Source organism: Nomascus leucogenys, chromosome 9 (assembly GCF_006542625.1).
Source record: "Nomascus leucogenys isolate Asia chromosome 9, Asia_NLE_v1, whole genome shotgun sequence".
Taxonomy (NCBI): domain Eukaryota; kingdom Metazoa; phylum Chordata; class Mammalia; order Primates; family Hylobatidae; genus Nomascus; species Nomascus leucogenys.
In genome coordinates this window covers 101,257,095-101,322,982 of record NC_044389.1, presented here as the reverse complement: position 1 = coordinate 101,322,982, position 65,888 = coordinate 101,257,095, and the positions used below count along the sequence as shown (strand labels likewise).

Below are 65,888 nucleotides of genomic sequence, written 5' to 3'. Positions count from 1 at the left end.
TCTGAACATAGGTCTGATAGTTCTTGTCCTTGCTCCTCTCTACAGGTAAGGTTTTTTCCCTCTCTGGCTTCTTTCAAGGTTTTCTGTCTTTGCTTTTCTATGGTTTGAATATGATATGCCTAGGTATAGATTTTGTTTTGTATTTATCATGCTTGGTATTCTCTGAGCTTCCTGGATCTGTGGATTGGTGTCTGTCATTAATTTTCGAAAATTCTCAGCCATTATTACTTCAGATACTTCCTTTGTTTTCTTCTCCTTCTGATATTTCCATTACATGCATAACTTTTATAATTAACCCACGGTTCCTGAATATTCTGCTCTTTTCATTCATTCTTCTCTGTGAATTTCAGTTTTAGAAGTTTCTATTGATATTTCTTCAAGCTCACCGATTCTTTCCTTGGCCGTGTCCAGTCTATTGATGGGCGCATCAGAACCACTCTTCATTCCCATCAATGTTTTGATTTCTAGTACTCCTTTTTGATTCTTTCTTAAAATTTCCATCTCTGGTTATGTTACCCATCTTTCCTTGCATTTTAAACACTTTTCCCGTTAGAACGCTTAAGAGTATACATCATAGTTATTTTAAATACCCAATCTCATAGCTGTCATAACTGAGTCTGGTTCTGATGCTTGGTCTATCTTTTCAAATGGTGTGGGGTGTTTTTGTCTTTATGATGCCTTACAATATTTGTTGAAAGCCTGGCAAGATACACTGGTTAAAAGGAATGTAAGTAAATAGGCCTTCAGTGTGAGGTTTTACATTTATTTGGCCAGGAGTTAGGATGTGTTTACTATTTGCTTTTTCCACAAGTATCAGAGGCTAGAATTTCCTCTGAAGTTATTGTTTTTGTTTCCCTTGTTGATTTGGGTTTCCATACAGGTATCTTCTTAAATAAGATCTGAGACACACAGTTTTTTCATTTGTAACCCTGTTATTATACAGGAGCCCTACTGATGTGGTGATAAGGTGTAGAGGGGAGGAGAAACATTCTACAATCCTATGATAAGTAAGGTCTCAGTCTTTTAGTGAGCCTGTGCCTCCAGGCTGTGACCTTCAACAGTACGTCTTAGGTTTCTCCCCACTCCCTCTTAGGTGACAGGAGGAAGCCTATGCAGGGCTGGGTTGGATATTTCCCTTCCTCCAGGTCAATAGGGTTTGATAAAACAATTTCTCACAACAGTAGGCCTTTTTAAGAGGAACAGAATGCTCTGGCATATTTCCAAATGGCTACTCCCACCCAGATGCATGAGGGGATTTTTCTCCAGTCTTCACTTAAGAATCTGGCAGGACTCCTGGAGGTAAAAATCACAAAAGTGTAAGAGTTCTTCTAAGACTTGGCCCTCCAGGAGTTTCTAACTCTCGAGCTTGTCCACACAGAACTTCCAGCCATTTACCAATTAAGCTAGCTTAAGTTTTTCTACCATGGCACTGGCTCCAGTGGTGGTTTCTGCTTCTGAGCTTCGGATCTGGTATCCTGCAACTCTCTGTATTATCCTGTCTTTCCAATTTTGGGGATAGTGGTTTGCCCTGCAAGCTCAATTCACTGACAGACTTAAAAATGAGTTGTTGATACGCAATTTGTTCAGCCTTTTTCTTGCTATGAGAACAGGAATGATGACTTCTCAGCTCCTCACTTAGACTGAGTCAAAGTTATTTTCAAATATAAAAGTTTAAGATAATATTTTAAAATAATTGTGTTAAATTTTTTTCTTTTTTTTTTTTTTTTTTTTTTGAGACAGAGTCTCACTCTGTCACCCAGGCTGGAATGCAGTGATGCAATCTTGGCTCTCAGCTCACTGAAACCTCCACCTGCTGGGTTCAAGTGATCCTCCCACCTCAGCCTCCCAAGTAGCTGGGATTACAAGTGTGCACCACCATACCTGGCTAATTTTTGTATTTTTAGTAGAGACAGGGTTTCACCATGTTGGCCAGGCTCGACTCAAACACCTGACTTCAAGTGATCCGCCTGCCTCCACCTCCCAAAGTGCTGGGGTTACAGGCATAGCCACTGTGCCTGGCTGTAACTCAGTTAAATATTCACTGGCTCATTCATATTTCCCAGTTCCCAATCTTTGTATTGCTCCCATTTAACAAGACTTCAAGAATATGCACAGCATGGATCGGGGTAGGGAAGGAAGATGGTGGCACCCAACAGCCAGTGAGGAGAGAGGGACGTGGGGATCTGAGGAGTGGCCAGTCTCTTGTGTTATGGCCATAGCCCTTCATATGCTCTCCTCATACCTCCTGACAGGTTGGGTAGGAGGATGTGTCTGGTATCTCAGAAGAAGAGCCATGCAGGAATCCCCTCACAAGTTCATGCATCTTTTTAGGAATGCCAGTAAGAAGTGGATTACATTTCAGCACTTTAGCTTCCTCAAATGCAGATATGTCACACAGCTGAACAGAAGCCTCAACCAGCAAGTAGAACCAGGCCAGAACCAGTAGCATCTCCTTGCCTTGCAAAAAACATCTTCGGGTCAAGCAAAACCAGAAATACATTAGATAAGACTTCTTCCAGCTCCTAGCCTATCTTCCTCCAGAAAGCCCAATGAAAAGGAATTGACAGAAATAGAGTGTGCCTCAGTAATTACAGTTTCTTTTTCTTTTTTTGAGACAGAGTTTTGTTCTGTCACCTAGGCTGAAGTGCAGTGGTACAATCTCAGTTCACTGCAACCTCCGTCTCCTGAGTTCAAGCGATTCACCTGCCTCAGCCTCCCGAATAGCTGGGATTACAGGTGCATACCACCACGCTCAGCTAATTTTTGTATTTTTAGTAGAGACAGGGATTTCACCATGTTGGCTGGGCTGGTCTTGAACCCCTGACCTCAGGTGATCCACCCACCTCGGCCTCCCAAAGTGCTGAGATTACAGGCGTAAGCCACTGCACCTGGCCTAGTTTCAATAGATGTAGGAAAAGAGACAAAAAAGAAAAGCAATGGAAAGAGATGAAGGTGCATGTGGATGATTTGCAAGGAATTGTGGCTTGACTACCCAAAATCACAAACAGGTACTTTGTTTTTCTGATATAGTTAGAGAGTTGAAATCTTACTTTTAGTTAAACAAAAAGCTAATTTTATTGACTGCCCTGAAAGGAAAAATTTGGAACTGCAGTTCCTCTCAGTAATTTTCCTCTCTTTAATTGGGATTTGAAATCGAAGTTTCTGAAATCTATTTATACAGAATTGCAAATAATATTGCGTTACAAGTATCAGACTAAAAATCATCTCCTTTTCATTTCCAGTTAAAGTTGAATGTTAATCCTGCTTTAAAAAAAAAAAAAAAAAAAAAAGAATACAGCATGGCAGCATTTACAAAAGGGAGATGGCAAAACAGGAAGCCCCAGGCCCTCCTTCCCTGCCGGGAAGACACTGGTTCAACAATATATGGATGAATTCCCTTTGTAAGAAATCAAGAAAATAGTTAACAGGCTCCTCCACTCCAGATGAGCATGAAACCAGCCATGGAGGAGAACCCGTGGCACTCCCTTGCCGTAGTACCTCCTGTGGCTCAGTGTGGCACAATCAGGAGAAAGCTCCCAGCTCCCGAGCTCTCCCTGGGGAGGCAAAGAGAAGCCTAATACCTATGCCCAATGTGCAGACTTTTCAGGGGGCTGCCTGAGGGATTAGTTTCTATCTTGCCTGAATTTAGGAACTGACTGAAAAGGGTATCAGTCTAGGGACCACTCAGAACAAAAGAGGAGACTGGGATTGGCATGTACTCTGTCACCATACCCATTGCCCCAGCTCGGTGTGAAACAAGTGGGAGAAAACACCTGGCTTTTGGCTTTCCCTGGGGAGGGAGAGAGTTGGAGCCTGAATCCAATTTCCAGTTTTTCAGGGGGGTTCTCAAGGGACTGTTTCTCTTGTCTTGAGCACTGAAAGGCTTGATATACCATAGATGCCTGGGGACTACTGAGAACAAAAGCATGGCAGCTTGCTGCTGCTGTAGAGGATCTGCAGTCCAGCAGAGGCCAGTAAATCTTGGCAGCCTCTCCTATACAGGGGAAAAGAGAAGAGCAAAGTGTGTCCAACACTCTGCCCTTTTGGGAGGCTGTCTGAGGGACTCGTTTCTGTTTTGTCTTGGAGTGCTGATGGAACACAGCATACTCTAGATGCCTGGAGGACACTGGGAAAGAGAGAGAGCTGGGTGACCTGACCTGCTACTGCTTCAGGACTCATGGTGCAGCATACAGAGGTTGATACAGCTCAGCCAGCCTCTCCCTTGTGGAGGGAAAGAGACTAGTGGAGTGTGTTTCAAATGTTCTGGCTTTTAAGAGTTTTGACAGAACCCAGAATGCTCTAGAGAGAGACCTGGAGGCTGCTGAGAATAAGATAAGGAGTGCGGGATGGCTTGTGGCAGCTCCAGGGAATATGCAGGGCTGCAGGCAGACACCAGAAGGAACAAGAGGGTGCAGATTCTGAAAAACGAGACTAGCAAATCTAATTGAACATTTGCATGCACAGGTCTAGGGGGATGTATCTATGGAAGAGGTCTGGGAGATCTCGGAATCTGTAGCCAAGATAATTGGTAAAGATCTTTCCCTGTATGAAGCCAGTCCCTAAAGACTGGAAGACAGAGTTGTTTTTCAAATACATGGATCCCGACACAAAATCACAAGACACATGAAGAAACATATGAAAATACGGCCCAAAGAGGCAAATGAAATCTCTAGAGACTGACCCCAAGAACTAGAGGTATATGAATTACCTGAAAAAAAATTCAAAAGATGTTCAGTGAGCTCAGGAAAATGATGTATGAACAAAATGAGAATATCAACAAAGAGAGAGTATAAAAAAGAACCAAACAGAAATGTTGGCAGTGAAGAATAAAATAAATTGAAAAATTTATTAGAGGGGTTCAACAGCAGATTTGATAAAGCAGAAGAAAGAATGAACTCAGAGACAGGTTATTTGAAATTATCCAGTCAGTGGATCAAAAAGGGAAAATAATTTTAAAACGATGAAAGTCTAAGGAACTTCTGGGACACCATTAAGTGGACCAATATAAACACAATGGGAATTTAAGAAGAAATAGAAAAAGGGACAGAAAATTTCTTTAAAAAAATAATGGCTCAAAATTTCCCAAATCTGGGGAAGAAAATAGACATCCTGATTTGAGAATTCCAAAGGACTCCAACTAGAATGAACCCAAAGACATCCACATTGAGTCATTTTAAAATCAAAAAGCAACTTGTCACGAACAAGGGATCCTTCATGAAACACTGGATTTCATAGCAGAAACCTTGCCAGATGGCCAGAAGGGACTGAGACAATATATTCACAGTGCAGAAGGAGACAAACTGCCAAATAAGACATACTATGTCCAGCCAAACTGTCCTTCAAAAATGAAAGAAAAATAAAGACTTTCCTAGGCAAATATAAGCTCAGGGAGTTCATCACCACTTGATTTATCTTCAAGGGTTGAAAGGGATTCCTCTCACACCAATAATCCTAGCACTTTGGGAGGCTGAGGCCAGAGGACTGCTTGAGCCTAGAAATTTGAGACCAGCCTGAGAAACACAGTGACAATCCACTTCTACATAATTTTTTTTTAAAATAGCCTGTGGTGTCCCCGTGGTGCCAGCTACTCCGGAGGCTGACGGTTTATAAGAAACCTATTATTACAGCAGCAAATAGCCCGGCCATTGGGCTAGGGGCACCCATGTTGCCTCTCTGTGATATGGATTGGGTTAATGAAGAGGCTTAGTTTCAAATACTTTATACCACCTTCGAGCAGTGTCCCCATGGCTCTTCTACCTTGTTTCTCAGGATAACATGAGAGTGTCAGCAAATGGAACGGTGCTCAGCAGGTGGAGGCATGGGACCGGGGCAGGGGGTAAACGAGTGGCAAAGGCGTGGTTTCCCAGGTGCTTTTGCCTGAAACCTTCATCCAGGAAGTTATGGTTTGAATGAGGGAGCTATGTTAAATGAAATAAGCCAGTTACAGAAGGAAAAATACTATGTAATCCCACTTATAGGAGGTATGTAAAGTAGTGAAACTCAGAAGCAGAAAGGAGAGTGGTGGTTGCCAGGGATTGGGGAGGGGAGAATGGGGGCTGCAGTTGAATGGGTATAGAGTTTCATTCACGCAGGATGAAAAAGTTCTAGAGATCTGCTGTGCAACAATGTGCACACGGTTAACGATACTATCCAGGATAGTTATAAACCTGTTAAGAGTGTAATCTTCAACCATGTATTTTTTTTTTTTTTTTTGAGACAGAGTCTCGCTCTGTCACCCAGGATGGAGTGCAGTGGCGCGATCTCGGCTCACTGCAAGCTCTGCCTCCCGGGTTCACGCCATTCTCCCGCCTCAGCCTCCCGAGTAACTGGGACTACAGGCACCTGCCACCACACCCGGCTAATTTTTGTTGTTGTTGTTGTATTTTTAGTAGAGATGGGGTTTCACCGTGTTAGCCAGGATGGTCTTGATCTCCTGACCTCATGATCCGCCTGTCTCGGCCTCCCAAAATGCTAGGATTACAGGCGTGAGCCACCACGCCCGGCCTCAACCATGTATTTTTACCACACATAGACACAAAATTCCTAGGAGGTATAGTTAACTGGTCACATGGAACAGAGCCTTTGAAGGGATATCAGACTAAATAAATGAGGTAAGATGTGCACAGTTTATAAGCTATTTACCAAGCTGGAAACAACAGCCTTGATTTAAACTGACTACATGAAATTGCCTTCATTTGTAATTCTTCCAACTATTAAACAAACGATTTGGTCACAAGCTTAATAAGCCCATTCATGTTATTATTTCAGTCTGGCTTTGCTGAATATTTTGACTTGAACAAAGTAAAAGGATTATGTCCAATAACTTTAAATGTGAAACCAACTGGTTTCCTTTTCTATTTAGGAGACTATAGAAATATATCTCCTCCAGTATAAGATGATAAGGGAAAAAATGTACATTAGAAACCATAACGAAGAAAAGTAAAAATGTCAGAGTTACTTTAGAAATGTCTTTAACAAATATTCTCCCTGAGGTGTGGTAGGGGACTCGTTTAATTGAAATTACTGTTGAATTTGTGTCATGTGTCCTCTTGGCATGAAGATATAATGAACTATTTTGATTCTTATTGAAGTGTGTGTGTGTGTGTATAGTCAAGTTTGTCTAGGAGAGATTCTTAAGACAAATTTAAACCAAAGAGATCTTTTAATTTTTTCTTATATGCTTTAGTATCTCAATGCATAAACACACTGTTTACTTTTACAGCTGGTCCAGTGTTATTTACTCTTGGCAAATTGTAGACTTACAAAACAAGGCAAATCCCTACCTATTCACCTTCTCAGCAAGAATGACTTCTAATTCAAACAGCACATACTGGGCTCTAGTAAAGGGATCTGCTCATATTCATAGAACTAATGAAAGATATATGACTAAGTATTCAGCTTAAATGAAGCCAAATGAGCTTAATACAGAAAATATATATGATGATATTAATCATATATAAAAAATGTAGGCCGGGCGCAGTGGCTCACGCTTGTAATCCCAGCACTTTGGGAGGCTGAGGCGGGCGGATCACGAGGTCAGGAGATCGAGACCACAGTGAAACCCCGTCTCTACTAAAAATACAAAAAAATTAGCCGGGCGTGGTGGCGGGCGCCTGTAGTCCCAGTGACTCGGAGAGGCTGAGGCAGGAGAATGGCGTGAACCTGGGAGGCGGAGCTTGCAGTGAGCCGAGATTGCGCCACTGCACTCCAGCCTGGGCGACAGAGCGAGACTCTGTCTCAAAAAAAAAAAAAAAAGTAAAAGATTCACAAGCAAAATTTTATTTTGCAATCACTAATTCTTGTGATTATGAAGATATAACCTAACCTAGGAAGAAATAGGCAGCTGTTCTTTTTAGAAATTAATTATCTACTGTACAAGCCCATAGGCCTGCAGGTACAATGAAAGAAGGAAGGTAACTTCTTTACACTGTGAATGGGTAAAGAAATCCAGTGAGGCCAATGTTATCTGTTTCATCGATGCCAATATTTTTTCACTTGTCTTGATATTAAGTGAAGGCTCACAGTGCCTATGTGAAAACTTTGGTACAATTATTGTGGCTGTAATAAAACTACAACATACATAACCTCCAATAGATCCATTTTAAATGAAGAAAAATAACTACAGTTCATTTTAAAAAATGCTTCACAAACATTTTTCTTGATTAAATCTGTGGCTACTTCATTGTTCCTGCATCCCTAAAAGGTTCTTAAAATTAATCAGTGAGGTTTCTTCCATCTAATTACATGAACTTTGTCGCATGATGTCACATGCTAGCTAACTGCATGAGCAATGCAGCTGCTCGCATCAACCAAACATAAAAAATACTAAAGTTATTATCAGAAGAGTAGTAGGTAAGGATTCTACTTTGCGAGTTGATAGAACTCCACCAAAGGTGTTCTAAGTAGAACAGGTACCTTTTCTTCTCCTTCCTTCTCCTTCTCCTTCCTTCCTTCCTTCCTTTTCTTTTTCTTTTCTTTTCTCTCTCTCTCTCTCTCTCACTCTCTCTCTCTCTTTCTTTCTTTCTTTCAAGACAGAGTCTTGCTCTGTCACCCAGGCTGGAGTGCTGTGGTGTCGTTTCGGCTCACTGCAACCGCCACTTCCTGGGTTCAAGCAATTCTCCTGCCTCAACCTCCTGAGTAGCAGGGACTACAGGCACGCACCACCATGCTCGGCTAATTTTTGTAATTTTGGTAGAGACACGGTTCTGCTATGTTGGCCAGGGTGGTCTCAAACTCCTGACCCCAAGCGATCCACCCACCTCGACCTCCCAAAGTGCTGGGATTACAGGCATGAGCCACCGCGCCTGGCCTGTTTTCTTTCTTTTAAAACAAGAATAATGAGGCAAAATATTTGAGTGAAAACAAATAACACAAAAAGACAACTCTTGGAGGAAAAAATCTGACATTTACCAACAGTTTTGGGGAGGTGACACATCAACACTTAAATGATGCAATCCATCACGTGAATCTGTAACGTGTCTATGTCAGGCAGAACCTCTCCACACTTGGGGCAAGAATGAATCGGAATATTCAGCTGTGGCCGCCGGTCCCAGTCCTCAGCTCCTGGTAATAAGTATGAAATGAAATATTCCATTAGTTCCATTTTGCAGGCAGTTTTGTTTGTTTCACTTGAAGAACAGATGGTGAGTTTTAACATCAGTTCAACTTTGTATTCAACACGTAGTGGGACATGAACAGAGGTGTTTGGTCTTTAACTGAAGTCATCACGATGCACATAGAGAAAAATCTCTCCAAGTGATACCTGCTTCCCTATTATTTTAGTTTTTTTTTTTTTTTTTTTGAGATGGAGTCTCGCTGTCATCCAGGCTGGAGGGCAGTGGCACAATCTTGGCTCACTGCAACCTCTGCCTCCCAGGTTCAAGTGATCCTCCTGCTTTGGCCTCCTGAGTAGCTGGGATTACAGGTGTGTGCCACTACACCCAGCTAATTTTTGTATTTTTAGTAGAGATGGGGTTTTGCACTGTTGGCCAGACTGGTCTCGAACTCCTGACCTCATGATCTGCCCGCCTCAGCCTCCCAAAGTGCTAGGCTTACTGGTGTAAGCCACCATGCCTGGCCTGTTTTAGGATTTTTTTTCTTTTCTTTTCTTTTTTTTTTTCTTGACAGATGGAGTCTCGCTCTGTCTCCCAGGATAGAGTGCAGTGGCACAATCATAGCTCACTGCAGCCTCTAACTCCTGGGATCCAGTGACCCTCCTGCCTCAGCCTCCTGAATAGCTGGGACTATAGGCACATGTCACCACACCTGGCTAGTTTTTACAATTTTTGTAGTGATGGGATCTCACTATGTTGCCCAGGCTGGTTCTGAACTCCTGGCCTCAACTGATCCTCCCATCTCGGCCTCCCATGTACTGGGATTACAGGTGCATTGGTGCATTCTTTTAGGATTTAAACTGTATCCCAGTTTCAAGGTATGTGAAAATACATGGTTTCAGTTCTAGGTACAGGACAACGCATGTTCTAGTAAATACTAGGATATCTGGGAGAAGAAAAGGGATGAATGAGGATATAGCAAAAGAGGGAGGGAATGTGGAGAAAGAAATCCACCAGAGCCCAGGACAGGTCTCCTAGAACAGAGTGTACCTTCCCAGAAGCAGAGGCAATCATCCCATTTGTTCAGCAGACAATTTTGAGTCCTCCGGGATGTATAGAGACACTGCTGTGTGCCAGGAGACAGACATGGTGGAGAAGCCAGGTGAGAGATGTGGCAGCAGTGTCATGGCAAGGTGTTAGGCATGAGTGTTAGGCCAGGTGAGTGTTAGCTGCAAGGGCATCCAGGGGAGAAAGGGAAGGGCCCCTAGTTTAGATCTGGGTGCAGAAAGGCCTCCTAGATGAAACCAATTAACTTGAGAGGGGCCTTGAGAATGAACAGGAAGTTAACAAGGAGGAATGATGGAAGAATGCACCCTATCATTTCCCCCAGTTTTGGAGTAGTACTGAGGTTCAAGCCTCAATCACAGCATGTTCAAAATAAACCCTGACCCTAGCTAGGTCCTGGATCCATACAAACTGTGATTGATGCAGGAAATTATTTCTGGCTCCCAGGCATCTCTCTGTTCGGACCTTTCTGGACCAATGCAAACCATCTTGGTTTTTTGATCTCAGCCTAGACTTTGGTTAGGCTCTCAAAATGTTTGTTTCTGGAGGCAACCTTTATTTGCTTCTAAGTACATTACTTGGATGTAGTAACATGTATGAATATTTGAGATTGTGTTCAGCAGCCTTAAGAAGCATTTCTGAAGAGATATGTATTGATCATAGAGGATGATTTCCAAAGCAAGGAGCTTTCTAATCACCCCACTGCCAGAGAAGAGGGGTCAGGATGCGGGGCTGCCTCTGCTCTCTGACTGCTAGCATAAGCAGTACGTCTTGCACATCCTGGAGGACTCAAAAGTATCTGCTGAATAAATGAGACCATTGCCTCTGCTTCTGAGAAGGTACATTCTGTTCTAGGAGACCTCTCCTGGGTGGGTGGATCACCTGAGGTCAGGAGTTTGAGACCAGCCTGGCCAACATGGAGAAACTCTGTCTCTACTGAAAATACAAAATTAGCCGGGTGTGGTGGCTCATGCCTATAATCCCAGCACTTTGGGAGGCCGACGTGGGCAGATCACCTGGGGTCAGGAATTTGAGACCAGCCTGGCCAACATGGCAAAACGCTGCCTCTACTAAAAATACGAAAATTAGCCAGGCGTGGTGGCGTGCACCTGTAGTCCCAGCTACTTGGGAGGCTGAGCCAGGAGAATCGCTTGAACCCGGGAGGTGGAGGTTGCAGTGATCCACGATCATGCCGCTGCAGTCCAGCCTGGGCAAGAGAGTGGGACCCTGTCTCAAAATAAAAATAGAAATAAAAATAAAGTACTTAAATATCTACCTAGAACACACAAACACCTATAAAATAGCAGACAGGTATCAACATAGAGGAATAAAGTACTTTGGAAGTTCAAAATGGAAACAGTTCATGGAGATGGAGTTTGAAATAGATTTTAAAGATGGGGTAAGAGGTCACTGGAAAGAGACTGGAGGAAAACAGGAATATGCATAAGAAAAGGGCACCTATGTGAAGGGCACTAATACAAGCAAATACAAGCTTAGGACAAGTTCAAGGGGATGATTCAGTCTGGCTAATATCTGTAAGAGAACAGAGGGAGACACGGTTTAAAAGTGTGGCTGTAGGCCGGGCACAGTGGCTTGCGCCTGTAATCCCGGTACTTTGGGAGACTGAGACAGGCAGAGCAGTTGAGGTCAGGCGTTCGAGACCAGCCTGGCCAACACGGTGAAACCCCATCTCTATTAAAAATACAAAAATTAGCTGGGTGTGGCAGCGCACGCCTGTAATTCCAGCCACTTGGGAGGCTGTGGAAGGATAACTGTTTGAACACGGGAAGCGGAGGGTGCAGTGAGCCGAGATCTCGCCACTGCACTCCAGCCTGGATGACAGAGCGAGATTCTGTCTCAAAAAAAAAGAAAAGAAAAAGTGTAGCCGTGCCAGGCACCTTCTGGCAGGTTGAAGGGTCTGGTCTGGATTCGGTGGGTAATGGATGGAGATGGGAGTGCTGTGGAAATGAGACAGACGGGTGCTATATTTTTGGTGCCTTGATTTGGAATCCATTGCAGAGAATGAAGTGGAATTTTCCTTCAGGCATCTTTTTCATAGGATAGCTGTTTCTTGAAAATCCAGGATCACACGGGACTCACCTCTTTGAACAAGGTAAGCCTGCTGGTCAGGGTCACCTGTTCTCGCCCCGTGACGACTCTGCATCTCCATCAAGGACTGCCTGCTGGGACGAAAAGCAACATGCCGTGTGATGTTCTACAACCCCGAAACATGACAACGCTGAGCAGACAGTCAACAGAAGTAGGGAAAAAAGACTCAAACTACGCTGCCAAGGTTCATAAAAACCAGACTAATTTTAGTTTTAAATACTATTGGCACTAGGAGACTACGTTGTGAAAGTAAATAATTACGGTTAAAAAAATCAGGAAATAATCAAACTGTCATCAATAGGAAACAGATTAGAAAGAAGTGGCATATTTATAAATCAAAATACAGCAATGAAGTATAATAAATTACATCCGCACATATCAACAGAGCTCAAAATCACAATATAATGTAAAGTAAGTTGCAGAACAATACCTATAGTGATCATTTTGTAACTTAAACACAGAAAAATCAATATTATCTGGTTTTGAGACATGATATAGGGGTGTGTGTGTGTGTGATATGTAAAAGTATAAAATAGATGGGGAAGCTACCCACCAAATTCCTAACAGCACAAGGTAAAGGAAGAAAGGAATGTAATGATGGATGGGGAACAAAGGAGACTTCAACTCTAACTACAACTCCCTTTTTCCTTTAATAAAAAAAAATACTTGAAGGAAATAAAAGCAGCTGTCAGTGCAGGAAGGAGTACCTAGTAGAGTCTGTTATTTTATTCTCTGAATTTTGCTGTGTTTTAAAACTTTCTCAAAATAAATTTCTAAAAGTCAGAAGTAATTTTTGGCAGTATTTTTTAAAGAATATTCAGGAATTTAAAGTGCTATGAATATTTCATCCATGACAATAGCAAGATAGGTCATTGGGACACGTAACATTATTGTTAGAAGTGCATGGTGGCATGCACTTGTAGTTCCAGCTACTCGGGAGGCTGAGGCATGAGGATCACCTGAGCCCAGGAAGTTGAGGCTGCAATGAACCATGATCATGCCATTGCACTCCAGCCTGGGTGACAAGAGTGAGACCCTGCCTCAAAAAAACAAAACGAAACAACACAACATTTTAAAAATCAAAATCCTTGCTTATCTGTAAGCAAGGAGCTTGATCAAGCTCCCACAAGTCTCTGTCAAGCTTTCCTGTAAGACAAAGTAAGTGTTGGGAACTTGATCCCATGAAGTGTAAGTGAAGCAATTATTATTATTATTATTTATTTTTCAGACAGGGGACTCGCTCTGTCACCTAGGCGGGAGTGCAGTGGCGTGAACACAGCTATTCTTATCGTTCATATCAGGAATATCTGGACAGGCACCTCTTCTACAGCCATGCCGATGTGAGCTCTGGGTCCTCCTCTCTCTTTTCCTTACCTGCCTCCGTCTTCGAAAGCATCATTCTCTTTCAGCAGAACTGCCAGCTGCAATGCCAGTTGCTCCTTTTGCTCATGAATTTTTTCTCTCGCTGCTCTTTCAGCATGAAAATCAGAACAGTAGACTTCCATCTGTTAGAGGAAAAATAGATACAGAAGTTAGTACCTAGATGAATGCAGATTCTCTACAGTGTTTACATGATGAGGAGGTAGTGCTGTATCCTTCAATAGCCCTTGTGAATCACAGATGCATAATCCTGCTAGAAAACAGTATAATGACCATGACTTTCCAGTTACATTCCAATAGCAGATACAAGCTGTGTTTGTGTGTGCTTTAAACAACACAAATCCTGCAACTGCACTGATACAGGTAGTTTAAACACTGTAGGTACCATTAATTCAGCAAAATTATCTGGACTTTTAGATAATAAACAATTCAGGATCAACTTAATATAGTAAATGGCTTATTCATTCTGCCAGGTGTATTTATGAAGGCTGGTCTTAAGCTAAATTTAAAAGAATAATCATCACAAATAGATGCTATTTGTTAAATTCCAAACATGTGTGAGGTCCTACGTTGGGTGCTTTACATTTACTATCTTATTTTACCTTATGAAAAATCCTGAGAATATAGAATTGCTATCCTCATTTTACAAACTTAATGGCTCTTAATCTTGAGAAAATTTGTTAAGTGGCCAAATCAGCACTTGAACCAGACAGAAGACCATTTCCCATGGACTTTTCCATATTCAATCCACGTCCCATGTGTGGTCACCAGCCTCCTAAGATGGTTCCAGTGATCCTTGCCTCTTGGTATTCATCACCTTGTATGTTTCCCTCCCACAATGAATAAGGCCAACCTGTGTAACCTCTAGGATACTGCAGAAGTGATGGTGTATGGCTTCTGAGACTAGGTCACAAAAGACACTGTCACTCCTTGCTCTGTTGGATCACTTGCTTTGGGGGAAGCCAGCTGCCATGACATGAGGGCACCCAAGCATCCCTCTGGAGGGGACCACATGGTGAGGAACTAAGGCCTCCTGCTGACAGCCTGGGCAACATGGCAAAACCTCATCTCTACTAAAAATACAAAAAATTAGCTGGGCATGATGGCATGCACTTGTAGTTCTAGCTACTTGGGAGGCTGACGCACGAGGATCACCTGAGCCCAGGAAGTTGAGGCTGCAGTGAACCACGATCATGTGACTGCACTCTAGCCTGGGTGACAGGAGTGCGACCCTGCCTCAAAAAACAAAACAAAACAACACAACATTTTAAAAATCAAATACTTTTTTAAAATTATAAATAACAAAACACTTAATAGTGTTTTAATATTTAATGATGTCAGCTAATTGAGTGAACTGTTCCATTGGTATTGGAATTTAATACTAATTTTTAACTTTCTATGTTTAAAATTAATTTTTTCTTTTCAAATTTGCTGGTTCTGAGATATAAATTATTATCCATTATTTTAAAAGTAAAATTAAAAATCTAAATCTTCTATCAAAACTATGGTTACTTAAAAGTATGTAATAAAGAGATCAATTTAAGGGATTTCCTATCAATTGTGAGTGGTCCAGCATCTCACAGTGTTGGCGGTGGATCATGGGTGTTTTGGAGTATGACTTAAATTCAATTTAGTCTCACTTCTGTCACTTACTAGCTCTGAGCCAGTAAGGATAGAGTCTTTGTTTTGTCCATTCCTATATCCCAGGCAGTAAGAACAGTGTCTGACATATATATATATATATATTTTTTTTTTTTTTTTTTTTTTTTTGAGATAGGGTCTTGCTCTGTTACCTAGGCTGGAATGCAATGGCATGATCTTGGCTCACTGAAACCTCTGCCTCCCAGGTTCAAGCAATTCTCCTGCCTCAGCCTCCCAAGTAGCTGGGACTACAGGTGCCCCCCAACACGCTCGGCTAATTTTTGTATTTTTAGTAGAGACGGGGTTTCACCATATTGGCCAGGTTGGTCTCGAACTCCTGACCTTGTGATCCGCCTGCCTTGGCCTCCCAAAGTGCTGGGATTACAGCACCACGCCTGGCCGTGTCTGACATATTATAAGTGCTCAAAAAAGAAGTTATTGAATGAACGAGCAAGAGTATCCATCAAGAGAAAACAAATGTCTATGTCTAGAATGAGCGAAAATACACGACTGCAGCAGAGTGGAAGAACCCAATAACATGAGTTACCCAAGCAAGGAAATGCTCTGAAGAGCAGAGAATGCAGGTTGAGGCTCTATTCCTGGAGAAATAAAACTGAAGCTATAAGTACCAGTCAACTGGCTGCATTTCACAGGGGTCAGCCACTCTGGGCAGCTGGTGATAATGAATCTGTATGTAGGGGATAACAAACTGCTGACATTATTGTATTAAAAATAATATGTTCATCAGATTGGCCAAGGTTTTTAAAATAATGCAAGAATGCGAGGACATAGGAGTGCTTATCTTTTGGTGAGAGTATAATTTTGGTTAGGCATTTTTAGAAGACAGCTTGGTAATATTTATTTAACTGAGAAATGGACACAACTTATGATCCAACCATTCAATTGGATGCTGGCCGGGCGCGGTGGCTCACGCCTGTAACCCCAGCCGGGCAGATCATGAGGTCAAGTGTTCGAGACCATCATGGCTAACATGGTGAAACCCCATCTCTACTAAAAATACAAAAATTAGCTGGGCATGGTGGTGCGTGCCGGTAGTCCCAGCTACTCGGAAGGCTGAGGCAGGAGAATGGCTTGAGCCCAGGAGGTGGAGGTTGCAGTTGAGTCGAGATCATGCCACTGCACTCCAGCCTGGTGACGGAGCTAGACTCTGTCTCAAAAAAATAAAAAAAAATTTCATGCTTTATAATAAGACAGCATGGTACCAGAGCAAAGATACACGAGTAGACCAATAAAATAGAACAAAATCCAGAAACAGACCCATGCGTACATGGACACAAGTTATGATGAAGAGGGCAGCAGAGCACTTAAGAAAAGATGATTTAAATGGTACCAAGTTAACTGGATATTGATATAGGAAAAAAATAAATATTTGCCCTTACCTCACTTTCTATACACAAGAGCCATTTTCAAATGGTTTGTACATCTTAATGTAAAAGGTAAAACAACAAAATTTTTAGAAGACAACACAGGGAATATCTTCCTGGCCTTGGGGTAGTAAACGTTTCTTAAACAGGACACAAAAAGTACTAATCATAAATAAGAAGGCTGATATACTGGACTACCTTAAAACTAAGAACTTTTATTCCTCAAATGATACCTTCATGAGAGTGAAAAGGCAAAAATAACTGACAAGGGCTTATATGTGCAGTATATACAGAAGTCATTACATTTTTTAAAAAACCCAGGCCAGGCGCGGTGGCTCATGCCTGTAATCCCAGCACTCTGGGAGATGGAAGTGGGTGGATCACCTGAGGTCAGGAGTTTGAGACCAGCCTGGCCAACATGGTGAAACCCCCTCTCTATTAAGAACACAAAAATTAGCAGGGCATGTTGGCACGTGCCTGTAGTGCTAGCTACATGGGAGGCTGAGGCAGGAGAATCGCCTGAACCCAGGAGGCAGAGGTTGCAATGAGCCGAGATCACACCACTGCACTCCAGTCTGGGCGATAGAGCAAGACTCTGTCTCAAAAAAAAAAAAAAAAAAAAAAATCCAGGCAAACTAAACCAAAAAAAAAAAAAAAAAAAATAGGCAGGGTTGATCAGGCACTTCAAACAAAAGAGGATACCTCAAAGGCCAAAAACACTTGAAAAAGTACTCTTTCCCATTAGTCATCAGGGAAATGCAAATTAAATGAGATACCACTATATACCCTCCAGAGTGGTTAAAGGAAAATGACTGATAATAGAAGTGTTGGTAAGATGTAGAGCCATGGAAACTCTCTGTTGATGGGAGTGGAAACTGGTCCAACCACTTTGGAAAACTGTTTGGCATTACCTGTTAAAAGTGAATAACATGCAGAGCCTATGATCCAGCGACTCTACTCCTAGGTGTGTACCCAATAGAAATATAAAATACCCACATGTGAACACAGCAACATGCACACGAATGTCTTAGCAACATTAATCATAATGCCACAAACTGGAAAGAATCCAATTACCTATTAAGTGTAGAACAGATAAGATCCACTGAACACTTTCCAAATGCTTCAGTTTTAAAGTTTTAATACATTCACGGGTGAAAAAAATATAAAATGGAAAATTATAAACATTCTAAACACCATCACTTTCCAATGCGAGAATACAGTCAGGGATGGCCTCGCTCAGCTGGGGTTTCAGAAGGTGCCTCACCTGAGCCCTGAGGACGGTCATGGTTTCCAGGTCCTCCTCCTGCTTGGCAATGGTTTGCTTCATTTCATCCATTTGCAGCTGTTTGGAAGCCAGAGCCTTCTCTGCCAGTTCCAGTTTTTCACTCAGTTCCTTCAGCACTGCCCTGTCCACTTTTTCTGACTGAAAAAGAAACATTTATTCTAAAAATGGTTTTGAAATAATTCTGCCTATTTTAGTAAAATATTAGGAAAAGGTTTATTTTTTGAATTATCAGCTCTGGCCGGGTGTGGTGGCTCATGCCGGAATTGAGAGGCTGAGGTGGGAAGATCGTTTGAGCCCAGGAGCGGGAGACAAGCCTGCGCAACACCGTGAGATCTAAAAAATGTATCAGCTCTAACCAGTCTGTTCATCAGCAATGCTAACTTATTCAGAAAGTTGTATTTAAGTTGTGGCTTGCAAATAATGAATTCCTAAAAAAAAGAAGATAACGCCAAAATCAGGGATACAATAACAAACTCCAATTTTGATAAGGCTGTGACTCATTGATACTGTTATTTTTCCACTTGTTACTCTTACTTCCTGAAGTCAGTGGAAAAGAAAAAACATGTTTTAAATTTAAAATTATTAGGTCCAAGAGAGGAACACTACTGCTGGGCATGATAGCTCACACCTGTAATCCCAGCACTTTGGGAGGCTGAGGCATGTGGATTGCCTAAGCTCAGGAGTTCAAAACCATTCTGGGCAACATGGCAAAACCTCCTCTTTAAAAGAAAATAAATGAAAAACAAAGAGTATATTTACAGGGCTAAAAATTCAAAGATCCCTTCTAATTCACAAGCTTCTGTGGTCTCTAAACTATCACACCATGCTAGCATTATTACTAATTTATTTATTTATTTATTTTTTCAGAGATAGGTTCTCACTGTCACAGGCTGGAGTGCACTGGTGTGATCACAGCTCACTGCAGCCTTGACCTCCTAGGCTCAAGTGATCCTCCTGCCTCAGCCTCCCAAGGAGCTGGGACCACAAGCACGAACATCACACTTGGTTAACTCTTTATTTTTTACAGAGATAGGGCCTCCCCGTTGCCCAGGCTGGTCTCAGACTCCTGGGTTCAAATGATCCTCCAGCCTTGGCCTCCCAAAGTGCTGGGATTACAGGCATGAGCTACCACACCTGGCCCATTATTATGAATTTAAACTGCAGGCTGATGATTCCAGTGTCCTAAATTCACTGACAGCAGGCACGCTGGTCTTGCACAATTCCCCAAAGCAGATGGCCCTTCCTACCGATAGAAGCCCATGCTCTTAGCTCTCCTACAAACCTACCCTTAGAAACACGAAGTGCTTGGCCAGGCGTGGTGGCTCATGCTTGTAATCCCAGCACTTTGGGAGGCCGAGGCGGGTGGATCACGAGGTCAGGAGATCGAGACCACGGTGAAACCCCGTCTCTACTAAAAATACAAAAAATTAGCCGGGTGTGGTGGCGGGCGCCTGTAGTCCCAGCTACTCGGAGAGGCTGAGGCAGGAGAATGGCGTGAACCCGGGAGGCGGAGCTTGCAGTGAGCCGAGATCGTGCCACTGCACTCCAGCCTGGGCGACAGAGCAAGACTCCGTCTCAAAAAAAAAAAAGAAATACAAAGTGCTTAATCCCTGACCATAGGACATTAACATCATCTTTGTACGCAATAAAGCACATTACACATATGTGGAACATCAGAAGTTATAAACCCTAGATGCAAGAAATAATGATACACTGGAAAACCACCTCTGAAACCAGATTTAGTGAAGGATTCATGCAACTATTTTATATACAAAAGGTTCAACAGTTTCTGTTCATTACTATGCTATGGAAGTAATTTTTTTCAGTGAATACCTCTTTTCTTGTTAGTTCCTCAATTGCTTTCAATGCATTATTATGTTCTTGAAGAAGCTTGTTGTGTGTCATCTGTAGCACAGCTAATTTGGACCTATTAAAAAAGATATTAAAAAATGGAATCCTGGGGAAAATATCATAGAAACTTATAGTCTTGCCTCCCAACCTTCTGAACACTCAAGTAGAAAAATCTTCTCGCCTACCTTTATCATCCCACCACCTACTAGCATTTCTTACTCTCAAAAAAAATCTTTTCTGAAAAATCAAGACAGAGTGCAAACAATCAGCATAATTTTATTATGACAAAACTTTTAAACTTTATCCCCTCTGAAGAAGTCTCCTAGGACTCCTTCAGATAAGTGAAAAAGAAATTTTTTAAAATTTATTCTCAAATGCGAATTCCAATCCGTATAAAAAGGCGATTCTCCCTCCTCTGCCCCATCGCTGCCCTTCTGACTCAGCATACTCACTTTTCATCCTCTGTTTTAGCCTGTTCCATTTTGATTTCTGATAGCATGCTTTCCACTTGTAGCTCTAACTTTTTGTTAGTATAAACAAGCTCTTGCTTTTCATTCAACTCTGATGGAGTTGCAGAATTTTTCCTTTCAAGGGCCTGACACCTAAGAAAGGTCAAGGTTTCATGAGGATAAACAATGCTCCTTTACGCTCAGTGGTTTTTAAACAAACCCCAAGGTTATGTACAATACAAGAATTTTAGGGCTATAGGGTTTATGAATGCAAAATGAAATACATACTCCTCCTTGCTTCTTCACTAGACCTGGCCGTATTTTTGAACCCTTACGCCTAAACATAAAAAAGTACAGATCTAAGCTCACATGCAGTACTGTCCTCTTTGAATAACTGTTTTAACTAGTCATACAGATACATTTTTAGTATTTAAACACAGACCACAGTAGTAATTAGCTAAAGGTGCTTCTCATGTAGTGATGCATGGATATCTTTTATATTAAAAAAAAGTTATAGGTTCTGTCAATTGCAAAGACTTTAGTTTCCGACAAAGATTCAATAAGGGAAAAAGGAAGTTCCCCTAACTCTTCTTAAAGAGCAGAAAGAGAATTTCAATATAATACAAATAAATGACAGCTATGCACAAAGCATTAATGCCCAGCACATTGGACATATCATTTAACACAATGTATGTAGAAGAAATTATAACACACAGTTTACAAATGACAAGACAGGCTCAGAGAAGTGAAATAAATACCTTGCCCAACACAAATAAGCTGCAGACTCATATGTCAAATCTAGGTCTGTTTGTCCAAAGTCCTTAGTTGTAGCTGCCATGTTGTATCATGTTACCATAATACTACAGAGTGTTGGGAATTATAACCTCAAGAAAACACACACACCTCCGTATTGTGCTAGAAACATGTTTGCCAATGAATCCAATAGAACAACATCAGCTTAGGTTTGCTAAGTTTTGGGTAACTTCTTACATCAAGAGAAACAAACAAATGCCAAACTCTCAATCTACATGTTAGCCTGAAATAATTAACTGATTGAAATAACAAATTGAAATTGACCTTTTTCCAAATAAATGTCACTCAAGATCTTTATGCTCTTTTCATCTTTCTTTATGCTTACTCACATCAATGTCATCAGCTTAAGTCAGTAACAGGAAAACTAGCTCACAGCTTTGTAGAGATCTCACACAGGCTCGTACATTTACCAAATGCCCCTAAATGGCAGAATTAAAGTTCTCCAGTCCCCAACCCCCCATCTTACAAGTATTTCATGCTCACACATTAACCGGAACATTAGTATTTTCTGAATTCATATTTTAATTAAGTGTCTATTTTTCTTTTAGGCATAACATAGTTAAAAAAACTATGTTTTTATATGGTAGTATAATTTGTAAAAATGTGTATTTCAAAGGAGGATAAAATTGCTCTCGCGTTCTTACTTTTCTTGAAGTCTCTTCTTCATTAGCTCAGCTTCGCTGAGTTTTGTATGAGCCTCTTGAAGCTCCTTAAACAGAGATGTCACCTGAAGGTTCAGTGCTTCCACTTCACTTCCAACCTATCATATGGGAAATCCCAAACATATGTGTACAATTATTATCAGAGATTAAACAAACCTCTTTGGGAGAAAACAGGCTGAACCGTTAGTAGCCAATTAAGACTGGCTGGTGAATTGATCCAACTTTGACAATACCCCAAAGATAGTGTAGGAAAAGAATGTTGTGGATACTTGGTACTTAGGTTTGCTAAGTTTTGGGTAACTTCTGTTTCCTAATAAAGCATGAACTAATCAATTTGGATGCACTGTGATAATGACTTTATCGCTGTTAAAACGAACCCTATTCCAGGTTCAGAGATCATAGACCACAGAGGTGTCAAAGCACAGTCCTATCTATCCAGCTAACAACTTGCCCCCATACTCCCTTCCCAGTGTATGTTTCTAGTTTACTCAAGTATTTTTGTTGTGCAGCCTTTTTCCTGGCAGCTCTATAATTTTTGTAAATGAGTTTCTGATGCCTTGAAAGGCCATACTTCCCTGCTATTGGCTGTAGAATTCGTTTTAGTCAACAGGGAACTATTATTCACTGGTGGTCTCTTCATCTGTTTTCTAAATGTTCTCTCTTCTTTCAACAGTAAGGTCTCAGTCTCCTGGCATATGGTAGGCAATGTACATATTTGTTGAATAAATTAATTACCTAAAGTGAGTATTTTATGTAAATGCCTTTCACGTGGGCCACTATGGCTATCAACCTTCACGGCTTCATTAACTTCTCAAAGCTGAAGACTCTCTGCAGACTCAAAGGCACCTCTCTCAATTACCAGACAACACTGAACAAGACAACACTGAACCTTTTTCTTTCAAACTACTTTATTCAAACCAGTAATGGGATAGAACCCAAATCTTTCAATTCTCCCTCAAGTTTCTGAGTCATATCCTCAAATGATCTCATTATAAAGTGGACAACATTCCTTTTCCTACAGTAGGCTTGTTCATTGAAGGACTGAGGAGAAGAAATCAGTCAAGAAGAGACATAGGAAATGGTTTTGTAGAATACTGATAGAAATACATCTCGCAGCTGGGTGCAGTGGCTCACGTCTGTAATCCCAGCACTCTGGGAGGCTGAGGTGGGAGGATCATGAGGTCAAGAGATCGAGACCATCCAGGCCAACATGGTGAAACTCTGTCTCTATTTTTTTTTTTTAGACGGAGTCCTGCTCTGTTGCCCAGGCTGGAGTGCAGTGGCGCAATCTCGGCTCACTGCAAGCTCCGCCTCCTGGGTTCACGCCATTCTCCTGCCTCAGCCTCTCCGAGTAGCTGGGACTACAGGCGCCCGCCACCACGCCTGGCTAATTTTTTTTTGTATTTTTAGTAGAGATGGGGTTTCACCATGGTCTCAATCTCCTGACCTTGTGATCCGCCCACCTCAGCCTCCCAAAGTGCTGGGATTACAAGCGTGAGCCACCGCGCCCAGCCTCTGTCTCTATTAAAAATACAAAAATTAGCTGGGCGTGGTGGTGGGCACCTGTAATCCCAGCTACTTGGGAGGCTGAGGCAGGAGAACTGCTTGAACCTGGGAGGCGGAGGTTGCAGTGAGCTGAGATCGCCACTGCACTCCAGCCTGGGAGGCAGAGTCAGACTCCATCTCCAAAAAAAAAAAAAAAGAAATACATCTTGCTACAATTGACACAGACCAGGACAAGGAAATACAAAAGGAACAGATATATAATATTCAACATCAACATGATTTTTATATTTCTAAAGCAAATAACACATCACGAGATTCAAATTCAGTGGCTGGACTACTGTCGTGTGTATGGGTGTGACAGTGGCCATGGAATCTTAGGACTCACAGTCTCCGGGCCTTTCTCTTCATCATTCTCTTTCTCTGTGCTCCCCTCTGTCTGGGTTTCAATCTCAGAACGATTACTTGCTTTCTTTTCAAAATCTAAAACTCTGGAAAATCACAGAAGGTAGAAAAGTTACTTTCTCTTTGGCTTTAAGAGAAATAGCAATTACAGAAGCACTAAAAAGAAGATTGCTTACAATTGGGATAAAGGATCAGGGTTTTCAAAATCTCTACACATTCACTATATTAGCATTAGTTTTATTTTTCATCCTAAAATTGGCTAGAATTGATTCACAGATGAATACACACAGAGGTAAAAGGCAAGTGAAACTCATCTTGAACACCATCTGTTTTCATGTAACTGTACTATGCAGCAATGTTTTTGAAATTGTGTGTTTATACATGTGGATGCATGTGTGTTCCATGAACATGGTATCTCATTTATAAGAATTCAGTGGAGAAGGAAAGACTTTTCCTTTTAGGACACAGGTAAGTTTAAAAGTCACTGAATAAACAACAAAAAAAGTAACACCATTCTTAACACCAAATCATAACCACAGGAAAGCCATCCCAATCCAAGTGAAACAATAGAGACTGTGGTTAAAGATAATGGGTTGAATAGATGCATACAATTTTTTTCCAGCCCAAACTCTACTAATAGGACCTTCAAAAAGCCATGTGCCTACAGGAACAAAGAAAAAGGGAGAGGAAATAAGAGTAGGAAAATATAGAAGTACAGGTCTGAGTGGGGCCTTACCAGCCCAAGAAGGCCGACCTTTGAGCCAACAGTAGGGACAGCCAAGAAGCAACCAGATTCACACTGTGGGAACTCCAGGACACTCAAGCATGAGTGATACCAGGAACCTCTGAAAGTGACGACAAAGGTGGGGCCTTAGCTTTCCCCCTAAGATTAGGAAAAAGACAAGGATGCCTGCTCTCTCCATTTCTACGTAACACCTTTTTTTTTTTTTTTTTTTTTACAAGATAATCAGGCAAGAAAAAGAAATAAAAGGCATTCAGACTGGAAAGGAAGCAGCAAGACTATCTCTGCGATGGCACAATCCTGAAGATGGCAATTCTCCCCAAATGATTTGGGGATACAATGCAATCCCTAGTAAGATCCCAGCTGGCCTTTTTCACAAATTAACAAGCTGATCCTAAAATTCTTATCGAACAGCAAAGAACCCAGAAGAGCCAACAGTCTTTAAAAAGAAGAACAAAGTTGGAAGGCACTATCTCTTGAGTGCAATTTCAAGTCTCTCCACCTTCTGATTCCCTTCCCTTAGGCACAGCGGGAGCTGGCTCACAGTTAACTCCTTCCTCATACAGTTAGGCTTTGTGTCCCCACCCAGATCTCATCTTGAATTGTAATCCCCATAATCCCCATGTGTCAAGGGAGAGACCAGGTGGAGGTAACTGAATCACGGGGGCAGTTTTCCCCATGCTGTTCTGGTGATGGTGAGCGAGTTCTCACTAGATCTGATGGTTTTCTAAGTGTGTGGTAGTGCCTCCTGCGTTCCTTCTCCTTCCTGCCGCCTTGTGAAGAAGGTGCCTTGCTTCCCCTTCGCCTTCTGCCAGGATTGTTAAGTTTCCCGAGGCCTCCCCAGCAATGCTGAACTGTGAGTCAGTCAAACCTCTTTCTTTTATAAATTACCCAGTCTCAGGCGGTTCTCCATAGAAGTATGAAAACGGGCTAATATACTTCCTGATTTCAAAACTTACTACAAAGCTATAGTACTCAAGACATCGTGGTACTGGCATAAGGACAAACATAGATCAATGAAACAGAACTGAGAGTCTAATGAAGTTGGACTCCTATATCACAACATACATGGAAACAAACTCAAAATGGACCACAGGCTTAAATGTCAGAGATGAAATTACAAAATTTTTTTTTTTTTTTTTGAGACAGAGTCTTGCTCTGTTGCCCAGGCTGGAGTGCAGTGGCCAACCGTAGTTTTGGCCACTGCACCAGGCCAAAACTACAAAATTCTTAAGAGAAAAACATAGGAGTAAATCTTTGTGACCTTGGGTTAGGCAACGGTTTCTCAGATGGGACATCAAAAGCACAGGTGACAAAAGAAAAAGGAGATAAACTGTATTACATCAAAATAAAAACAAGTGTGCTGCAAATGATACCATCAAGTGAAAAGCCGATCCACAGAACGGGAGAAAATAGTTGTGGATCTGCTGGGCGCGGTGGCTTACGCCTGTAATCCCAGCACTTTGGGAAGCTGAGGCGGGCAGATCACGAGGTCAGGAGATCGAGACCATCCTGGCTAACATGGTGAAACTCTGTCTCTACTAAAAATACAAAAAAAAAATTAGCCGTGCGTGGTGGTGGGCGCCTGTAGTCCCGGCTACTCGGGAGGCTAAGGCAGGAGAATGGCGTGAACCCGGGAGGCGGAGCTTGCAGTGAGCCGAGATTGTGCCACTGCACTCCAGCCTGGGTGACAGAATGGGACTCCATCTCAAAAAAAAAAAAAAAAAAAAAAAAAGAAAATAGTTGCAGGTCATACATTTAATAAGGGACTTGTATCCAGAATGTAAAATGAACTCTTATAATTCAACATAAAAAGACAACCCAATTTTTAAAAATGGGCAAAGGCTCTGAATAGACTTTTCTCCAAAGCAAACAATGGTCAACATGAAAAGATGCTCAACATCGCTGTCACTAGGGAAATACAAATCAGAACTATGAGATACCAATTCACATCCACTAGGATGGCTGAAGTCAAAGTGAAAGACAATAAGAAACAAGCGTTGGTATGGACGTGGAGAAAGTGGAATGCTCATGCACTGCTGGTGGGAATGCAAAATGGCACAGCTGCTTTGGAAAATGATCTGCTGGTTCCTTAGAATATGAAATAGAGGTACCATATGACCCAGCAATTCCACCCATAACGATATACCCCAGAGAATTAAAAACACATATCCAAGCAAAAACTTGTACACAATGTTCATAGCAGCATTATTCCTAATAGGTAAAAAGTGGCAACAACTCTAATGTTTATCAGCTGATGAATGAGTAAACAAAATGTTTTATATATAGATAATGGAAGATTATTCAGCAAGGAAAAGGAAGTACTGATACATGCTACATTGTAGAAGAACCTCAAAAACATTATGCTACGTGAAAGAAGCCAGTCACAACAGACCACAGACTGTATAATTCCATTTATATGAAATGTCCAGAATGGCCAAGTCTATAGAGACAGAAAGCACATTGCTTGGAGGAGCAGACAGTGAGTGCTGTTTGGGGAAAAAAATGTTCTAAAATTACATTGTAGTAACAGTGGTTGCACAATCCTGGGAATATTCTAAAAAACACTGAAATGTATATTTTAAATGGGTAAACTGTATGGTATCTTAATTATATCTCAGGAAAGCTGTTTTAAAAAAACACATATTTCAAGTTAACCTATTTCATACCTTTCTTTGGCCTCCTTGAGTGCAATTTCAAGTCTCTCCACCTTCTGATTCCCTTCCCTTAGGCACAGCAGGAGCTGGCTCACAGTTAACTCCTCATGTTCCAAGTAATTCTTGGCCCCCTCTGCAGATCTGCTCCTATATTTAGACAATGCCCTGTTCAGTATAAAGGTTAAAAGATTTTCATCAGAAAAATACCAAAGCCTAAGAAGAGAGTAACCCAATATAACTGGGACCAGCTTAAAGGAACTGCTTTCCAGAACATTCTCCAACTAATTCTCAACTAGTGAACAGGCAAAGCTGTCCTGGACCCCCAGTGCCAAGCTCCTCCATGCTTCCTAGGGAAGGTGTGGAGACTCAGTGAGGCTCCGGAGAGGCCAGCCTTACACTGCACACACCCACTTCCTCCAAACAGTCACTGTGTACCTGACACCAGACCACAAAACCCACGGAACAGTTCAGCAGAGGCAGCTGTGGCTGAAGGTGCCAAGCTTTCCAGAGATCTAGTCTCAAAGGGGACTGCAGTCAGACAAAAGATAAGGACACATTGTACAGACCACTAGCCTTTCTCCAAGTTAACAGAGACCATCACAGCTTAAGTCAAGGGGAGAAAACCTTTTTCACTTGTGGTTTCAAATAATGAGAGCAGAGAAATGGAAGCGCTGTTGATATGTCAAGTATTTTTCTCGATTTCAAAATCTGACTAAATCAAGAGACATATCAGTGACAAACAGAATCATGATCACTGTTACAAAACATGAGGGACAACTATGATGATGCTAATGGCAGCTACTCTTTCAGTCACCGACTCGGGTTCACATAGCTAATAAACAGCCAGGATTAAATCCCAGTTTCCAGGACTCTGAAGCTCCAACTCCAAACCTGGAAATCAATCTCAGACTAATTACGATACTCACAAATGGTACAGAGCTGTTATTTTAAAAATAGCCATGTGGCTTAAAAGAGGAAGCGGTCTTTGCATCTGGATATGAACGATGAGGAAGTGGCTTTGATCTTTCAACCAGGGCTTTTTTATTTCCCACTACTTCCAGGAACGTCTTTAAATATTAAAAAGCAATTTGGGGGAAACGTGAAGAATTTTTAACCAAAAACGGGAATTACTTTCGTTTATGCCAATTACCCTGTTTGACGAAAGAATATTATCTAATACTTACTTTCTTCCTTATACAAGGGCTTAGAAACATAATGGAAGACAATTTTTTTCCCGTTTTGTAAGTCAATCTATATGCACATTCGTCAAGTTATACAAAGAAGGTTTTAAAAATCTATGAGATGGCTGGGCACAGTGGCTCACGCCTGTAATCCCAGCACTTTGGGAGGCTGAGACGGGCGGATCACCAGAGGTCAGGAGTTCGAGATCAGCCTGGTCAACATAGTGAAACCCTGTCTCTATTAAAAACACAAAAAGTTGGCCAGGTGCAGTGGCTCACGCCTGTAATCCCAGCACTTTGGGAGGCCGAGGCAGGCGGATCATGAGGTCAGGAGATCGAGACCATCCTGGCTAACACGGTGAAACCCCGTCTCTACTAAAAATCCAAAAAATTAGCCGGGCGTGGTGGCGGGCGACTATAGTCCCAGCTACGCGGGAGGCTGAGGCAGGAGAATGGCGTGAACCCTGGGGGGCGGAGCCTGCAGTGAGCCGGCCGAGATCGCGCCACTGCACTTCAGCCTGGGTGAAAGAGCGAGACTCCTTCTCAAAAAAAAAAAAAAAAAAAAAAAGACCAAAAAGTTAGCGGGCGTGGTGGCGGCCACCTGTAATCCCAGCTACTCAGAAGGCTGAGGCAGGAGAATTGCTTGTACCCGGGAGGCGGACGTTGCAGTGAGGTGAGATTGCGCCACTGCACTCCAGCCTTGGTGGCAGAGTGAAACTCCATCTCAAAAAAAAAAAAAAAAAAAAAAATCTATGAGATAAGAGATCCCGTGGCTCACGCCTGTAATCCCAGCACTTTGGGAGTCCGAGGCAGGTGGATCACGAGGTCAGGAGATCGAGACCATCCTAGCTAACACGGCGAAACCCTATCTCTACTAAAAATACAAAGTTAGCTGGGCGTGGTGGCAGACGCCTGTAGTTCCAGCTACTCGGGAGGCTGAGGCAGGAGAATGGCGTGAACCCAGGAGGCGGAGCTTGCAGTGAGCCAAGATCACACCACTGCACTCCAGCCTGGGCAACAGAGCAAGACTCCGTCTCAAAAAAAAAAAAAAAAAAAGAGAGAGATCCTTAGAGTTCTTTTCAGACAATCATCTCTTGAATAGATGATTACAGGAGTAAGCAGCTTGCAGAAGGCGAGCTAGCAGTCTCCTCGGTGAGCACTGCTTGTGAGAGTCACGAGGTTCAGGCGCTCAGTTCTAGGTCTGCCTCCCTCCCCAAGGCCACGCCACTATTTAAGATGTCTGTTTCCTCACATCTACATAGGACAGGTACACTTGAGACTCCACAGGTAAGAAATCTGGGCACTTTCAGGCAACACCCACAATGACTGAGAGTGCTATCGGTCATTGTTACAAAAGATGTTCCAGTATTGGTCATGCTAGCTTATAACCGGGAAGTTGGAGGGAAAAGAAAATGAAAATATTTCACTTATGGAAGCTGGGCAGGCTGGTCTGGGTCAAATGGCACTGGGGAACCAATGAGTAAACATGTCTTTGATTAGGAACAAATCATTGACTTGATTGAGAACCAGTTTGCTTTCACTCTTCATCTGCTGGAGGTGAGACACCACCAGAACAGAGCAGTCAGTGTGAGCCAAACAGGAACCAGACAGTTTTTAATCTTTGCCAGTTTGAGCTGCAACATTAAATAGCATTCAAATCAAATATTCTTGAAAGATCCTGGTATAAATCATAAAGAAGTTACTTCCTCAGGTCACTACATTTGACCTCCAGTGACAAGCACCCAGTGACAAGCCTGCCCAGCCTGTCTGCCTGACAGCCCAAGTCTTCCTTCACATACGTGCCACTGGAGACTGTTCTCGTGGGCCCAGGACTATGCTTGATTTCTTTTACTGACCCTTCTGCTTCTCCTTCCTGTAAAAACAGAAATGCAAGGGATTTAACACAATATGTCTGCAAGACAAATTCTTTGTCAAAAGAAAAAAAAGACAAAAGATGAATTTTTGTGACATGCAACCCAAAGAACCTTCCAAACATTCAGATGTGCACTGTTTAAACTGGGTGGCTCAAATGCAATGGAAACGTACCCTCCCCTCACCTGGCACACCCTGTCGGGATTATAAATACCCCAGCTAAGGCGTGAAGGTCAGTTTCCTCTGGCCATACACATTCTACCTGACTCTGTAAACATGAAAGCTTATCTGCTCCTCTCTTTCCTTGGCAGTTCCCTCTTTCTCAAGGTTAAGGTCATACAGAGCTGGTGACAACTCCACATATCCTTCCTTTAAAATGCAAAATGCTATAACTCACCGAGGCAAAGTTAAAAAAGAGGCAGTTTCTGTGAATGAGATTCACAAAGCGCCATCTTGGCCAAGTTGGTTCCCATTAGAAATGTGTATGCACCGCAGGTCAGTTAGGGAACAAGATAGTCTAAGACCCACAGGATTTGAAAGACATTTATATTCCAGTAAGCTCCCAGGGAAAATCTTCAAAAATGCACAAAGATGGTTCTAGATATATATGTATAAATATATATATTTATATATAGAAATATAGGTATATATTATAATATATAAATATATAATGTTATGTTATATATACATTATATATAAATATATATAATATAGATATATATTATATAAATATATGTTATGTTATAAATACAACATTATATATAAATACATATATAATATATATAAATATATATAAATATAATGTTGTATATATAACATTATATATAAATATATATAATGTTATATATGTAATTATATATTAATTGTATAATATATTATACAATTATATAATTGTATAATATATAATTGTATTATACAATTATATAATTGTATAATATACATAATAATATATAATTGTATTATACAATTATATAATTGTATAATATATTATACAATTATATAATTGTATACGTTCTGTATTATTAGAGAATATATTACATATATTCATTATATAATATATAGATATATCTATTATAAAAAATATAGATACATATATGTGTATATATTATACAATTATATAATTGTATAATATATTCTATATTATATATTATAGAATATATTATATATATTCATTATATAATATAAATATAGATATATCTATTATAAAAAACATAGATACATATATTTTTTCTCTGCTTGGGGCCATGGGGGTTCTAGATATTTTTGATATTTCTTCCTAAATCTTGGGCAGTGCTTTCCAGTTCACAGAAGAAATGCATGCAAAACATGTTTACACTAAAAATAACTGTCACTCATCTGACAGGGGAATGAGATGCTAACCATGCACCCTGAAGGAAGAAGCTTCATTTGGAAACTTCTCATATGCTGTTGGGTTTCCTGCAGCTTATCGGTTATTGACAGAAGGGTAAGGTTCTTTGGTTAAACTTCTGTCTCAGTCATCTTCGATCACTTGCAGAAAGGGTACTCTGGCAAAATACGCTTTTCGATTGACATTTTAATTGTCTTGATTTTGGCCACTAAAATGTATGAGGGGGCATGGATGGCAGGGTTATTCAGAGCTGTTTCCTAACTCTACTGCAGCAAATAAATCAGAAAGCAAAGACAGTTAGACATTCATATTTCAGATATAACCAGTAGGTGAGCTTTTTTGCAAGTTGCTACCCACTCCTCCTGACTTATCTACAATGTACATTTTTCTCTTCCAGGGACACAATATTTTTCTTTTCTTTTTTTTTAAATTTAAAGACAGAGTTTTGCTCTGTCACCCAGGCTGGAGTGTAGTGGCACAATCATGGCACAATGCAGCCTCTCAAACTCCCGGGTTCAAGTGATCCTCCTGCCTCAGCCTCCTGTGTAGCTGGGAGTACAGGCGTGTGCCAACATGCCTAGCTAACTTTTCGTCCTTTTTTTTTTATTATACTTTAAGTTTTTTAAGTTTTAGGGTACATGTGCAATCATTAAAAAGTCAGGAAACAACAGGTGCTGGAGAGGATGTGGAGAAATAGGAACACTTTTACACTGTTGGTGGAACTGTAAACTAGTTCAACCATTGTGGAAGTCAGTGTGGCGATTCCTCAGGGATCTAGAACTAGAATTACCATTTGACCCAGCCATCCCATTACTGGGTATATACCCAAAGGATTATAAATCATGCTGCTATAAAGACACGTGCACATGTATGTTTACTGTGGCACTATTCACAATAGCAAAGACTTGGAACCAACCTAAATGTCCAACAACGATAGACTGGATTAAGAAAATGTGGCACATATACACCATGGAATACTATGCAGCCATAAAAAATGATGAGCTCATGTCCTTTGTAGGGACATGGATGAAACTGGAAACCATCATTCTCAGCAAACTATCGCGAGGACAAAAAATCAAACACCGCATGTTCTCACTCATAGGTGGGAATTGAACAGTGAGAACACATGGACACAGGAAGGGGAACATCACACACTGGGGACTGTACTTTTTTTTTATGTACACACAGGGTTTCGCCAGGTTGCCCAGGTTGGTCTTGAACTCCTGGGCTCCAGTGATCCTGTCTCCTCAGCCTCCCAAAGTGCTGGGATTATAGGCGTGAGCCACCACACCTGGCCAGTCCCTTTTCTTGTATCAGATATGTACTCTGACTCATGGAAAGTGACCATCTGTACTACAAAGGATTTTATCCTTGTCTATCTTTCTCCCTATCTAATCTTTATTAGTGGCAATGAAGGAGAGGCCCCCACCTGGTACATGGACCTGCTCTGCTCTTTAATAGGGCTGCCCCTATGCCCAGGCACAGTTGTAACAGATGCTTCTCAAGAGCTTAGGGCCCCCTCGCTTAGCGCACTTCATTTGGGGTTGCAGAGAAATTTGATTTTCATAGCAATGGCTTCAAACTCAGTTCTCAGAGGCTCCTGAGTAGCTGCTTTTGAAAGGGAAGGAAAAGCCAGGACACTCCCTTAACCTACAACCAGAGCAGTTCTGCTCTTTCTTTTCTCCTCTTCTTCTTTTTAATATATCAGGGTTCCTCATACCACTGTGTTTGAAAAGAGGGTTCTGTTGGCCAGGCGGGGTGGCTCATGCCTGTCATCCCAGCACTTTGGGAGGCCGAGGCGGGTGGATCACTTGAGGCCAGGAGTTTGAGACCAGCCTGGCCAACATGGCAAAAACCTGTCTTTTTTATTAAAAATACAAAAAATTAGCTGGGTGTGATGGCATGCGCTTGTAGTCCCAGCTACTTGGGAGGTTGAGGCACGAGAATCTCTTGAACCCCGGAGGCAGAGGGTGCAGTGAGCCGAGATCGCATCACTGCACTCCAGCCTGGAGGCAGAGTGAGACTGTCTCAAAACAAAAAAGAGGGTTCTGTTGTTAAAATATGTTTGCGGCTCCCTTAAGTGAACTGCGGAATACAGCTTTGAGACGTAGTTTGAAAAATGACAGAAAGTTCATGCTCATGTGGGTTTTTTCCTTTTCTGGTCACAAAAATGTTCAGTTTGCCAGGACATGATGGAAAAAAAAAGACTACAGCTTTCATCATAAAAGGTAATTAATATTTTTCCATTTTAGCTATGATAACCCTTACATGCATTATGCTATACTTAGAAAATGAGAGCCAATTTATCTTTGCTACACTGGAATTTCCTCAATCCTTGGCTTGTGTTGACAAGAAAAAGTGGTATTTGTTTCATGTTTCCAGGTGAGGCTTTATAGTTTGCTCATAACAAAAATAAAACCCAAAACTCACAGCCATCCTAATTTCAACAAAGGAATCTTCTGAGGAGCCGCTGGAGTTCAGCTTGAGCTGCAGTTCAGACACGATGCCCAACAGGTCTGCCTTCTCTGCTTGTAGCCTCACCACCTGGGTCCTGAGCTGGTCCTTTTCCTGCTCCGCTTCTGCCCTGGGAAGCCTGGAGTCATCAGTGGGGTCCTGGAGATGACAACGAGTAAAGTGAATGAACAGATCAAACTAAGGCCAGGCACCATGGGCTCATGCCTGTAATTGAAGAGCTTTGGGAGGCTGAAGCGGGAGGATCCCTTGAGGCCAGGATTTCGAGACCAGCCTGGGCAACATAGCAAGACCCCCATCTTTACAAAAAATTTAATAATTAGCCAGGTGTAGTGGCACACACCTGTAGTCCCCATTACTTGGGAGGCTGATGCAGGAAGATTGCCTGAGCCCAGGAGATCAAGACTGCCAAGGCCCTGTCTCCAAAAAAAAAAAAAAAAAAAAAAAAGCCAAGCCAGGCGCGGTGGCTCACGCCTGTAATCCCAGCACTTTGGGAGGCCGAGGTGGGCGGATCATGAAGGTCAGGAGATGGAGACCATCCTGGCTAACACAGTGAAACCCCGTCTCTACTAAAAATACAAAAAGATTAGCTGAGCGTGGCAGTGGGTGCCTGTAGTCCCAGCTACTCGGGAGGCTGAGGCAGGAGAATGGCGTGAACCCGGGAGGCAGGGCTTGCAGTGAGCTGAGATTATGCCACTGTACTCCAGCCTGGGCAACAGAGCGAGACTCTAGCTCAAAAAAAAAAAAAAAAAAAAGTCAAAATAACAAATACAAATCAAACTAAGGACCTGGCCATGAGACTCAATTACCCCCACACCTACTGACAAGGAAGTTTCTCAACACCTTTATGCCCTGTGCTTTAATGTAGAAAATTCCAGCTTTTACCTGACAATTTTTTTTTCCAGACAGAGTCTCACTCTGTCGCCCATTGGAGTGCAATGGCTCAATCTCAGCTCACTGCATCCTCTGCCTCTCCGGTTCAAGCAATTCTCCTGCCTCAGCCTCCCAAGTAGCTGGGACTATAGGCGCCCACTACCATGCCCGGCTAATTTTTGTATTTTTAGTAGAGATGGGGTTTTGCCATGTTGGCCAGGCTGGTCTCAAACTCCTGACCTCAGGTGATCTGCCCACCCTAGCCTCCCAAAGTGCTGGGATTATAGGCGTGAGCCACCATGCCTAGCCCATGATTTATTTTGACATAACATTTAAAATGGAAATTTTTACATTATTTTATTGTATCCAAATAATCAAAATTTAAAGTAACTTCATGACAAGAAAGAAAGCCTTCCTTGCCATGCTGGAATAATCTGATATTATAGAAATAATCAACCATACTTTGGCAACAGTGGACTTATAAGCTGTTGTCTAAAATTCCAGAAAGGAAGGGAGAAAAGTTCCCACCACCCAACCTCCTGCCCTTTTCCTCCCATCAATGCCCACCCACACCCCTTCTCCCCACACTTGGCATGGACAGCAGAGGCCTCCGTAACAAAGCACGCCCAGTGGGGATTTCAAACGTGTTCTGGGTTGTGTCATTACTAACGTCTTTGACATCCACTCCCAGGTATGAGCACATTTTTCCAGGTTCTTTGGGTCAAGAAAAATGTGTCTCTTTCTCTTTTCATCTGTGGCGATGCGATAGCCTCCTACCACATGACATCTTCCAAAACATTTTTAAAAAGGAAAATGTAAAGTGAATAATCTCCATTTTAGACTGAGAGAACAGACAAGGTCAACAAGTAAAAATTCTGAGTAATGGGTTTTTCAAACATATTTTTTATATCAAAGACAGAAACTAAAAACAATTGTTGGTTCTAGGCAGAGGCCCATCTGCACCATCTATAATGAATACAATACAATGATTTATAACCTTACTGTTCTTTTGCCTACAATCAATATGGTCAAAGCTTTACAAATTTCTTTCCTCTAAAAGAGATTATCCATGACCCTTAATAGGGCAACCAATCTTTTCAGCAAAAGCACTTCTTCCAAGACCAGGCAAAACACCAATCCAGACTGAACCATGAAAGGTTTTGATCTAGGAGTCTAGACACGTAAGATTCTACTGCAAATGTCAAGGGGAAAAAAAAAAACACATCACGGTGGATCAGTCTGCTCACCTCAGATGACCTTTCTGATTTCCCTTTTAGTTTTCCAAGCTCTTCCTTCAATTTCTCATTCTCATGACTCAAGGCCATTAGACGCTCTTTGGCTTCTTTGCTCTGTATCTCAAAAAACTGGCGTTCTTCCTTCTGTTTCTCTGTCCAGGCCGAAAGCTCCTCAAATCTCCCTTTCATGGCTTGATTATTTAGCTTCATGGCTTCTGCAGGAGGTTCAGAGTGATGGAGTCACACACCAGGAAAGTGGACTTGATTTGATGAACCAAATCTCCCTCTAGTCCACTTGACCACATGGCTCTGAATCGAAAGATGCCATGCTTAGCCTCGGCCCAAGGGTCAGCAGCAAAAAGATGAAGTGGTTTTTGCTTACAGAAAAGACTAGTGGGATGAACATCATTTCTAGTCCTTAAAAGTCCCAAGAAAATAAAGTTGATTTGGGTACTGCCACTACAGCACAAATATCTAAATATCTATCGTTACTAGGAACTAAGGAAGTTCTTACTACTCCTAGATTCAAACACTGGTCCTGCCCAAAGCCACGGCTTGAGATACCAGGATGCTTCCTCTTAATAAGGTAATATTTAGGACTAACTCTGGAACCATAGCAGCCTTTCTTCCTTTTTCCTTTTTTTTTTGAGTCAGGGTCTCTCTCTGTCATCCAGGCTGAAGTGCAGTGGCACGATCACGGCTCACTGCAGCTCCAACTTCCCGGGCTCAAGCAATCCTCCAACCTCAGCCTCCCCAGTAGCTAGGACCAGAGGCATGCACCATCACGCCCAGCTTTTTTTTTTTTTTTTTTAATTTTTTTGTAGAGATCAGGTCTTGCCATCTTGCCCAGGCTGGTCTTGAACTCCTATACTCAAGCAATCCTTCTGCCTCAGCCTCCCAAAGTGCCGGAATTACAGGCATGAGCCACCACGCCCAGTCTCTTTTTCCTTTTGAATGGGCTAAATATCATTATGCTACTTCCATGAGATACACAAACAGTTTTTATTTTTACCTGTTTCCAAAAGTAAAAATCAGAACAGATTTAGCCTTGCCACAAGCTAAATCCTGTGCTTCCCCACCCACTACCACCTATGGAAACGGGGAGAAGAAGGGAGGTCACCACCAAGCCTTAGTGCAAAGGGATGGCATTTGTTGAAGGCCCGGGATGAATGGGGCATGCAGGGGCCGGCTCTGCTCACCTTTCAGCTGGTGGTTCTCGGTCAGGAGCTCTTTCATCTGCTGCAGCAGCTCCTCCGGGGTGAACGTGTCCAGGTTTGGGTGGGCCAGATGTGGGGGTCCATTTCCTGTGCTTTCACTGGGGCTGTCCCCCTTTTCAGTGAGGCAGCTGAGAGGTTGATGGGACATTGCAGAAGTTCCTGTGGAAAAGTCACCTGTTGAAAATAGAGCTGTCCCCCGCCCCACAAGGGGTCCCCGGGAGTCCCACAAACCCATTGGCGATTTTTAATATTTACTCCAAAAGTTGCCCACTTTCTCTCCAGTTACATTTTGAACATTTTTGATTCTTCCTTTTAAACAAAAAAGGTATATGTAGCTTCAGAAAAGTGTGTGTGTGTGTGTGTGCATGTGTGCATGTGTGTGTGTATGGGTGTATAAAAGGGTACAAAAAAATGAGGATTTGGGAAATGGTGGAGGGAGATGAGGGTATGACATCATGATGATCAAGATATATGTAGACATGGGCAAAGTATCATGAAAAATATTTCCCATGCAAATCTTCAAATTCAAATCTCCTTATTTCAAGTGAATTGCATGGTAAGTGAATTATATCTCAAAAAAGCTGTTTTAAAAACTATATTTTGTTTACTGTATTTTTGGTTAAGAAGAAAGGGAGAATTAACATTCTTTGAATGCTTACTATGTGCAGACTCAGCACACCAGGCCTGTCACTGACTAATCTTCATTAACGCTGAACCAGGCAGCTGTTTTATAGGTGAGGAAGTTGGGTTTACAGAGGCGTACAGCTCATCCAAGGCCAGGAAGTGGCACCACCAGGTATCAAAGCCACACCTTGTAAAACAACAAAGTTATACTACTGAGTACTTAGGCTTTAATATTCTATTTTTCGATGCATGCTGAAAAGACTAAGATATCTTTAGGTATTGCATGGTCTGAAAGTTCTTTACACGTATCACTTTGTTTTGTAGAGGCATCCATGTGGACATAGAAATGCAGGACAAATGAGTAAATCCCCACTCTGCTTCTGTGTTACCAACCACCCAGGCAAACATGTTCAGCACAAATTTCCACCTTCACACTTGGTGAAAATGATGTATTTTCTTCAAGAGCTGATGGGGATAGATTATAAAGCAATACATAGCAAAGGCAACTCCTCCCCGCTGATGCTGTATACACATGGCCCACACACCCATTCCACAAAGGTCAACAGTGGCCAAAGTCCAGAGAGATGCCTGAAAAAGCATATTATTACTTCCAGGATGTTTACTGTTAGAAGATTGTTTTTGAGCCGGGCGCGGGGGCTCACGCCTGTAATCCCAGCACTTTGGGAGGCTGAGGCGGGCGGATCACGAGGTCAGGAGATGGAGACCATCCTGGCTAACACGGTGAAACTCCGTCTCTACTAAAAAAATACAAAAAATTAGCCGAGCATGTTGGCAGGCGCCTGTAGTCCCAGCTACTCCGGAGGCTGAGGCAGGAGAATGGTGTGAACCCGGGAGGCGGAGCTTGCAGTGAGCCGAGATCGTGCCACTGCACTCCAGCATGGGCGACAGAGCGAGACTCTGTCTCAAAAAAAAAAAAAAAAAAAAAAAGATTGTTTTTGTTTTTTGAGAGTCTCTCTCTGTTGCCCAGGCTGGAGTGCAGTGGAGCGATCTCGGCTCACTGCAACCTCCACCTCCTGGGTTCAAGTGATTCTCCTGCCTCAGCCTCCCAAGTAGCTGGGACTATAGGCGTGAGCCACCATGCCTGGCCAATTTCTGTATTTTTAGTAGAGACGGGGTTTCACCATGTTAGCCAGGCCGGTCTCGAACTCCTGACTTTAGGTGATCTGCTGGCCTCGGCCTCCAAAAGTGCTGGGATTACAGGCATAAGCCACTGCTCCTGGACCTTAGAAAATAATTTTAAATCCATCTATCCAACAAATAGGTATTAAGCACCAATGTACACTATACAACTGTGATCAGGCAGAAAGCCACGGATGCACAAAAGGGGTGAAGAGAGAACTTGGAGGCGAGCATCCCATTTCTGATGGGGGAAAGGCACTGGTCTCAATGAGATCCATCAGCCACTCATGACTATGGAGCCTGTGTGACCCCTGAGTTGTGGAGAATCCATTACACATGATATCAGTCCCTGAAAGATAGAGATAAGAGCACCGCCTGTTTCTGACATGTAACTGTGTCATAGTATCTATGTGTGTATTTAATAGCCATCAATTAAAATAAAATGCACCAATGTGGTGTTGCGTCCTTGGCCACAGGAGGCAATACCTTGGGCTTTCTGTAGATCTTCTGGAAGCAATACCTGGTAACCTCCTGTTGGTGCGAGGAACTTGTAGGTAATCAGAGACAGAGCTACCTACCACACTCTGTGACAGGACAGCCTGTGCCACTTCTTCCTACAAGAGCTAGCACCAAGAGGGGCATTCTCATATAGTCATGTAATGAGGGTGATGGCAATATTATGAAGCGGAAAACACTGATAAACCATAGGATTCATTTTTGAACCTTTTGTATCTATGTGTCACACACCCAAATTCACTTAGAAAACAGGTATAATGCAGAAATGTTCCATAGCTTAGCATTAGGTGACTAGAACAGACTGCTCTTCTTCTCACAAAAATAATCTGAATAGACCATCAGTTTCTAATTTTCCGTGAAATTCATTTTTTTGTACCCAGAATCATCTCATTAAAATAGGGTTTTACTGAGTAACAGTGTTCCTACCAATTTGCAGAGGAATACTAAAATTCTAGGTAATAGACCTAAAAGAGAAAATCCTTGTGATATGTATCATTTACTTGCCAACATTTAATTTTTCTTAGGTATTCAGTGATTATACTATATTTTGCAAAGGCCATGAAAATATTCAACAGATTTTTTTAAAGAAAGGACCTAAGCAGATTTTTAGAAATGTGTTTGGTTTCGGCCGGGCGCGGTGGCTCACGCCTGTAATCCCAGCACTTTGGGAGGCCGAGGCGGGTGGATCACAAGGTCAGGAGATCAAGACCATCTTGGCTAACACGGTGAAACCCCGTCTCTACTAAAAAAATACAAAAAATTAGCCGGGCGCGGTGGCAGGCGCCTGTTGTCCTAGCTACTTGGGAGGCTGAGGCAGGAGAATGGCTTCAACCCGGTAGGTGGAGCTTGCAGTGAGCAGAGATCTTGCCACTCCAGTCTAGCCTGGGCAAAAGAACGAGACTCCGTGTGAAAAAAAAAAAAAAAAAAAGAAATGTGTTTGGTTTCATCTTATTATATGCACAAATTTCTCCCTTTTTTCTGAAAACGAAAGGAAAGGAAGGGGAGGGGAGAAGAGAGGGGAGAAAAGAAAGAGATGTTTCTTTGAAAACTGTTAAGATTTTTTTCCTCAATGAACTTTTTTTTTTTTCAGACAGAGTCTCACTTTGTTGCCCAGGCTGGAGTACGGTGGCACAATCTCAGCTCACTGCAACCTCTGCCTTTCAGATTCAAGTGATTCTCCTGCCTCAGCCTCCCAAGTAGCTGGGATCACAGGCATGTGCTACCACACCCGGCTAATTTTTGTATTTTTAGTAGAGACAGGGTTTTGCCAAGTTGGCCAGTCTGGTCTTGAACTCGTGACCTCAGGTGATCCACTCGTCTCGGCCTCCCAAAGTGCTGGAATTACAGGCTTGAGCCACTGTGCCCGGCCCCTCCGTGACCTTTTATACCTCCACCAAGCCTACAGATACCACCATAATAAAGTTAAAACTGGTTCTAGTTATTACATCAGTGTTTCTGACTTCTCATGTAGCCCGGATTTTATAAGGATACGAGGAAAAAAGTGGGGTCGTGCTAAGGGAGGCCACAGAAAAAAACATTTGTACCATTAGCCAGATGTGTGGCCTTGGGAAGTCACATGACCTCTAGTGGTATTTATTGACTCATCCAGCAAATGATAATCCTTATGTTGTTGCTTTCAGCTCAACAACTCTGTGAAAAATATTCTTTAGTTTCTAGAAAGACCACAATCTAAACCCCACCCTTCAATGCATATACAACATGTATCACGGGCAGGCCAGTCACTCTCATGAATAGCTATACCTGTCCTAATGACAGCAAATTCTGTGATATCGTGTATTGTCAGAAAAAATATTTTGTAATTCAAATGTCATCAAACATAAGAAGTTAGCGTAAATGGTAAATATAAGCATGTAAATACTTAATACCAAAATTTTACTAAAAGTAATTTAATTGATGCCGGGCGCAGTGGCTTATGCCTGTAATCCTAGCACTTTGGGAAGCCAAGGTAGGCAGATCACTTGAGGCCAGGAGTTTGAGATCAGCCCGGCCAACATGGTGAAATCCCATCTCTACTAAAAATACATAAATTAGCGCCAGAGCTCACGCGTCGGCATGGTTACCGCCAGCAGCCACTGCACCTCCTTCTGGCTGACTCGCCTCCCAGTCCTGCGTCGGACCCCTGGTCACCCCCACGCTGTCCCTCCTTCGTTCCTTGAAGACCTCGAATGCCACCTTTTGTTGAACATCTCGAATAGCATCATGTTCTAACCAGATGGCTAGACGGGATTTATGGACAAGAAGTTATCATTGAAATTAAATGGTGGCAGACATGTCCAAGGAATATTGCAGGGATTTGATCCCTTTATGAATCTTGTGATAGATGAATGTGTGGAGATGGCGACTAGTGGGCAACAGAACAATACTGGAATGGTGGTAATACGAGGAAATAGTATCATCACATTAGAAGCCTTGGAATGAGTATAAAAAATGGCTGTTCAGCAGAGAAAGCCATCTCCTCTCTCCATAGGGCCTGTTTTACTATGATATAAAAGTTAGGTCATGTACATTTTCATATTAGACTTTTTGTTAAATAAATTTTTGTAATAGTAAAAAAAAAAAAATAGCTGGGTGTAGTGGTGCATGCCTGTAGCCCCAGCTACTTGGGAGCTGAGGCATGAGAATCGCTTGAACCTGGGAGGCAGAGGTTGCAGTCAGCTGAGATCATGCTACTGCACTCCAGCCTGGGTGACAGAGTGAGACCCTGTCTCACAAAAAAAAAAAAAGAAAAAAAACCTAATTTAATTGATTTCGGATAACTCAAAGGGCACTTCATAATCTTAGGTTGTCTTAGGACATCACTATGAGCTATCACTGTGCAGTGCACATATGAAATATCTATCGGTGGAATGCCAGTTACAGAAAGCTTCGTTCTCTGTTTTTAACATCACCTTGAGCTACGTTCAACTGAGGAAAGACAGAGATACATTACATATCCTTGCACATGTCTTCGAAGGTTACAGAAACTGGAACTAAGCCATTTATTCTAATATTCTATCTAATAACAGAGTTTCCCATAATCAACTGACCTAGATGTGAAGTATGTAATTTCTAGGCAAAAGTGATATTTAATGATGGAAGCATGAATTAATTGAGCACAGGATTTGTCAAGATTCCACCAATGAGGAAGACTGAGGACTGCCTAGTAGGTGGATGGCCAAAAGCAAGTCCGCTAGATTTTATTCCCAGATCTGCTATCTCAATTGTGTATGTGTGTGTGTGTGTGCCTGTGTGTGTATATACATTTAAATTCCAGAGATCAAGTAATTATAGTAACGACTTGACCTTGTAAACATGAGCATACATCTGATTGCTGAGTTGGCCTTAGAAATGGTCCAGACCAACATATTCAATGCAAGAACGTCTTGTCTGGTTTTGATGGCACATGATCCTATAGAGCAGGCTTGAGTATTTCAGTGATAGAGCACGAGTGCAGTGACCTTAGCAGGCACTGTCTGTTCCACTGTGGGATGGCTCTAGTGGTCAGAAAGTCGTAATGTGTCAAATGGTACCTGCCTTACACTGACTTCCCCCCAATGGACACTGGACACGGTATAAGGTTAGGTCCTTGGCCTGGTATGGCCAAGTCTTCAAATTTGCTAATGAAGTATTCATAGGTTCAATCCCTATGGGAGAAGTGAGTTTTAAACAGTGAAAACTTGCTTTTTGACCAGAGACAAGAGTTGGCTACTGGCAAATTCTATGAAGAGTTTGGGTTCACAAGGCGGGTAAGATTCTAACATTGCATTGACTAAACCCTTCACCACCCTGGAAAAAGAACTTAGAGTATGCATCCTACTAATGGGGTAAAAGCAGCCTCGTCATTACACACTAGAAGGGATATTGTGACTTTGTATTTTAGTAATATACAGAAAATGGCAGCAGCTTTAACCTAGCTCCCCAAGGCAGGAACCTGGGAGTGAGGCTTGATTCTTCCCAGCCCCCTTTTCCCCAAGTCTAATGGGTCACCAAATGCCATCACCTCTACCTCCTAAATATTTCTTTTTTCTTTTTTTTTTTTTTTAATTAAGACTCAGTCTCACTCTGTCGCCCAGGCTAGAGTGCCATGGCAAAATCTCGGCTCACTGCACCTCCGCCTCCCAGGTTCAAGCAATTCTCCCACCTCAGCCTCCCAAGTAGGTGGGATTACAGGCACATGCCACCATGCCCGGCTAATTTTTGTATTTTTAGTAGAGACAGGGTTTCGCCACGTTAGCCAGGCTGGTCTTGAACTCCTGATCTCAAGTGATCCACCCACCTCGGCCTCCCAAAGTGCTGGGATTACAGGCATGAGCCACCACACCTGGCCCTCCTAAGTGTTTCTAAAATCCACTGCCTCCTCTCCATCCCCACAGGCTTAGTTCAGGCCCTTATCTTGTCTGTACCACAGCCAGGTTGACCTCCACAAAGGACAAGGGTTCTGCCTCTTTTGTCCACTTCTGTATCCCCAGGACTGAGAACATTACTTGCCACATAGAAGGGAGGACTCAGTAAATATCTGTTGAATACATTTTAACAGCCTCCTAAATGACTGGCTTTCAGCCCTATCAATTTCAGTCCTCTTGCCCTCATGGTTTCTTTCGCAATATGAGGTCATTCCCCTGAGTCCATCCTTCCCATACAAGACAGACTTTCAGCTTCTTAGCAAGACAAACGTGGCCTTTCAGGGCCCAGGCCCAACTGACCCACCAGAGTCACCTCCTGCTACCAAAACACTCGTATCTAAGGCACGTTAAAGAGCTCACGGTTCCCTGCATTCTTCTGTCTCTGCGTCCTTGCCTCTCTTCTGCCCTCTGCCCGAAATGTCTGGCTCCCCTTGTGTCCTGGCAAACTTCCACTGGACAGATCAATGTCCAGCTTAAATATGATGTCCTGTGTCATATGAACTGTTCCCTACTCCGAGCACCCAAGAACAATGCATTTCCACCTCCTCCGCCCATTCTGAAATTACTGCTATCGTCTGCTCGTCTATTTTCTCTCCATGTTAATCTTACTAAAGACTGGTACATAGCAGGCTTGCAGTAAACGTTTGTGGAAATGAAATGAAAATATAGCATAATGAGGTATTTTTAAGTCTAATATCTGTAAAAATGCTTTCTGCTGTGTAGGTGACAAACTCAGCATGCTAGTATTGTCAGGAATTTCTCCACAGTTCCACCGCATTCACTTCCAGATTCTCGAAATCCACTTTTCTAACTTATTTGAAAAATCAGAAGTGCTTTTTTTCTGTCACTGCAAAGCCATCTGGGTATCACTTCATAACACAGATTCTAATAATCCTCATACACATGTCAAAGTGGAAACAACAAAAACTTTTAAAATAATTTTTTTTTCTAAATGAAATATTTTTTTTAAAAAAGAGATTAATTTTTTCTTTTTCCTTTGGGTTTTCTATTTCATAAATTCCAAAAAACATATATCAAATATGCCAAATCTCTATAAAACAGAAGGTGTATTTCATGGTCAGAATACTTACGTGCCTCTGCCTAAGTAAGGGCGGGGGTTCGGCAGGACATAATACTGTGTCCAGTTGCCTTCGAGAATACAGTTTCGTTTTCCCGGGGTGGGGGGGATGGGGGGTGAAGGTTAGGTTAGTTATATTCCTAGCATAATATGCAACCTAAAGGTTAGTTTATAAAAAAGAAGCTGCTACTTTTATTGTGTTGTATGTAATATGTAAAGATCGCCTAAAATTGGCCCAGTGGAAAAACAGATCAATTATGCCAGGACTTAAATCAATGATCGTCCTCTCTCTACAGGTCACATTTAAACTTTCCTTGTCCACTCCAGGACAATCCCTGGCCTTGGGGTCTGCTCTGGGACCTTTCCAGCCCCCGCCCCAAAACTGGGCCTGTCCTGGAAGGCAGCCTGGCCCCACCAACTCTTCTCTCCCGGGGTCAAAAGAGCAAGGTGGATTCTTCGTTCACAGTGCCTGCACCTTGCTAACCAGATCCAAAGGCTTCTGAGGGTCCTCACGTTGCCTTACTTTTCTATGCTTTCATTTTCCATTTCATCCTTACAAACATTTCCATGGTGTACATTTCCATACAACAGTTTTCCTGGTGGTGCAGGCCAGGTCGGAACCTGGGTTTCATTTTCTTTGAGCGATGTTTACTTCCTGTAGCTTATACATTTCGATGGCAAAAACAATTCCTTTGGAGGTCTCGGCCTCATCAAATATTCTCTCTATATAGAGTGTACACACTCTCCTAGACACAGCAGTCTATGTGGATTCCCACCCCCTTAGAAAGGGGTCACTCTGCGGTACCGACCCTGGGCACCTCATTCAGCTCGAGTAGTGGTCCCACGTCTCCCACAGGTGTGTCTGTAACCACCTCCTCCTTATGGCGAGGAACTGGCTGCGGAATCCTTCCCAGCCTGCGGGAGGACGTCACCTCCAAGTCTCTGGGTGACTTGCAGGGTACCTGCGGCCGCCAGGCCGGCCCTGGACCCTTCTTGGGCCCACCCTCTGTTCACTACCCACCCTTTTCCACCAGGTCAGGACCGTCCGGGGCCTGGGGATCCTCCCAGGGCAGCCGTCTCGCGGGAGGGCCGCCCCACCCCTCGCCACCCTCACCCCGACAGGCTCCGGGCCGCGGGGCAGGGCGGCGGGAACCGTTTTCAGGCCGCAGAAGCGCCCGCCATGAAGGAGCCGCCACCCCCTCGCCCACCCCTGCAGCTCCCTGCCCTGGCTCACCTGCCGCCCGACTTGGCTTCGCTCAGGGTCACTGTTTCCTCGGCATCTTGCCGCCTGGAGAGAACTCCCGACCAGGATGGGACGCTGATCAGGGAACCTGCCGGGGGGGTGGCGGCGGCGGAGCGGGCAGCAGGGCTTGGGAAGCCTGGGGCTGATGCGGGGCCTTGCTACCCCGCCCAGCGCCGCTCAGCTGACCCGCAGCCGCTCCCTGCCCGCGCCGGGGAATTTCCCGGGCCCCGCCCCCAGGCCCCGCCCATCCCCCACCCCGCCCCGCCCATACCCCGCCCATCCCACACCCCGCCCCTCCCATACCCCTCCCGACCAAGGCCCCGCCCCTCCTCTTTTCTGCGCCCGCCCGCAGCTACCCACCCTCGCGGTCCGTGCGGGGTCGAGGCTGGGACCCGGGTGAACAGGGACTACGCTAAGGCGTCACTGTGACGGCGTTAATCGCTGCGAGCGAGCGAAGGAGAGAGAGAGAGCGAGAGAACCTAATCTGAAACAGGAAGAGAGAGAGAGAGAGAGAGAGAACTAATCTGAAACACGAAAAAGGCAGATGCGCCCTCCTCTGGTATCTCCGAAGGATTCCGCTTCGCTGTCTGGACCTCTGGCTGCCTGGCCAAGCCTGTCCCTCAACCCTGCCCCTGAGGCTAACCCCAAGAGCAGGGCAGAGAAGCAAGCAAGTCAGCGGCTGCCCCAGACCAAATGCCGGGCCCTCGAGTTGGTGTGGTGTAGGAGGGGCAGATGAGGCTAGAGGCTGCTTTATGAGGAGTGAGCCTGGGGGTGGGATTGGGGAGAAATAGAGAAATTAAAAAAAAAATTTTTTAAATCAGTGCAGGAGGGCCAGGCGCGGTGGCTCACGCCCGTAATCCCAGGACTTTGGGAGGCCAAGGCAGGCAGATCACGAGGTCAGGAGTTCAAGACCAGCCTGGCCACTATGGTGAAAGCCTGTTTCTACTAAAAATACAAAAATTAGCCGGGCATGATGGTGCTCTCCTGTAGTCCCAGCTACTCTGGAGGCTGAGGCAGAAGAATCGCTTGAACCCGGGAGACAGAGCTTGCAGTGAGCTGAGATCATGCCACTGCACTCCAGCTTGGGTGACAGAGTGAGACTCCGTCTCAAAAAAAAACAAAAACAAAAACAAAATCAGTGCAGGAAATAACTGATCATTCATGAAAAGGGCTTGGAAAAATATATACAGAGAGAAATGGAATGACATTCTCTAATTTTTGTTTAGCTACTGGGATAATCCACGCAGAAAAGACGGTGTCACAGCTGTACCCTGGGATCGGCGGAAGAGGGTCCCTCTGGGGCCTGTAAGGGGTGCCTGGGGTAAGTCGTACTTCACTAGGCTCCTTTTACTATTTAAAACCCTATAGGTGGGGCACGGTGGCTCACACCTGTAATCCCAGCACTTTGGGAAGTCAAGGCAGGAGGATCACTTGAGCCCAGGAGGGAGAGGCTGCAATGAGCGGTGATTGCACCACTGCACTCCAGCTTGGGTGAGAGGGAGACTTTGTCTCAAACAAGAGCAAAAACGAGAACAAAACAACCCTGTGAAAGTGAATTAAAAGGAGCATCAGTGAAGCTCTGAGCCAACACACACTCCCCCCACAACCACTTCTTAGCTATAGGACCTTGACCAAGTTACTTCGTCTTACCCTTCCTCATTCCCTTTATCTGTAAAATGGGGAGTATAGTACACTCCCAAATCCAGAAAGTTCTAAGGACCAAACCTCTTTTCTGACTGGACCCAACTGATAGAAAGCTATTTACAGTCTTCATTTGGATCTCTTGATGTGATGTTTAAATTTGTTTTATGAAGGAAAATCAGTAAGTTGATAGGAGAACTGCGTCACACCCCGTCAGGGTGTTATGTGATATAAATCCTATGCATTGAATAACCTTTTGAAAATCCTCAAAATTCTGGACTCTAAAGCAGAGCTTGCCCCAAAGGTTTTATTTTATTTTTTGAGGTGGAGTGTCGCTCTGTTACCCAGGCTGGAGTGCAGTGGTGTAATCTCAGCTCACTATAACCTCTACCTCTTGGGTTTGAGCGATTCTCCTGCCTCAGCCTCCCGAGTGGCTGGGATTACAGGCGTGTGCCACCACACCCAGCTGATTTTTGCATTTTTAGTGTTGATGAAGTTTTGCCATGTTGACCAGCCTGGTCTTGAACTCCTGACCTCGGGTGATCCACCTGCCTCGGCCTTCCAAAGTGCTGGGATTACACGTATGAGCCACGGTGCCCAGCCACCCAAAAATTTTAGATAAGGCCTCTGGACCCACAGCCCTCACCTAAGGATGCTGAGAGAATTTAAGAGGAAATACGTCTTCAACACGTAGAAGAATGCCTGGTGCATGGTGTTTGTTGCTGTTGCTTGTGTTAGAGCAGGTTCTGTTTCTTAGCCTGGATCATCCCGTTTGGTGACACCATCCTCCCGCACACTTCCATGGGTAGATGGAATCTAAATGCAGCGAAAAAACTGAAATAATAGCACGCTCTTAGCTGATTTGTTGATGTGGTTTTGTGGTGGGTAAATGTAGAGCAGTGTGGGAAGGTTTTTAGTGAGATCCTAATCTGTGTTTGATGTTCCTTTTGTTCCTTTCCACCCCGATCTCCTCTGTTTGGAGTTAGCAATGAGTCCCTTTGGGCTTCCTACTTTCAGGAGTGTTGGCTGGACTCCTGGCAACAGCTCTTAGAAGTACAGCCTTTCTTCTTGTCTTTTGAGAAAGCCTGATCTCAGTACATCCATGATCTACCCCAGATGTCCTGGAGGAGGAGGAGCCAGAGGTGGGTGGGGGGGAGGCTTTCACAGGAGTTGGAGGGAGGAGTGACTCCCCCGCCCCCAGATTGGGAGGAGGAGTGGGATGGTGGTCTTATGAGCGTCAGGGACTCAAGCCTCAGTCCCTGCAGCACCCAGAAAGACAGCAAGCTCTTGGGATGCACCTACTGGACCTTGGGAACCTTCCACAGATTCTGCTGCCCAGGCTTGTCATTGGAAACAGCAGAGCCTGTTCCCTAGAAGAACCATTTGATAATGAGGGTATCAGTGGCAAGGTTGCTGGGTTGAAAAATAAATGGCCCTTACTTCAATGGGTACCAAAAGCCCTCCTGGAGTTTTGCATGGCCATAGAGAAGGAGACCCCCCCTCTCCAGACCCCAGTGGTGCCTGAAAATAGGTTTCCCTACACCCCTGCAGAACTGGGTTTAAAGAAAGTAAAGAGGCCTGGGACAGTGGCTCACACATGTAATCCCAGCACTTTGGGAAGATCGTTTGAGGTCAGGAGTTCAAGACCAGCCTGGCTAACATGGTGAAACCCCATCTCTACTAAAAATGTAAAAATTAGCCAGGCAGTAGTGGTGCGCACCTGTAATCTCAGCTACTTGAGAGGCTGAGGCAGGAGAATTGCTTGAGTCTGGGAGTCAGAGGTTGCGGTGAGCAAGATGGTGCCTCTGCACTCCAGCCTGGGCCATGGAGTGAGACTGTCCAAAAAGAAAGAAAGACAGAGAGAGAGAGAGAAGGAAGGAAGGTAAGAAGGAAGGAAGGAAGGAAGGAAGGAAGGAAGGAAGGAAGGAAGGAGAAGGAGAGAAAGGAAGGAAGGAAGGAGAGAGAGAGAAAGGAAGGAGGAGAAAAGAAAAGATATGTAATATTTTTATGTGCATCTGAGCTGGTAGACTAATATTCGTACTTGCTAGCCCAGATGCCAAAGGCTACATATGCTATGACTCCATATACATTAAATGTCCAGAAAAGGAAAATAGAAAAAGACAGAAATCAGAACAGTAGTTGCCTGAAATTGGGGGTGGCTTTGAACTGCAAAGGAACTCGAGGGGATTTTTGGGGGATGATGGAAATATACTAAATCTGAATTGTAATGATGGTTTTACAACTTTTTAAGTGTAATTGAAAGCCATGAATCATACACTTACAAATGAGGTGAATTTTATGGCATGTGGATTATACCTCAATAGAGCTGTACAAACAACACTAAAAAGAACACGACCTAATAATTATGTCCAATAAAGCAGGGGTCCCCATCCCCCAGGTGGTGAACTAGTACTGGTCTGTGGTCTGTTAGGAACTGGACTGAACAGCAGGAGGTGAGCGACGGGTGGGTGAGCATTATGGCCTGAGCTCCGCCTCTTGTCAGATCAGCAGGTGCATTAGATTTTCATAGGAGCAGTAACCCTATTGTGAACAGTACATGCAAGGGATCTAGGTTGTGTGCACCTTATGAGAATCTAATGCCTGATGATCTGAGATGGACCCATTTCATCCCAAAACCACGCCCCCACCCACCACCATCCATGGAAAAATTGTCTTCCATGAAACCAGTTCCTGGTGTCAAAAATGTTGGGGACTGCTGCAGTAAAGGGTGTGCCCGTGCTCCTGTGAGGCCACTGGTGTGGTCGCTGCATGAATCATCTGCCTTGTAGTCGATCTGGGTCTGGGCTTTGTCTCAGCTTTAGTTTGATTCAGTTCATCACCGGTTCCAAATATTCCGAGGATGAGTTCCTTGGAAAGTTGAACAGAGAGTTATGATATGACCCAGCAATTCCACTTCTAGGTGTATACTCCAAAGAATTGAAAACAGAGACTCAAACAGGTGCATGTCTATGGCTCTAATAGGTTGCTTTCCTTTCCCTGAAATCCAGCATGAAAGCAACTCCCTGTATGAGAAGCGAGGTGTATGGTTGAAGCCTCCATCAGAATGAGGCTCTGGGATTAGGGTCCAACCTGCGGCCTCAGCCAAGTACCCAGAGTCCCAGGGACAATGGTTCTGCTTTGAGACAGGCCAGTTCATGGTGTGCTGTGCTCCACTCCTGCTTCCTCTCCTTTGTCCCGTGTTTTTCTTTGGTTTGCTTTTTGAGACAGCATCTTGCTTTGTCACCCAGGCTGGAGTGCAGTGGCATAGTTGTGGCTCACTGCAGCCTCAAACTCTTGGGCTCAAGCAATTCTCCCACCTCAGCCTGCCAAGTAGCTGGGACTATAAGCATGCACCACCATGCCTGGCTAATTTTTGTATTTTTTGTAGACATAGGGTTTCACCATGTTGCCCAGGCTGGTCTTGAACTCCTGACCTCAAGTAATCCTTCCACCTTGGCCTCCCAAAGTGCTGGAATTACAGACATAAGTCTCTGTGCCTGGCCTGCCCCATGTTTAAAAATCTTGAAATAGGCTGGGCGCAGTGGCTCACACCTGTAATCTCAGCACTTTGGGTGGCCGAGATGGGCAGATCACGAGGTCAAGAGATCGAGACCATCCTGGTCAACATGGTGAAACCCCATCTCTACTAAAAATACAAAAATTAGCTGGGCATGGTGGCACACACCTATAGTCCTAGCTACTAGAGGCTGAGGTAGGAGAATCGCTTGAACCTGGGAGGTGGAGGTTGCAGTGAGCTGAGATCGCGCCATTGCACTCCAGCCTGGGTGAGTATAATAATAATAATAATAATAATAATAATAATAATAATAATAATAATCTTGAAAAGTAAACTCATTGGGAAAGAGCCAGGTATTTACCCCTTAGGTTATGGTTGGCCCTCTGTAAATAATAGATAAGAACGCTGCTTATTAATTATTTCCTATGCCTTTCCCATTAGAACCTGTCTAATCCCTGCCACCTTTTGTACCAAATCAAAGCGGAGCACAGATGAAATGTTAAGTCTTTGCTTCCTTGTTTTGCTACAAAACTGTTATGAGTTCCTGTAGCAAAATTTTTTGTTTAAGTATTAATTAGCCAGAGCTGGTGATTTGGGAAAATAATCACTGTAATGCACCACAATTCCTTGTCATGGTCTGAAAAATACTATCATTATCTTCTTTGCATGCCTGAGGAGTGAAACATGGCCTGGCTGTCTAATTTTAGACATAGTTTGAACTTCTTTGGATTAAATAATTGATCAGTAGTAGGAAAGTACAAGTGATTTGTCTTTTTTCCATCTCACTTATTTTTTTTTTCCAAACTAAGGTGTCTCACTTCTCTGAAAAAGTGCATGGTGGAGTGAGGGAGGACACAGAGACCTGGGTATCAGGCTACCTGGGCCGTACCTGAGAACTCACCCCTAGGCCTTGGCCTCTTCATCAGTGAGGGAAGTCAGGGGCTAGGACAGATAACCTCTTAGCTTCTCTCCAGCTTGAAAAAAATTAGAATTTGTTTTTCATTTCTTATATTTGGTATCCGATTTTAGTAGATGCCAAATTAATTTGAATTTAAGCCTCTTCCTTCTGTAGAGGCTGACTTAATGCCTGGCTGGTGATATGGTTTGGCTGTGTCCCCACTCAAATCTCATCTTAAATTGTAGCTTCATAATTCCCGTGTGTTGTGGGAGGGACCCAGTGGGAGATAATTGAATCATGGGGGTGTTTTCCTCCATACTGTTCTCATGGTAGTGAATAAGTCTCACGAGATGTGATGGTTTTATAAGGGGAAACCCCTTTCACTTGGTTCTCATTCTCTTTCTTGCCTGCTGCCACATAAGATGTGCCTTTCGCCTTCTGCTATGATTGTGAGGCCTCCCCAGCCACGTGGAACTGTGAGTCCATTAAACCTCTTTTTCTTTATAAATCACCCAGTATCAGGTATATCTTTATCAGCAGCATGAAAACAGACTAATACAGCTGGTTAAATTGTCATAAATGATTTTGCAGTTAGAAAAGTCAGTAACTCCCTTGTTTTTGAAAAAAAAAAAAAAAAAAAAAAAAAAGGTGGGGGGTTCATACATGACTTTCCAGTAGATCACAATACACCTGCCTTAGCTAGATTGTCTGTGCCTTTTATACCCACAAAAAGTCAACATTTCTCTCACCAGGTTGCCTTGACCCTTTTCGGCTTTGTGGGCAGAGTTCCTGACAGGAGACAGTTGTTAAATTTGTGGGCACATTGCATTGTCTTCTGGAGCAGTAACATAGATTTCTGGGGGGCTGATCTCATCAGATCTGCACAGCTGGATGCCAGCAACATTTTCCTTCTTTCTTTCCTAAGGCCCGTGGTTCGCTTCTCCAGCTGCTATATCTTTAAATTTTGCAACTGGTCACCCCTTTGTTATTCCTGACCTCATCCATTCCTTTTTCTGAATCTATTGGGAGCCAGGGGAGAAGATGACTTAGGTCACACGGGGGTTACTCCAATGTGGGTTAGCTTTACAGAAAGCAATTCTTACCAAGTTAATTTGATCTGACCCCAGGGAGGCAGAAAGAAATCTCAGTCATAACAGACTTCTTGCAGAGACAATTGGATATTCGTGGACTATTATGGCAAAGGTGGCCAAGTTTTGAAGGGTTGGCTGTGAAAACTCCTAGAGAAGATCTGTTAGTGAACTTGGAAGCACTTAGGCAGTATTTCCCATTGCAACAATTTCAGAGACTTCAAAAGCTGATCTTACATAAATTTAGAACTTTCCCATTCACTGTGTCTTATTATAATTCTGGGAAGTGGCTCCATTCTGTTTATTATGGAAACAAGAGAAGAGTCTCTGTGAATCTTTTTATAAAATGATTTCCTGTCTACCTTGGTTCCCATACTCACGAATTGTTTAATTCACCTTCAGCACGAAAGTGTATTTTAGTTGATTCTGGCTTGGTTGGCTCAAGCGAACGTTCTTTATATGTTCACAATGTGCCCCCCACCACCACCTTTGCTGCTGCTATCTGCACCCTGCACTTTTTCTTCTTTGCTCTTATCTGCCACCCTCCAATTTTCCACCCTCCCCTCTCCTCCCACCATCACCCCTTTTCACTGCAAGGCTGTATGACACAACATTGACACTTTGGTGTCCTTTCAATTTCAGGTGGCATCTTTCCAGAGCCTCTGGCATTTCGGATTATTTCTAATTCTGCAATAAAAACCTTGTCTGCCAAAGGGATTTCAGGGATCTGCCAGCAAGGAGGAATTTTTTTTTTTTTTTTTGGATTGGGCTTTTCTCAGTAAGCTTGAAATCAGACACTTAGGGAACTTCCATCTTGGCTACAAAAAAGGTTATGTATTTGACTCTGTTATTTAAAAGGGGTTACGCTTGGAAGCTTTTATGCAGATGGAGTGGAGAGAACTTTAGGATGATGAGATGTAGCTGAGAAGATGAAGGGAGTTGTTGAAGGTGAACATTTCTGTGTTAGACGACTGAATGGATGGTAGCAATATTAGCTGAGATGGTGTTTTTGTCCATCCTGGCTGTTATAACAAAATACTGTAAACAGAGTGGCTTATAAATAGAAATTGATTTCTCACAGTTCTGGAGGCTGGGAAGTCCAAGATCAAGGCACTGGCAGTGTTTGGTGAGGGCCTGCCTCCTGGTTCATAGACATCATCTTGCAGTGTCCTCACGTGGTAGAAGGGGTGATGCAGCTCTCTGGGGTCTCTTTCATGAGGGCACTAATCTCATTTATGAGGGTTCTCCTCTCGTGACCTAATCACCCCCCAAAAGGCTTCACCTCCTGTGATGGCTAATATTGAGTGTCAACTTGATCAGATTGAAGGATGCAAAGTATTGTTTCTGGGTATGTCTGTGAGTGGGTTGCCAGAGGATATTAAGATTTGCTTCAGTGGACTGGGAGAGGCAGGCCCACCCTCAATCTGGGTGGGCACCATCCAGTTGGTTGCCAATGAGGCTAGAAAAAGCAGGCAGAAGAAGGTGGAAGAGCAGACTTGCTGAGTCTTCCAGTCTTCATCTTTCTCCCATGCTGGATGCTTCCTGCCCTTGGATATCAGACTCCAGGTTCTTCGGCCCTTGGACTCTAGGACTTACTGCAGTGGTTTGCTGGGGGCTCTCAGGCTTTTGGCCACAGAATGAAGCCTGCACTGTCAACTTCCCTACTTTTGAGGCTTTGGGACTTGGACTGAGCCACTACTGGCTTCCTTGCTCCTCAGCTTCCATACAGCCTGTTGTGGGACTTCACCCTGTGATCGTGTGAGTCAATTCTCCTTAATAAACTCCCTTCAATATATGCATCTGTCCTTTTACTTCTGTCCCTCTAGAGAACCCTGACTAATAACACCTCCTAATACCCTCACCTGCGGGTGAGGATTTCAATCTATGGATTTTGGGAGGACACAGACATTTAGACCCTAGCAGATAAGAAACCCAGGACAGGCAGCTGCCCTGGGGGAAGGAGATATTCTGAGTAACTTGCATTACTTGTGGGATAGGTGAATGAAAAGGTCCACACCTATTTGGAAAAATGGGCCTGAACCTCAGGATAGAGATTAAGCTTGGAAATATGGACTTAGTCATTCTCAGAGACCTCCTCTAAAAGGGCTGAATTCTAGCACAATTTGAAATTGCAAAAACGTGGAACCGACCCAAATGCCCATCAATCAATGAGTGGATAAAGAAATGGTATGGCTGGGTGCGGTGGCTCAAACCTGTAATCCCAGCACTTTGGGAGGCCAAGGCAGGTGGATAACGAGGTCAGGAGATCAAGACCATCTGGCCAACATGGTGAAACCCCGTCTCTACTAAAATACAAAATAAATTAGCTGGGCATGGTGGCATGCACCTGTAGTCCCAGCTACTTGGGAGGCTGAGGCAGGGGACTCGCTTGAACCTAGGAGGTGGAGATTACAGTGAGCTGAGATCGCACCACTGCACTCCAGCCTGGTGACAGAGCAAGACTCTGTCACAAAAAAAGAGAGAAAGAAAGGGTGATATATATATAATGTATATACATATATATGTGTATGTATGTATATATATAATGTATATACGTATATATGTATGTATGTATGTATATATATATATAACAGAATACTACTCAGTCATAAAAAGGAATGAATTAATGGTGTTTGCAGCAACCTGGATGAGATTGGAGACTATTATTCTAAGTGAAGTAACTCAGGTATGGAAAACCAAACATCGTATGTTCTCACTCACAGCAGTGAGGATGCAATGGCATAAGAATGACACAATGGACTTTGGGAACTCATGGAGAAAGGGTCGGGGGGGTGAGGGATAAAAGGCTGCAAATTGGGTGCAGTGTCCACTCCTCGGGTGATGGGTGCACCAAAATCTCACGAACCACCAGTAAAAAATTTATCCCTGTAACCAAACACCACCTGCTCCCCAATAACCTTTGGAAATAAAAAAATTAAAATTTAAATTTAAAAAATGGCTGAATTCTAGAGAATTCTTCCAATTTAAGAGGAGGGGGCTCAAAGAAAATAAAAAGCTGGACTGGAGAGAAGAGGGAGCATCCAGATAAGAGAAAGCGTAACTAGGAGAGAACAATGTCCCCGAAGTCAAGCGAGGAAAAGTATCAGGAAGGGGAGGGCATTGAAGGTGTCCGGGGCCAGGGTACCCAGAGGAATGGGGACAGAAAAGCAAGTTTGAGAATTGAAGACTCTAATCAAGTGATGGGACAATAGTCCCAGCGACTTCAAAGAATATAACAATAGCACTAAGTTGTTTACTTGCATTCTTTATATGATTCATATAAAGAATTCATAAGTGTTAAACTTATAAATAAATGTTCACTTACAAATATTCATAAATAAGTGTTCACTTACAAATATTCATAAGTGTTTATTTATAAATAGTCATAAATAAGTGTTAAACAAATAAAGTTACTACTTTAAGACGACTCTTTCTAAATAGTCGGCCGCTATCTGTAAGCTGCAAGATGTATTTTATATGGTCAGCTATGTAGTTTTTGGATCTGAGTCAGAACCTGGAGAATTTGAGAAGGGAATTTGTCTTAGACCTATTCTACATATATCTCAATATCTGGTTAATATTTCTTTCTTCTTTTCTTTTTTTTTTTTTTTTTTGAGACAATCTCACTCTGTCACCCAGGGTGGAGTGCAGTGGCACAATCTTAGCTCACTACAACCTTTGCCTCTTGGGTTCAAGTGATTCTCCTGCCTCACCCTCCTGAGTAACTACAGGTGCCTGCCACCATACCTGACTAATTTTGGTATTTTTAGTAGGTGTCACTATGTTGGCCAGGCTGGTCTCGAACTCCTGACCTCAGGTGATCCTCCTGCCTTGGCCTCCCAAGTGGTGGGATTACAGGCGTGAGCCACTGCACCCAGCCAATATTCAGTTAATTTTTAAAAAATGCTTTCCTCCTTTCCATCTTGTCTCCTTAATGCTGCTTAATGCCTCATTTGCTTCTTTTGCCCGGGCTTTTGGGGACAGGGCAGGCAGGCGAGCGGCAGCCTGTCTCATTCTATTCCCTCGGTAGGCTCGATTTTTTGCAGTGTGTCATCTACAGCTTAGTTTTCATCTCTAGTTTTCATATTACTTTTCAAGATCAAAAACCTATTTCTCAATATAATTCATGCTCCTTGGAGACTTGTGCTAATTATAGTTTGATGATATTAACTCTGCTGGGTTTGGGGCGATGTCATTTTATGACGTCCCTTTCTTGTGTTTATCAACATTGGTTTGCTCAATTCACGTTTCCTTTTCATTTATTCTAAGAGTTACATCTCTCCAATAGAATTAGAATCTTTCTATCTTTGGAGCAGCATGTAAATTTTTTTTATCCTTCTCAACATTATTTCTAAATTGTTGAGTCTTTTTAATGATAGCTAAAGCCAACACTACTTTTACAATGACTCAATGGTGACTCAAAGTTCTTGCATCTAAGTTTGCTAACATAAATTTACTATAGATTAGTCTTTCGCTAGGATTTGATTGGGGGTGGCTGTGTAGGGTTGTGCAGGCTGTTCACTGCATCCCCAAGGGGATGAATGCAGACTGAAGCATGCCAAGTCATGCACTTTGGTGTGAAGCTGTGTCTTCCCAAGGAAGTAACTCCTTTCTCAAATGCACACAAGGACTTTTTACCAACTAGTGGAATCCTGGATCTGATCATTTTATACAGATCCTCAGCTTGCAATGCTATCCATGAAGTCCTTGCCAAAAGGTTCCTAATGTGAGCACATCCAAAGTCTGGAGGACCACAATTGCTAGTGCACCAACCTTGTAGATCTCTTACCTTCAGGCTGTAGATATGCATTCCGGCCCTTTGCAGAGTACACAGGAAAGCGGCGGCTATGGCTTCTCTATACTCCTAGCTCTCTGCTCCAGTTTCTCCACTGACCTTAGACCATACTTCTTGCCCCAACATAGCTTATCCTTTTATAGTAGGGAGGAAAACGTCTACCCCTTAGGACCTCCTATTTTTCCCCAGACTTCCATAGCCCTTCTATGCTTCGATCTCACCCGCCCATTTCCAGGGTCCAGACTTCTCTTGTGCTGGTTTTTAGCCTTCTATCTGGTCTTCTGTTATAAGGTACACTGCTAAGAGGAGTGGACACGGAGAAGGGAGAGGGGCAAAGAGGGTGGGCCAGATATCGTCAAAACTGTTCCTAGCACCATTTTTTTTTTTTTTTTGAGATGGAGTTTCACTCTTGTTGCCCAGGCTGGAGTGCAATGGTGCAATCTCAGCTCACCACAACCTCTACCTCCTGGGTTCAAGTGATTCTCCTGCTTCAGCCTCCGGAGTAGCTGGGATTACAGGCATGCACCACCATGCCTGGCTAATTTTGTATTTTTAGTAGAGACTGGGTTTCTCCATGTTAGGCTGGTCTCAAACTCCCGACCTCAGGTGATCCACCCACCTTGGCCTCCCGAAGTGCTGGGATTACAGGCATGAGCCACCATGCCCGGCCTTGTTCCTAGCACCTTTTATGCTCTTCTCTATATCTTAGGCCTTAGAAGCCTAGGGACTATATTTCTGAGATGCATTTGCCAACAGGCTTTAGGATACAGCTGAGAAGATGTGTCTGTGCCAGGTTTGAAAAGCTGAGGCTGCAACAGGTGTGTGGGCTTCCAACAGATGAATCTGCAGCCCCTTTCATGTTTCCTTAGCTGTTATTAGCCCAGGGCTATAGGCATCTGGGACCACTGGCAGTGGTTTTCTACATTTTACTCACCTCTCGGTGGCAGGTGCCACTTCCTGACCCCCTGGACCAACCACAGCTTTGGTGGCAAATTTGAAAATTAGGATTGAATTCCCTGAAACTCACTGTAGAAACCTTTTACGGAGGCTGGGCGCGGGGGCTCATGCCTGTAATCCTAGCACTTTGGGAGGCTGAGGCAGGCAGATCACGAGGTCAGAAGATCGAGACCATCCTGGCTAACACGGTGAAACCCCGTGTCTACTAAAAATACAAAAAATTAGCCGGGCATGGTGGCATGTGCCTGTAGTCCCAGCTGCTGGGGAGGCTGAGGCAGGAGAACTGCTTGAACACGGGAGGCAGAGGTTGCGGTGAGCTGAGATTGTGCCGCTGCACTTCAGCCTGGGTGACAGAACAAGACTCCATCTCAAAAAAAAAAAAAAAAAAAGAAAGAGAAAGAAAGAAACCTTTTGCAGAGAGGATTCAGAGTTTTATTCATAACTCCCAAAATATTCTAAACAATTGCCTTAAATCTTAAATATTGATGAGAATATTTACTCAATGACTTGGAATTGTTATGCTAACTTTGGAACTATCTTAAAAGTGATTATTCATCTACTTTGCATTTGAAACTTACAAATTTTGGGTTTCACTTCCTTTCATTTATTATTCATATAAGAAGTATTTACCAAGTAAAAGCTACTTGATTATAAATCCCTTAAGGGCCTTGCTCCATGAATTATTCTGTTTCTCATATGCACCATCTTTCCTGCTTCCCTTGGCCTAAGAACACATTTCTACCAATCTAAAAATAATCACTAAATAACAAGGCCTCTCTTGGTTCATCTTTTCCCTTTATGACCACTTTTTCTAATTAATTATCTTTTCATCCAAACTTCTTCAATATATACTTGGTCTCTTGAATTTCTTTTTTTTTTTCTTAAGACGGAGTCTCTCTCTGTCACCCAAGCTGGAGTGCAGTTGCACAATCTTGGCTCACTGCAACCCCCAGCTCCTGGATTCAAATGATTCTCCTGCCTCAGCCTCCCGAGTAGCTGGGATTACAGGCATCTGCCACCACACCTGGCTAATTTTTGTGTTTTTAGTAGAGATGGGTTTTCACCATGTTGGCCAGGCTGGTCTCAAACTCCTGACCTCAGGTCATCTGCCCGCCTTGGCCTCCCAAAGTGCTGGGATTATAGGTATGAGCCACAGTGCCTGGCCTCATGGGCCCTTGAATTTCTGATGTTTTATGGAATATTTGAAAGTTTTCTGCCTGGAAAGGAGGGAGGATTGTGGATCAGAAAGTTTGAGTTAAACAAAATTTTGGAGATTCCTTTCCAGGGCCTTCAATATGCTAATATGCATTACAAAGCCCCAGGACGGGGGTGGGGATGGGGGGCACAGATTTCAGTGCTTCCTGAATGCTTTGGACTGAAAATCCATCTGCTGTGTCCAAAATCGCTAAGGACCTCCTGTTGTTAAATTCAATGGGCATGTAACAGGGTGTGGAATTGTTGTTAGCAGAAGAAACTGCCATGTGAAAGTTGCCAGCCATTTCTATTTCTGGCATGGGGACACTGAGTCATCTTGAAGCCGGCTTCTTTGGGAAGAACCACTGGAGTGGCTCCCTTTAGTGACAGAGCCGTAAAGTTTCTGGGGTGCGCGCACAACAGCACGCTCACTCAATATTCCCTTGGCTGGGGCTGGGACCCGGGCTTGCTAGGCAGACCCCAGTGCCTTGATGTCAGGTTGCTGGGGTGGTGGTGGCAGTTTGCCTGGAAGCCAGAACACTTTCTGGAAGGAAGGATATTGACGCTTCAACTATTCTCTTTGTTGTCAGGATCTTCAGGGGGCCTCAGAAAACAGTTCTCTTCTTCCCAGCCTGGGTTCTGAACAAGTGTGAACCAGAGAAAGGCAGATGAGAGATTTAAAACTTTTTTGTGTGTGACTGACAAAGGCTTGGTTGGAGGGCCTGACTTTTCTGTTGGGGAACCTCAGCTGCTAATGGGGTGCTCTAGCATTTTCCAGATGTGTCCACACAAGCCCGGCCCCTGCACCCATACTGTGCTCTCCTTCCTCTCCCTCGACAATCTCACTCCTTCTCATGGCTTTGCTCACCTCCTCCCCACGTCTTCAGACCTCTGTAATCCACTGATGGATGGCAACTTTTTGGGCATCTCAAAATCAAGATCTCACAATGTTACTGGAAAGGAGTCCCACTCTGGACCCCAAGAGAGGGTTGTTGGATCTTGTGCAAGAAAGAATTCAGGGTGAGTCCACAGTACAAAGCAAAAGCAAGTTTATTAAGAAAGTAAAGTGGTGAAAGATGGCTACTCCATAGACAGGGTAGGGTGTTCCCAAAAGCAGGAGAAGAAACATGTCCACCCTAGGTGTAATACTCGTTTATGTAGGATAAAGAAGATCATGGGGAGATGTGCTCTGCTACAAGGGTTTGTGATAAAGGATTAATTTTCTTAATGACTATATCTTGCAAGAATCGATATTACTATCTTTAAAGCAAAATTAGGAATGCTTTTCTCAAGATATTGGGATATCAGGATGTTTTATATAAAATGTTTATTCAGAAACAGAATGCTTTTTCCTTGGTACCATAAGGAAAAAAAAATCAGCATTTAGACAAAAAGTTTTCTCAGCAAGTTTATTTTACTTTCTGCAGAAAGGGTGCTCCTCGCAGATGGAAAAATGGCAAGAGCACAGCTGAATAAAGGAGGGAAGCAATTTTTATCCCTTATGCAGCTTGTCCCTGCTCCTGTGTCCTGTCTCCATTGGCTGAAGCCAGACCTCACAATAGAAACTGAACCTGATTGGCTAACAATTTAAAACTTTTCTAAATAGGTAAAAGCAATGGAGAACAAAGGAAAAGAGGAAGTTGCTTACGAAAGGACTTAGAAAAGTAATAACATTCCCAAATAAGGAAGGGGCATAGGCTGTGAGCTGGGACATGGCTGTGAGCACGTCCAGCACAGATATGTTGGTTAAAGTACAAGGACATAAAATGTACTATGTGCCTGTGAGCATGTTTAACAACTACATATGATAGGGCTTAACAAAGAGTTATTAGCACAAAGCAAGGAGGCTTGAAGGAAGTTAGTCTTTAAAAGAAACTTATTTCTAACACTTATGATTTATTCTTTAACAAGAAGGGAAACTTTGAAGAGGAAACTTTTTACTTTCTACAGTTCCCTCCTTCTTGATTTTATAGGTTTTTCCTCTTCAAACTTTCTTAACATGTCTTGGTCTAGCTATTTTGCTTGAGTTTTTAAAAGAAAAAGCTTTTCTGGTTGATGAAATGCCAGGGTAAAAGGGATAGCCAATTGAACTAGAACTCAAGTACTGCTCTAATTGTTTGGCAGAATGTCCAGTAAGGGTCCTCTACCATACTGCCATACATCTGCTTGGTGACGAATAACGGTGGACCGATGGGTCAGCTCTTGGAAGTGCCTGATCTCACTGCATCCCATTAAGTCTCCAAGGAATGCCAAATTTTCCCCTTGTCATTGGAGACAGGAGGTAAAATTGGTCTTGAAAGATGGAGGCTGTGTGGCCAGCAAGCCATCCAGGTGCTGAGGCAAGAGACCGAGGGCACAAGCTGTTCCAGCATAATAAAGAAAATACATAGAAGAATAGTTGTACTAGAAATAGAATATAGATATGATTATATATGAATATTATTAATCATTAGTTTGTAGCATTACTCTTTATTCCACTATTATAATAATCTCTGTTCTACAATCATAACCTAGGAAAAACCAGGCCATACAGAGATAGGAGCTGAAGGGGCACGGTGAGAAGTGACCAGAAGACGTGTGAGCCCTCTGTCACGCCCAGATAGGGCCACTAGAGGGCTCCTTGGTCTAGCGGTAACACCAGTGCCTGGGAAGGCAACCGTTACTTAGCTGACCTTGGTCTAGCAGTAATGTCAGTGCCTAGGGAAGGCACCCATTACTTAGCAGACCGGGAAAGGGAGTCTCCCTTTCCCCAGGGGAGTTAGAGAAGACTCTGCTCCACCACCTCTTGTGACATCAGTCACGCCTGCCCACAGCCATCCAGAGGCCTAAACGTCTCCCTTTGATGCTGTGCTTCAGCGGTCATGCTCCTGGTCCACTTTCATGTTCCACCCTGTATACCTGGCTCTGCCTTCTAGATAGCAGTAGCAGAATTAGTGAAAGTACTAAAAGTCTCTGATATGCAGAAATAATGGTGTAAGCTGTCTCCTCTCTCTCCACCTTGGCTGCCAAACAGGGAAGGGCCCCCGGTCCAGTGGACACGTGACCCACGTGACTTTACCTATCATTGGAGATGGCTCACACTCCTTACCCTTCCCCCTTGTCTTGTATCCAATAAATAACAGCACAGCCTGGCGTTCGGGGCCACTACCAGTTTCTGCGTCTTGGTGGTAGTGGTTCCCTGGGCCCAGCTGTCTTTTCTTCTATTTCTTTGTCTTGTGTCTTTATTTCTACCATCTCTTGTCTCTGCACACAGGGACAAAGACCCACAGACCCTGTAGGGCTGGTCCCTACAAGGCTGGATGGCCCTCGGGGGCTGACCCACAGGGTACTGCATTTTAGGAAATAGCAGAGAGAGTTTGGCACAGTTCACTATCACAGGCTGTAGGATTTTGAAAAAGAGCTACCATGCGGTCCATGTCTTGTCGATTAGAGGATTATCCGAGTGGAAAGGGGACAACCCGGACCTCTGGCCTACCATGCACACAAGTGTAACAATTGCTTTTATTTAGAGTGCAGATGGAATATTTCATCCATTTTAGCCAGGCATTTACATCCCGATACCTTGTCTCAATTGTTCTTGTTTGCCTTGGGTGTTTCACTTTTACTGTAGAGACTTTGGTCTTGCCATTGTGTCTGGGAGGAGTGATAACTAAACAGGCATTAAAAATAATAACTTGAGGTGAGTTAGATTTAGTTACCTTAATAAGATGGAGAGTAGTTAAAGGGAAGAAAATAAAAAGAAAAGATAGATTAAGTTTTCTTAGCTTTAACTTGGTAGGGCTTGATCCTGGAACAATGGCCTATGACTCTGATGGTGATAATGCTTTCTTGACTCAGGTATGATGTGTCCATCCTTTTCTGCTGTGTGAATGGCAGTCTCAGTGGTTAGCGGCACAAGGTAGGGTCCTTCCCAGGCTGGCTCAAGTTTTTCTTCTTTCTGACCTTTGATGAGGATGTGGTTTCCAGGCTGGTGCTGGTGTACTGGAAATTCTAGGGGTGGTACCTGTGCTAAAAGACTTAGTTCTGAGGGAAGGGAAAGTGGAAGATAAACCAAGTATATAATTTCTGAGAAATTTTGTTTTAAATGTGGGGACATCGGCAGTGGAATGTAAGTAAAGCAACCTATAGGTATTTTTTTTTTTTTTACTTTATAGTCCCTAGTACCTTCTTGCTGAGAAATTTCCTTTTTAAAAAATGTTTACTTATATTGTTTCTGAGGGACCCTTTGGGGCTCCTTATTTTGTTAGAACTTTGCATATCTTGGGGCTTGAGGTCCCATGGTGATGCCTCCTGCCCCATTCCTACTTAGTGTTGCCTAGGGGACCTGGCGGCCCTGCCCCTCTCTCAAGGTCTTGGCCTCTCTGTGGCCTTCATCGCCCCTGTGCGTTGTGGCCTTGGGGATGAGGGGCCTTGTGACTTACCCGGCCACCCCTAGACTTTGCTCCTGCCCGAGCCCCCACTGTCTGGCCTCTGGCCTTGGGCTGGGCTGTGCTAACGGCCACCTGGCCCCCTCCCCGACATAGGAAGTGTCTGTCCATGGCTAGGTCCCCCTGCTGGCTTGTACCCTGGCCTCTGTAGGAGCCGCTGGAGGTGGAAACTTGTTGGTATTAACTCTGTGCTGGAGGGCCCCTAATGGGTTCTTTGATGCAGTTGGAATAAGATTTTCTTTATAAGGGGTTGGATAATATTTCTCTTTGGTTTAGCAATATTTGTTTTTCTTTTGAATTTTCTTTAGCACCTTTTTTTAACCTTTTAATGTATGTAAAAATCCATATTCTTATGCCTCCTTATAATCCTTTTACTAAAAGTATATTTTATTTTCGTTATATGCCTTGCACATAAACGTTTCTTTAATAGTTTTACATTCAGGAGGCCTAATTACTTTTAAATTATACAATATTTCTTGCATAAATTCTCTTTTGTAACATTTTTATGGCTTTCACAGACAATCTTTGACATGCTTTAACTTTCTGACTTCCTTTTACACAATTTCTCTTCCTACTCTTACCTTCCGTGTCTTTCTCTGATCTTTGTCTCTTCCAGTCTCTCTGTCACTTATTCTCTCCCTCTATCTCTCTTTCATTTGCTCGCTCTCACTCTCTCCCTCTCTCTTTGCCATCCCCTGTTTCCTCTCTCCCTTACACTCAGTCTCTTGGGTTGGGTGGGATCCACACGGCTGCACTCTGGGCCCAGGGCCGCCACCGGCCCAGAGGCTCGGCAGATGCCAGATTCAAGTTCTATGAGTCATTAACCCTGGGCCAGAGGGCCCCCTTGTCTTTCCTCCTTATCTTTACATCCACAGCCCTTATAGCACTTTCTTTGACCTTCTCCTTTAAAGTACTGACCTTGCCTTCTTTCTCTTTGCATTCTTGAGTTCCCTTTCTTTTTTTTTTTTAACCTCGTCTAGAAAACTTTGGAACTTTGCCAAAAGATTTTTGCTTTCTGTCTCTGCCTTTCTTTTCTCTCTCTGCTGGTCTTCCCTGCCTCTGCCAGCCAACCACGCTGCTGCTCTCTCTTCTCCTTCCCCTTCCCCTAGGGAGCAGGCAGTGGTTGTGGAGCTTAGCCTCTTTCTTCC

General features: G+C 43.3%; 1 protein-coding gene and 1 pseudogene across 7 annotated transcripts; one reads left to right on the top strand and one right to left on the bottom strand.

Annotated features, from left to right (window-relative positions):
* Positions 1-8,885: 8,885 nt before the first annotated feature.
* On the bottom strand, positions 8,886-46,663 carry OPTN (optineurin). Of its 6 annotated transcripts, XM_030819271.1 has the most exons (15): positions 46,215-46,292; positions 37,879-38,030; positions 37,202-37,378; positions 36,015-36,217; positions 33,853-34,035; positions 29,981-30,054; positions 27,013-27,165; positions 23,585-23,687; positions 21,676-21,791; positions 20,222-20,371; positions 19,752-19,845; positions 17,898-18,056; positions 13,602-13,732; positions 12,219-12,298; positions 8,886-9,063 (listed from the first exon to the last, which is right to left on the bottom strand). In XM_030819271.1, the coding sequence occupies exons 3-15, from the start codon at positions 37,365-37,367 to the stop codon at positions 8,942-8,944; spliced, it is 1,734 nt and encodes a 577-aa protein (XP_030675131.1). In that variant the 5' UTR covers positions 37,368-37,378; positions 37,879-38,030; positions 46,215-46,292; the 3' UTR covers positions 8,886-8,941. The 6 variants fall into 6 exon arrangements, with proteins under 6 accessions (XP_030675131.1, XP_030675132.1, XP_030675129.1 ...); XM_030819272.1 differs by lacking the exons at positions 37,879-38,030; positions 46,215-46,292 and adding an exon at positions 46,584-46,663; XM_030819269.1 differs by lacking the exon at positions 37,879-38,030 and having other exon boundaries at positions 46,215-46,444.
* On the top strand, positions 41,750-41,961 carry LOC115836731 (annotated as a pseudogene). Its single transcript, XR_004031761.1, has one exon. The product of XR_004031761.1 is annotated as a small nuclear ribonucleoprotein G pseudogene (transcript).
* Positions 46,664-65,888: the final 19,225 nt, after the last annotated feature.

Coding starts and splice junctions, on each gene's coding strand:
- OPTN (XM_030819272.1), bottom strand. CDS start 37,367: ATGTCCCATCAACCTCTCAGCTGCCTCACTGAAAAGGGGGACAGCCCC. Junction 36,218..37,201: donor CGAGAACCACCAGCTGAAAG/GTGAGCAGAGCC, acceptor AACCTCCTGCAG/AAGCCATGAAGCTAAATAAT. Junction 23,688..27,012: donor CTCAAGGAGGCCAAAGAAAG/GTATGAAATAGG, acceptor GTGATTTTCCAG/AGTTTTAGATTTTGAAAAGA.